This window comes from Eretmochelys imbricata, chromosome 23 (assembly GCF_965152235.1).
Source record: "Eretmochelys imbricata isolate rEreImb1 chromosome 23, rEreImb1.hap1, whole genome shotgun sequence".
NCBI lineage: Eukaryota > Metazoa > Chordata > Testudines > Cheloniidae > Eretmochelys > Eretmochelys imbricata.
Genome location: NC_135594.1, coordinates 1,934,690 through 1,992,163, shown reverse-complemented (window position 1 = coordinate 1,992,163; position 57,474 = coordinate 1,934,690). Strand labels below are relative to the sequence as shown.

Below are 57,474 nucleotides of genomic sequence, written 5' to 3'. Positions count from 1 at the left end.
CAGGTCGGGAGCGGGGGGCAGCGGCAGAGCCGGGGCGGGGGGGCCCAGAGCTGGGCTGGTGGGGGGCTGCAGGTCGGGAGCGGGGGGCAGCGGCAGAGCCGGGGCGGGGGGGCCCAGAGCTGGGCTGGTGGGGGCTGCAGGTCGGGAGCGGGGAGAGCGGCAGAGCCGGGGGGGGGGGGGGGAGGCCCAGAGCTGGGCTGGCGGGGGCTGCGGGTCGGGAGCAAGGGGCATCGGCAGAGCTGGGGGGGGAGCCAGGGCTGGGCTGGCGGGGGCTGCGGGTCGGGAGGAGGTGGAACCTGTGGTTGCAGGGGCAGGTCTGGCTGCTGGCCCCTGGTGTGAACTAGTCTCACGGGGCCCCAGCCCGGCGCTTGGGCACAGGGCAAACCTTCCCCTCGTGCCCTGGCTGTGTCAGCCTCACCCCAATGCTAGCGCCCCCTGGAGGCTGCCACTGGTGGTTACACTCTGTCCCCTGCAAGGTGAGAGCTGAAGGGCTGGAGAACAAAGGAATCAGGTGCCCTCCTGGCCCGGGACAGGGACAAAGCCCAGAGGAGCAGGGGCTGGAGGGGGGTCAGTTTGGGGCTGGCTGGGACATGGAGTGAAGGGCAGACGTGGTTGTCTGGCTCCCTGCCCCCCAAAGTTCTCTGCACCTACAAGTTCTGCGTTAGACCATGTTCCTGTCGTCTAACAGAAGTTTATTAGATGACAGGGAAGGCGGGAGGGGCGGATGGACGGAGGGGTCGGGGGGGGCGGATGGACGGAGGTTGGGGTGGGGGGGAAGGCGGGTGATGCTCTGGAACAGCTTCCTATGAAGCCCCAAACTGACTCTCTCCAGCCCCTCCTCCTCTGGGCTTTGTCCCTTTCCCGGGCCAGGAGGTCACCGGATTCGTTTGTTCTCCAGCCCTTTAGCTCTCACCTTGCAGGGGGGAAGGGCCCAGGCCACCAGTGGCCAGGAAACAGGGTGTCGGCCATTCTCTGTGTCCAGACCCCTGCACACACCTGCCCTCTAGGGCTCTGCAACGATCATACACCCTTATCCCACCCCCTAGATACTTAAGATCTGCCTAGGGGAAACTGAGGTACCCCCACACTATTCAGAGGAAACATTAAGAACAGTCCCGCTTCGTCACAGCAGTGCAGCCTCTATCCAGCTGGCAGGGGGGGCCCGGTGCTGGCCCTTTAACCCCTGCTTCTTCCTGGGGGGCTGGTACCCTCGGCCTGGGGCACCCCTGCGGGCAGGCAGCCGGGCTCAGATACGCTCCCTCCTCCCTGGTGCCGGCAGCAGACGCTCCCACTCTGGGAGGCACAGCCCCGGGCTCCTGCTACCTGTAACCCCAGCCACCTGCCCCCACGTGTCCCACCACAAACCGCCTGCTAACCCCAGCCAGGAGACTCGACTTCCCTGGGCCGGCTGGTGGGTCGGGAACTCCCCCCACACCAGCCCAGAGGCTGAGGCCAGCGAGGGACCCGGCTGCCCAGGTACGAGGGGACGCGGAGACATTAGTGCACAGAGAGTTTATTGACCCCCCCACCGGTACAGCCAGGCCCCAGGGGCCTGTGGCTCCACGGCAGAGCCAGATTTCCCGGCCCGCCAGTGTAACAGCAACTGCCTAGCCTACATTTAACAGAGCCAGGCACCTGGGGGCTGACCGGCGAGGGACCGGCTCCGCCTGGCTGACTCCCGGGGAACCATGGTTCAACCCCGCACCGTTCTCCCGAGCCTAGAAAGCAGAACCAGAGGCTGATTTATGAGATTGCACTAAAATACCCTGCCCCCCCACCCCACAGCAAAGTAGCCCCCTGGAGCCCAGGGGGGGCACAGTGAGTCCCTGCGGCTGGCGGGCAGGCAGACACTGGCCCCTGGGGCGGGGGTAGATGGTGCCGCTCTCCCGGCATCAGCCGGCCGCAGCCGAGATACCGTGCCCACCCCCTCCAGCGAAGCGGCTCCCTGCCCCAGCCTGATGCTCGGGGCCCGGGGGCAGCTGCCCGCTGGCCCCAGGGACAAGCTCTCCCTAAGCAGCCAAGGCGAGGCCCAGGCGCTAATCTAAGCCGGGGGCGGCACTGTCTGAGCTAGGACCTTCCCCTGGCGCCAGGCCGCTGCCCCAGTGGCCGTGTGCCCGCCCCGGCAACAGCGCAGCCAGGGGAAACCGAGGCAGGAGGGGCGGGGGTCAGCAACGGCCTCACTTCTCGAAGTGCTCCAGGGGGTAGTGGTCGCCATACAGCTGGAGGTGCCGCACCAGCGCCTCCTGCTGCTTCTGCAGGTGCGGGGGCATCTCATGGTACACGTCCGAGAACAGGTGCGGGGGCCGGGCTTCAGCTTCCGCTCCGCCTGCCTCAAAGGCCCTCCATGACCTGGCCGGGGGGGGGGCAGTGTTAGCCAGCCCCTGCTCCGCCCCACTGGGCCCCGCCCCCTCCCCGAGCCGGGCAGGACCCGGTGTCCTGGCTCCCAGCCCCCTGCTCCGCCCACTGGGCCCTGCCCCCTCCCCGAGCCGGGCAGGACCCGGTGTCCTGGCTCCCAGCCCTCTGCTCCGCCCACTAGGCCCCTCCTGCTCCCTCCCCGAGCCGGGCAGGACCCGGTGTCCTGGCTCCCAGCCCCCTGCTCCGCCCACTGGGCCCCTCCTGCTCCCTCCCCGAGCCGGGCAGGACCCGGTGTCCTGGCTCCCAGCCCCCTGCTCCCGCCCACTAGGCCCCTCCTGCTCCCTCCCCGAGCCGGGCAGGACCCGGTGTCCTGGCTCCCAGCCCCCTGCTCTGCCCACTGGGCCCCTCCTGCTCCCTCCCCGAGCCGGGCAGGACCCGGTGTCCTGGTTCCCAGCCCCCTGCTCCGCCCACTAGGCGCTGCCCCCTCTCCGAGCAGGGCAGGACCCAGGTGTCCTGGCTCCCAGCCCCCTGCTCTGCTCACTAGGCCCCTCCCGCTCCCTCCCTGAGCCAGGCAGGACCCAGGAGTCCCTGCCTCCTCCCCCCCCCCCACTCTACTCACTAGACCCCACTCCCCTCCCAGAGCCAGGGAGAGAACCCAGGAGTCCTGGCTCCCAACCTACCCCCTCCTTCCCCTGCCCTTAACCTCCAGGGTGCTGGCTCGGGCCCAGCAAGGAGTGGAGTCCGCTCTCCCCTGCCATCTCTTCCCAGCCCTCGGTGGGCTCCCAGCTGGTGGGGCAGCCCCCCCCACCCCACCGGGTGCTGGCCAAGCCCCATGGGCAGCCAGGGCTAAGGGGTCCTGGGCGGGGGGGACCCCTCACTCACCCTCTTGCGGGATTTCTTCCTCCAGCTCTTCTCCTGCTCCTCGTCCCACCAGCCCCGGCCCTGCAGGTAGTGATGCAGGCGGGAGATGGGGTGATCCTGCTTGTCCCAGTAGTTCACCTCGTCCACCGAGCGATAGGCCGAGCTGTCGTCACTTGTTGCTGTGGTGCCCGATCCTGGGGGAGGAGGAGGATGAAGGCGTGAGCCCTGCCGCCCCGCCCCCCCACCCCCCCGCACTCTGCCCCCTGCCCCACCTGTAGGTCATGGCCTCGATGAGGAAGGGCTGGTTCTCGGCGATGGCCCGGCGCCGGGCCTCCCGCGTGGCGTTGTACACGGCGAAGACGTCGTTCCCGTCCACGCGGATGGACATGATCCCGTAGCCGGGGCCACGGGCCGCTGGGGGCGGAGAGATGCCGCCGGTCACGCTCTGAGCCCTGGGGCCAGCCCCCTGCCCGATCTCACGCCCTGCCCCGAACAGCCCCCTGCCCATCAAACCCCCAGCCCCTCCCTCAGATTCCCCACCCGCCCCCAGTGCTCCCTCCAGTCAACCCCGAGCCCCACGCCCTGCCACCAAACCCCCCCTGCCCATCATCAACCCCCAGCCCTTCCTCGGATTCCCCACCCGTCCGCCCCCAGTGCTCCATCCAGCCAACCCTGAGCCCACCCCCTGCCCCGAACAGCCCATCATCAACCCCCAGCCCCTCCTCGGATTCCCCATCCGTCCGCCCCCAGTGCTCCCTCCTGCCAACCCCAAGCCCCGCGGCAGCCATGCGGAACGGGGGGGCTCTGCGCACTGCAGGGGTGCTGGGGGAGATCCCGGGCCCTCTGGCTGCAAACCCCACCCAGGAGCCGGGCCGACATGCCACAGGCTGGTGGCAAAGCAATCGCCCAAGCGGGTCGTTGACTCAAAGTGCCCAGCTGTTCCCATAGCATCGCCTGACACACAGGGCCGCCCTCCCCCGCAGGAGAACGGAGCGCGGGGTTCGCCCCTGGTAAGGGAGCTGGAGCCATCTGGCGCAGGAGACCAGGAAGTCAGAAGGGGGGTGCTGCCGCTGGGGAGGCCAGGACCCCCCACGAAGGGTGAGTGAGCGAGGGGCATCGCAGGGGCGTGTTACAGGGCAACAGGTGTCCCAACGGCCACGTGTCTCCGGAGGGGGGCAGCCAGAGGAGTCGGAAGAGGTCGTGCCCCGGGGCTGGGCAGCTGGACAGCGGGTTCCGGCTCTCACGGGAGGGTGGGCGACTGGTCTGCTCCCCAAGTGTGTGCCTGGGGACCCCTGGAGACTGGGCTGAGACTGAGCAATCTGGCGGGTGGTTGGATCTCTGACCCCCCTCTTGCCCCAGTGCCGCCCCCCAGCCAGCTCCCCCCAGGCCTGGGCCCGCACCGATGCCGTCGCCGCGGTACTGCTCCGAGGTGGGCGTGGAGATGGCGTAGCCGTTGTTGCGGCAGAAGAAGAGGATGGGGCACTCCAGGGTGGCGGCGAAGTTGAAGCCGGCGTGGGCGTCGCCCTCGCTGGCCGCGCCCTCCCCGAAGTAGCAGATCACGGCCCGGCTGGCATTGTCCCGCTTGAAGGTGTAGGCGACCCCCACGGCTGTGGGCACAGAGCGCGGGGGAGGGGTTAGGGCACGGTCCCCAGCAGGGCGCCGGGGAGACGAGTTGGCAGCCTTGGCCCAGAGCCTCCCTCGCCCCCGGCCAGCCAGCAGGGCAGGGCTCTGCCCCCGGGCCCTGTCGAGGCTCAGGCCTCAAGTAGGAGGGGCTGTGGATTGGGATCAACAGGCACCAAGGAGGTGGGGGCCGGGGGGGAGCCCGGGGAGTGGGCTGTGGGGTCAGGCTGAGGAGTGTCCGTCATGCAGAACTGGTTGGCAGACAGCTGGCTGTGTGTCTGCCAGGGCTGGGCTAGCAGGGCTGCGGGTCGGGAGTGAGGGGCACCGGCAAAGTGGGGGCGGGAGCCCAGGACTGGGGTAGCAGGGGGCTGCGGGTTGGGAGTGAGGGGCACCGGCAGAGCTGGGGGGGCAGGGGGCTGCGGGTTGGGAGTGAGGGGCACCAGCAGAGCTGGGGGGGCAGGGGGCTGCGGGTTGGGAGTGTGAGGGGCACCGGCAGAACTGGGAGGGCAGGGGGCTGCGGGTTGGGAGTGAGGAGCACCGGCAGAGCTGGGGGGCAGGGGGCTGCGGGTTGGGAGTGAGGGGCACCGGCAGAGCTGGGGGGGCAGGGGGCTGCGGGTTGGGAGTGAGGGGCACCGGCAGAACTGGGGGGGGGGCAGGGGGCTGCGGGTTGGCAGTGAGGGGCACCGGCAGAGCTGGGGGGGGGCAGGGGGCTGCGGGTTGGGAGTGAGGGGCACCGGCAGAGCTGGGGGGGGGCAGGGGGCTGCGGGTTGGGAGTGAGGGGCACCGGCAGAGCTGGGGGGGAGTCCAGGGCTGCGCTGGCAGGGGGCTGTGGGTCAGGATTTTCCCACAGTCCCTTTGGGAGGTGGCTGCTGTCCCCACAGCCTGCTGGGGCACCCGAGGGTTTCAAGGCCCCAGCACCCCGAGGGCCTCACCTTGGGGGATCTGCGTGGCCAGCGGGGACGAGATGGTGACGAAGTGCCGGTCTCTGCAGCCGTAGTGCACCGGCATCTGGCGCCCTTTGCCGGTGTCGCTGGTGTTGCCGTAGCACTGGGCCATGAACAGGTCCAGGGGGTAACCCCGGTACATCAGCACACCTGGGGCCGACAGAACCGCCGCCGGGTTACAGCAGGGAGGCGGGGTCGGGGGCAGCCCCGGTCCCCCACCCCGGCGCTGCCCTGCCCTGGATCTCCACCCACGGCACCGCTGCCCCTGGGATCAGGCCCACTGCACAACATGGGAGGGGCTGGAAATCAGCCACAGACCTGCCCTGCTGGGCTTTAGCCTGGCGTCCCCGGGAGCCCAGGTGGGACATGTCCGGGTGCTGCCCTGCGGGCAGGTTGCCTGTCCCAGCATGGCCGTGAGGCTGCTTTGCGCTGCCCCCTAGTGACCACTCCATGGAACGGCCCCGCCCCGCAGGCCGGGCGCAGGGGCAGGGAGGAGTGACGGGGTGGAGGGGGGCGCATTAAACCCAGACTGATTCGCCCTCACCTGCTTCCCGGTACTGCCCGAACACCACGTCTGTGTCATCCAGTGCCGCGGCGCTGCCCACGTGCGTCCCCTCCTCCCCGTAGTTGGTCATGTAGAAGGAGATCCTGCCCTGGAAAAGGAACATGGCGTTAGTAACCGTGGGGATGCAGTGTGAGGGGTGCACACAGGCCACTGTCCTCATCATTGTGGGGAAACAGAGGCACGGAGAAGGGAACTGCCTTGAGGGGGGACACAGGGTCAGAAGCAGAGACAGGAATAGAACCCAGGAGTCCTGGCTCCCAGCCCCCCTTCTCTAACCACTAGACCCTGCTCCCCTCCCGGAGCTGAGGATAGAACCCAGGAGTCCTGGCTCCCAGCTCTGTGCTGTGGTAAATTAAAGTTGCCGCGAGCTAATCACCCTAAAAGACACTAAAAATCCTACGACGGACGGAGAACCTCGATGAAGACAAGTGCAGAGTACCTCAGGTCAGAAGGCGAAATCAAAGGCAAAACTCCAGACTGGGGCCTGGCTGGGTGGGGCCTGCCGACAAGGAGTGGGGGCCTACAGGGGTCACACCCTGGAGGAGTCGGCAACGTGACGCAGCTGTGAGCAAGGTCACTCTGGGGTGTGTTACCAGGAGCGTCCGACAGGAGACTGGGTCAGAGCTGCCGGGGTCCTCCCCCCCGCCTCCTCCGCCATCCCAGCGCCCCCCGCACGCGCCGCGCAGCCCCCGGCCGACACACCTGCCTCTGTGACTCATACAGGATCCGGTCCATCGTGTTGAGCAGCGTCATGGTCTTGTAGAACTTCAGCACCTGCTCCTGCGAGAGCTGCGGCGGAAGAGGGCGAGGAGCCGGGTCAGCGCGGGGCCTGCCGCACCGGGCAAGGGGGACGGCTCGGGGCTGCGGCTCCCAGCGCCGGGATCGTTACTGGCGATCCCGACTCAGCGATGGAGCCTGGGGGCTAGGCGAGCCCATGCCTGGGAGAAGCCGCAATGGTTCGGGCCCGTGTGTCAGGTGCTCGGTTACTGTGGCCGCACCAGCCAGGTCGATTGGGGGTGGGATGGGGTGTTCGCCCCAGGCTGGCAGGGAAGGGGTTAAAACAGCCTAGGGAGGCCACGTAGGGCGCAGCCAATCAGAGACAGGCTTCACGGAGCAGCCAGTCAGGGCCCAGCGGGCTGACATAAAAGGGAGGGGCAGGGCAGCAGGGGCAGTCGCTGCTGAAAGCCGGCGGCTGCAGGGAGGTAGCTCCTTGGACAGAGCAGCTGCTGGCAGGGACCAGGGGAAGGAGAGGGCGCTCCTGGCTGCTGGGACGTGCGGGCTGGAGGCCCGGGGAGGAGGGCGAGGAAGGTGCTGGGGCCGCGGAGAACTGAAACAGCTCTGGTGGAGAAGTTAAGCAGGAGGCTGCTAGCTACAGGATCCCTGGGCCAGGACCCGGAGTAGTGGGTGGACCCTGGTGACCCCTCCCCCTGGTGGCACGGCCAGAGGATGAGAGAGAGCTAATCCCTGAAATGGCCAGCAGGAGGCGCTGCTCTGGTGCGTGGATCCGTCACAAGGGGACACGACAACAGCCAGCAGACTTTCCAGGGTCCAGCCCACACAGGGAGGTAGCGAGGGGTGGGAAGCAACAGGGTGAAATGCAGGGGAACAGGGACAGGAGAGCAGTGTTTTGACACGACACCGGGCAGAGCCCCGGGGGACAGACTAGGTGCATCCTGCCCCTGCCATGTGTCCAGCTGTGGGGGACAGCCCAGAGGACGATCCTGCACGGGGTGGGGTGGAGGAGATGGGACCTGGGCTCCACCCCCCGCAGATCCTGCCAGCGTCTCGCGCTCACATGAGGATCTTCGTCCGGGTTAATGATCTGTCCCTGCCGGTCCATGACCCGGTAGATGGGGATCCCAGAGATCGCGTTGGGCTGGATAAAATCCAGCTTGTCCACAAAGTCGGCCGAGGCTCCGGGAAACTGCGGCTTCTCCTCCAGGGAGGTGAACTCCTGCTGCTGCCGGAGTACATGCTGGGGGGAGGACAGGGTGCAGGTGAGGTGGGAGAGCAGCACTCTGACATGTCTCCCCCACGTGTCCATGGAGCACCATGGGAGTGACACGTAGCCAGCGGGGCCCCGCGCTTGTAGGGACGTGTTGCCGGGTTGGGTGCGCTCAGGGCTTTGCCAGCGAAGTTGATTAAATGATTACGATTTATTCTTTGTATTGCAGCAGCACCGGGTAGCCCCAGCCGTGGGCCAGCCCCACAGGCGCCAGGCGCTGCACAAACGCAGAACAAAGAGACAGTCCCTGCCCCTGGGTTTATAAGCTTAGCAAATCTTGAACTGCTGCATACACAGCTGGGTGGACTCACAGCAGGGGTGTAATCAAGCAGATATTAACGACACGGATGCCCCTTTCCCAGCTAGCTACAGCCGAAGGAAGCCAAGGAGAGGCTGGCAGCTGGCCCATCTACGAATCCTGCAGCTTTTTAAAGTTTCCTCCATGAATCAATTTGGGGCGCCCTTCACTTTGGCCACACACGACTCTCCAAGGCAGGTGCATGGCGGGCGGGGAGCCCGGCAAGGTTATTTTAGGAGGCCTGGGATTTTCGTTCTCTTCGCCAGGCCCCCGAGCCCTGTTTTAACAGCTGATTAAATTTGTTTGCGCTTAGATCCAGGGCTGGGGGCAGGTTAGACTGAACAAACACCATGCCCTTGTTTATGTTAGTTCAAGGCCACGAGAAGCAGGGACTGACATTGAAAGCCGGCCCACTCGGGCCAGCTGTCAACACCCGTCTATGCGAGAGCATGACCAGAGCGCGCCCGGTGAGAAACCCGGCCCAAAGGAAAGAGCGGTTATCGGACCAGCTGCGGGGGGTGAGAGTGCCCAGTGGGGAGCCACACTGAGCCCCTCTGCAGGGCTGGGCCCCGGGGAGCCCGGAAAACGCCCCTCCCAGCACCAGACGCTGGGCCCGTAAGAGGTATCACCGCACCCCCCTTGTCTCCCTGATCTCAACACGCCCTTGCCAACGTAAAGATGGCGTTTGACACGGGCTCCGGGCCCACTTCCCTTACACCCCCCAGAATGGACCATTCACGGCCGAGCGAACCGTCAGGAAACTATAACCTGGCCCGTCAACATCCCCACCCCGGGCCCAGCCGCGAAGACCCCCCCCAGACCCAGCCGCGAGTCTCTTCCAGGGATTACAACGGGGGGTGAACTCCCCATGTCCCCCTCCCCGTATGAGCTGCCCCATGGACGGGGAGGGGGGCACCCGGTGCTTTAATAGATTAACCCTAATGGGCTCGTCCTGCCCCTCCAGGCCAGCACGAGCCTCCCTGTTTGAAATGGGGAAACTGAGGCACTGGGCACGGCGGCACGTGGGGAACAAGGGACGGGGCTGGGAGCGGGCCCCGGGAACCCAGTTTAGACCCCTGTGCTCCAGGCACCGGCCCAGGCGCCCCGGCCAGGCCGGCCCAGGGAAACCAGACGTCCTGAGCGCCCCCCGCCGCCAGGGACTCCACGGACACTAACCCCCCGGCCCAGGGGTAGGGGCCGATCCCGCCCTCGGAGCTGCGTGCAGGGCCCGGGGTCCCCCCTCCCCCAAGGGCAGGATCAGGGCCCAGCCCCCCCTGCTCCCCACCTCTGCCCCCCGCTCCCTTCTACCCCCCAATTCCCTCTGCCCCCGCTCCCCACCTCTGCCCCCCCGCTCCCTTCTGCCCCCCAATTCCCTCTGCCCCCGCTCCCCACCTCTGCCCCCCCGCTCCCTTCTGCCCCCCAATTCCCTCTGCCCCCCGCTCCCCACCTCTGCCCCCCAATTTCCTCTGCCCCCCGCTCTCCACCTCTGCCCCCCTGCTCCCTTCTGCCCCCCCGCTCCCCACCTCTGCCCCCTGCTCCCCACCTTTGCCCCCGTGCTCCCCACCCCTGCCCCCCAATTCCCTCTGCCCCCGCTCCCTTCTGCCCCCAAGTCCCTCTGCCCCCCGCTCCTCACCTCTGCCCCCCAATTGCCTCTGCCCCCCGCTCCCCACCTCTGCCCCCCCGCTCCCTTCTGCCCCCCACTCCCCACCTCTGCCCCCCCAATTCCCTCTGCCCCCGCTCCCCATCTCTGCCTCCCAATTCCCTCTGCCCCCGCTCCCCACCTCTGCCCCCCCGCTCCCTTCTGCCCCCGCTCCCCACCTCTGCCCCCAATTCCCTCTGCCCCCCGCTCTCCACCTCTGCCCCCCAATTCCCTCTGCCCTCCGCTCTCCACCTCTGCCCCCCTGCTCCCTTCTGCCCCCCCGCTCCCCACCTCTGCTCCCCCGCTCCCTTCTGCCCCCAATTCCCTCTGCCCCCCGCTCCCCACCTCTGCCCCCCACTCCCTTCTGCCCCCCGCTCCCCACCTCTGCCCCCCAATTCCCTCTGCCCCCGCTCCCCATCTCTGCCCCCCCGCTCCCCACCTCTGCCTCCCAATTCCCTCTGCCCCCGCTCCCCATCTCTGCCCTCCCGCTCCCTTCTGCCCCCCAATTCCCTCTGCCCCCGCCCCCCACCTCTGCCCCCACCCCCCACCTCTGCGCCCCGCTCCCTTCTGCCCCCCAATTCCCTCTGCCCCCGGTCCCCACCTCTGCCCCCCACTCCCTTCTGCCCCCACTCCCCACCTCTGCCCCCCAATTCCCTCTGCCCCCGCTCCCCATCTCTGCCCCCCCGCTCCCCACCTCTGCCTCCCAATTCCCTCTGCCCCCGCTCCCCATCTCTGCCCTCCCGCTCCCTTCTGCCCCCCAATTCCCTCTGCCCCCGCTCCCCACCTCTGCCCCCCCCTCCCTTCTGCCCCCGCTCCCCACCTCTGCCCCCAATTCCCTCTGCCCCCCACTCCCCACCTCTGGCCCCCCGCTCCCTTCTGCCCCCAATTCCCTCTGCCCCCCAATTCCCTCTGCCCCCCTGCTCCCTTCTGCCCCCCAATTCCCTCTGCCCCCTGCTCCCCACCTCTGCCCTCCCGCTCCCTTCTGCCCCCCAATTCCCTCTGCCCCCTGCTCCCCACCTCTGCCTCCCACTCCCTTCTGCCCCCCAATTCCCTCTGCCCCCGCTCCCCATCTCTGCCCTCCCGCTCCCTTCTGCCCCCCAATTCCCTCTGCCCCCGCTCCCCACCTCTGCCCCCCCCCTTCTGCCCCCGCTCCCCACCTCTGCCCCCAATTCCCTCTGCCCCCCACTCCCCACCTCTGGCCCCCCGCTCCCTTCTGCCCCCAATTCCCTCTGCCCCCCAATTCCCTCTGCCCCCCTGCTCCCTTCTGCCCCCCAATTCCCTCTGCCCCCTGCTCCCCACCTCTGCCCTCCCGCTCCCTTCTGCCCCCCAATTCCCTCTGCCCCCCGCTCCCCACCTCTGCCTCCCACTCCCTTCTGCCCCCCGCTCCCTTCTGCCCCCCAATTCCCTCTGCCCCCGCTCCCCACCTCTGCCCCCCCGCTCCCTTCTGCCCCCCAATTCCCTCTGCCCCCGCTCCCCACCTCTGCCCTCCCGCTCCCTTCTGCCCCCCAATTCCCTCTGCCCCCCGCTCCCCACCTCTGCCTCCCACTCCCTTCTGCCCCCCGCTCCCTTCTGCCCCCCAATTCCCTCTGCCCCCGCTCCCCACCTCTGCCCCCACGCTTCCTTCTGCCCCCCAATTCCCTCTGCCCCCGCTCCCCACCTCTGCCCCCCCCCTTCTGCCCCCGCTCCCCACCTCTGCCCCCAATTCCCTCTGCCCCCCACTCCCCACCTCTGGCCCCCCGCTCCCTTCTGCCCCCAATTCCCTCTGCCCCCCAATTCCCTCTGCCCCCCTGCTCCCTTCTGCCCCCCAATTCCCTCTGCCCCCTGCTCCCCACCTCTGCCCTCCCGCTCCCTTCTGCCCCCCAATTCCCTCTGCCCCCCGCTCCCTTCTGCCCCCCGCTCCCTTCTGCCCCCCAATTCCCTCTGCCCCCGCTCCCCACCTCTGCCCCCCCGCTCCCTTCTGCCCCCCAATTCCCTCTGCCCCCGCTCCCCACCTCTGCCCCCCCGCTCCCCACCTCTGCCCCCCCGCACTCACGGCGGTGCCGAGGCCCCGGGCCCCCCGCGGGCCCCGCAGCAGCACCAGCCCCAGGCCCCGCCGCAGCCCCCAGCCCGCCGCCATCTTGCTGCGGGAGGCGGGGCCGCCCCAGAGCCCGGCCCCCTTGCCCCGAGGTGCCCGCCCCCTCCCGGTCCCCATGGCAACAGCGACCGCTCTCCATCACCATGGTAACGGGGTGACCCCTCCCCCGCACGTGGCCCGAGGCGGCGCTGATGGGCGGGGCTCCGGCCGGTTCCCCGCGCCCCGGAAGCGGAAGTGGGGTCGCGCCGCGGGGGTCAGGGGGCGGAAGTGGGGTCCGCGCGGGGTCCCGGGGCGCGATGGGCTCCGAGCCGGGGGGCTGCGGCCTGCGCCGCTTCTCCTGCGAGCTGGGCTCGCTCGGCCGCCCCGACGGCTCCGCCACCCTCCTGCAGGGTGAGCCCGGGGCCCCCCCGGGACCCCCTCGGGACAACCCGTCACCCCTAGAGCCCCCCGGGACCCCCCCGGGGCCCCCGTCACCCCTAGACCCTCCCGGGGCCCCCCCGGGATCTCCCGTCACCCCTAGACCCCCCGGGACCCCCTCGGGACAACCCGTCACCCCTAGAGCCCCCCCGGGACCCCCTCGGGACCCCCCGTCACCCCTAGACCCCCTCGGGATCCCCCGTCACCCCTAGAGCCCCCCGGGACCCCCTCGGGGCCCCCCGTCACCCGTAGAGCCCCCTGGGGACCCCCCGTCACCCCTAGACCCCCGGGACCCCCCCAGGACCCCCCTGGGACCCCTGGACCCCCCTGGGACCCCTAGACCCCCTCGGGACCCCCCCCTGGGACCCCTGGACCCCCCTGGGACCCCTAGACCCCCTCGGGACCCCCCCCTGGGACCCCTGTCACCCCCAGAGCCCCCCCGGGACCCCCCGTCACCCCCAGAGCCCCCGGGACCCCCCCCGGGACCCCCCGTCACCCCCAGAGCCCCCGGGACCCCCCCGGGGACCCCCCGTCACCCCTAGACCCCCCGGGGACCCCCCGTCACCCCTAGACCTCCCCGGGACCCCCCGGGGACCCCCCGTCACCCCTAGACCCCCCGGGGACCCCCCGGGGACCCCCCGTCACCCCTAGACCCCCCCCGTCACCACCCCGGGACCCCCCCCCGTCACCCGTAGAGCCCCCCCGGGGCCCCTAGACCTCCCATGGGACCCCCCCCGGCCCAGAACCCGACACCACCCAGACCTCCCGGAACCAGACCACCCCGGGACCCACCACGTCACCCCTAGAACCCCCCCGGGACCCCCCCGGGACCCCCGTCACCCCTAGAGCCCCCCCAGGACCCCCGTCACCCCTAGACCCCCCCGGAAATCCCCGTCACCCCTAGACCCCCCGGGACCCCTAGACCTCCCATGGACCCCCCCGTCCCGGAACCCGACCCCCCCTCAGACCTCCTGGGACCAGGCCCCCCCCCGGGACCCCCCACGTCACCCCTAGAACCCCCCCGGGACCCCTAGAACCCCCAGGACCACCCCCGGGACTCCCCCGTCAACCCTAGACCCTTCCAGGACCCCCCCTGGCCCGGGACCCCCCCGTTCATCCCTATTCCCCCCCGAGACTCCCCCGTCAACCCTAGTGCCCCCCCCCCGGGACCTTCATCACCCCTATTCCCCCCGGCACCCCCCCGTCAACCCTAGACCCGCCCCCGGGACCCGAACCCCCCGTTCACCCCATTCCCCCCCCGGGACCCTCCCCGGGATCTCCCCTCACCCCGGACCTCCCTCGGGCCCCCCCTCACCTCTATTCCCCTCCCCGTCTCCCTCCCCCCACTGGTCCTCTCACCCGACCATTCCCTGGGGCTCCCCGGGGACCCCAACCTCCCTACCCTCCTCCACGCCAAGGGCTCTTTCTCCACCCACTTGTTCTCCCCTCGGCCCAGGGACCCGCTTATCCCCCTGCCCTGTGGGTAGTGGGTTTGTCTCCCCCAAAGGGAGCAGCTAGTCTCCCCTTCCCACCCCGTCCGCAGGTAGAGGGAGGGCTCCCCAATTCCCCCGTCTGGGGGGTGTCTCCTCTGGAAGTCCCTCCATGGTCCCAATTTGGCCCTCTCTCATTGCCTGGCCAGCAGGGGCTGTTAGAGACACCTCCCCCATCCCAGACAGAGCTCAGGGGGGCGTTTGCCATCAGCTGAGTTCGGGGACCCCCTTCTTGGGAGCCTGGGGCAGGCGCTCTGGGGCCTGCCCCCTGCCGTGGGCTTGCGATTCCTGTCCTGGCTCCGCTCCCGGGGCAGAAGCTGGGGGAAGCCCAGGGGCCGTGTCTGACCTGGCTCTCGCCTCTCCTCTCAGGGGACACCTCGGTCCTCGCTGGCTTGTACGGCCCGGCGGAGGTGAAAGTCAGCAAGGAGCTGTACGACAAGGCCACAGTGGAAGTGCTGCTCAAACCCAAAGTGGGGCTCCCGGGTAAGTGACGGGGGGACAGGGAGCGCCCCCCGTGGGCCTTGTCAGCGGTAAAGGGGGGCGTTGGCTGGGGTTGGGGGACCTCATAGGCGGTGGCCAGGATTACGCCTCGAACAAAAGTTTGGAGGCTATTTAAAAACCAAACAAATCGCTATATCCTTCAAACCCCCCGCTGTTTACGCAATGTTTAAAATGAACCCTATGATAACAAGAGAATTTTATTAGCGTACTGAGTAGGGGGCTCGCCAGCAGCCCCACCATAACAATCTGTGCCGCCCTGCCATCACAAAGCAGCGTGCAGCTCTTAGGTCTCGTGGAGCAATTCTGCCACGATCCGATACACCCGCCCCCCACCCCCACCCCCCCCCCCGCAACGTCCAGCTCCAGCTTCCGTGAGCTCCGATCATACGGGGCGTCTGAGCGGCCCCGAGCGGTCCCCGTTGAGACCCCGTGAGGGGAAGTGGCTGCACGTGGCCTTATCCCTGAGCCCAGTGGGGATTTACAAGGTGGGGGCGGGGTTGTGCCGTCTTTTTGGAGCCCGTCGCCCTCTAGCGAAACGGGATGCATGTCCCGTTGGGATACAGATCACGGTGCTGCAGCTTGGGTCGCGCCGTCTCCCCGGCGGGCGGAGGGTTGGACGGACCTTGGGTCGAGTCTCTGCTCTGCCACGGGTTTGGTCAAGTCACTGCAGGTCGGTGCCTCGTATGTGCAATGGGGTAACAGCATTGCCCTGCCAGGGATATGTGTGTGTGTAAATCCATTGAGGATTGTGAGGTGCTGACCTGCTACGGGAATGGTGGCCAGGTAAGACCTATGGGTGGATGGGGGAGCCCTGTGCAGTGGGGGGAATGAACGGAGGGATCTGTGCAGGGGGGTGTGGCGGGACAGATGAAGAGGGGGTGTGGAGGGACAGACAGACAATAGCTTGACATAAGGCCATGTAGCCTCCTAAACGCTCCCCTCTGTCTGGATTGTGCCACAATGGCGGTGTTAACCCCCGGTGGGCTCTCTCCTGCCCCTGGGGCTCATCGGGTCGGTTCCCTGCAGCTAGGCCCCCTGGAGCCCTGCCCCACAAACTGTTAACATCTCTCCCGCTTTCTGGATCTCGGCAGGCTGCTTTTTTTAAACTGTCAGATTCCCAGGGGCGCTTCCGCAGCAAATAACTAAATTAAGAAACAACGGGAGGATTTTCCTTGCAGAACCTTTGACATTTCTCAGCTTTGTCGCACTGACTCTTGCTGGAGAAACAGCCTTGTGTAGCCAGAGCCACCCGGCGAGCGTGGGGTCGGGCGTAATGTCGCCGGGGCAGGACTCTCTCTCCATAGACGAGATAAAGGGGGGAGAATTCTCCCCCACTTTTCAGATGGGGAAACTGAAGCAAGCTGTTTGCATGCATGGAAGGGACTGGCCTTGTGGGTAAGGCTCTAGACTGGAAGTCGGGACCCTGCCCTGCTCCAGGGTCCCTGTCTGACTCATCCAAGTCCCTTCTCCTTCCATTTGTCCTGTGTATTTAGGGCTTAAGCTGTCTGCAGCACCTGGAAGGACAGGGGCCTCCCCAATCTTGGGCGGGGGATGGGGCAGTTGTGGGGCAGCACCCGGCATGGCGAGGGGCCCAGATCTCAGCTGGGGGGCTTTGGGGCCGTGCCTGGCACGTCGGGGGTGCAGTCTGCGTTGGGACGTCTGTGCGCTGGTGTCATACAGGCTAATCAGGCAGATGGCTCATGGGGGAGAGCACAGAGCTGGCGGGGGGAGAGCACGGAGCTGAAGAGGAGCTGGTTTTGTAGGGACGGAGGGTTGCTGGGGGGTTTTGTCCAGCTCCCGGTGTGCCCTCCCCTGGCTCAGCCTGGCCCCCCTCTCTCCTTCCCCCAGGTGTCTTCGAGAAGAACCGGGAGCAGCTGATCAGGAAGACATGTGAGGCGGCTCTCCTGGGCGCCCTACACCCCCGGACCTCCATCACCATTGTGCTGCAGGTGATCAGCGACGCGGGCTCCGTATCCTTCACAGGCAGCCCAGCCAGGGGCGCTCTCCAGCGGGTGCCCTCCTGCTCTTCCTGCCCGAGCCCTACGGGAACTACTGGCTGTCGCCTCTAGGTGGCAGCAGCGCTGTGGCAGTGGCCATCCTGGGGGTATGCCCCAGTGCGCCAGGGAAGGTTGGTCTCCCATCGGGCCCGGGGCTGCAGCCTTCCCGTTACACTGAAACCAGCCTGGAGATTCGAAGGGGGAATGGCAGCCTGGGGTCCCCACACACGGCTCTGCTGGTGCCCCTCAGTCCCGACCCGCAGCCCCCTGCTCGCCCAACCCTGGGCTCGCCCCAACTCTGCCGGTGCCCCTCACTCCCGATCCACAGCCGCTGCTCGCCCAGTCCTCTGTCAGTGAGAGCAGAGGAACCTGGTGTCAACCTGGGCTCCTGGGACAGGCTTGGCTGCAGAGCGGGCGGGGCAGCAGAGCCTTCCCAGGGCGCTGGAGGAATTTAATTATGGCGTGAGATGCGGGTGGGAAGTGACAAGGTCTCCGGCTCTGGGGTGTGAGCCAGGCGTGGGGATTAGCGGCAGCCAGGGGTGTCGGATTCCATCTGAACAGAGGCAGGAGTGATGACTTAATTCGGCCTTGCCGGGAAGGGCTCTCGCTTTTCCCTGAGCCAAATCCCCAGGGGAGGATTAGCGCTGGCAGGAAGGGCGTGGGACCCAGCCGGAGCCTTTCCACCTGCAGCAACCGCCCGGTGGGGTCCTGCTCCGGGCGGGGGGCCCCTACGTGCTACCCCAAGACCCCTAGTACACATACAGCCCCCGGGGGGTTCTGGTCCTTTCGGGACTGCTAGGCACAGCCGTAATGCACCTAATACATGAGGACCAGTGCCCAGCACAAAGGAGTTATGGGCCGGGCCTCCCAGTTATGGAGCAGGACTCCATTGTGCTAGGTGCTGTGTGTGTGTGTTAGGTGTATTATGGTAAGACCTAGGCACCCCAGTTATGAACCATAGCTAGGCACTGTACATTTCTTCGGTGTGGTAACGTGGTAGGAGCCCGAAATGGACCAGTCCAGAACTTCATTGTTTTGGGTGCTGTACATCTATTAGGTGTATTATGGTAATACCTTAGGGTCCTGGCCCTACTGTAATGCACCTAATAAATGTGCAGACCTTTGCACAGTGGGGGGCTGGTCCATAACTGGAGCTCCAGCTTGGTACTGCTCTCTTATTAGGTGTATTATGGTAGTGCCTAGCAAAGCCAGGTCTGGGTCAGGACCCCAGGATACTACCGTAATACACCTAGTAAGTGAACAGTAGCTAGCGCCATGGGGGGCTGGCCCATGGCGCGCTCCCAGATGCTCCTGCAGCTGCCACACAGGCTGGGCCCCTGGAGGGGGAGCCAGACCCCAGGGAGGCTGGGGGTGGGTTACTTATGGGCAGGAGCTGGTTGGTTACAGGCTTGGTGGGCTCCACATGTCCACTGAAATGTTAGAGCCCTCAGGCCCCATTCAGAGAGTCAGGACTACTGGGTTCTCTTCCCAGCTCCGGCGAGGGGTGGGGTCTTGAGGTTGGGGCAGGCAGAGACTGGGGGGCAGGACTCCTGGGTTCTGTTGTGCTCCGGGAGGGAGGCCGATTGTGGAGTGTTTGAAGCCGTGCGGTGCCCCAGGGAAGCCAAGCGTTACTAGGCTGCCCTCTTTAAAGGGGAATTGAATTGCTGTTGAAAACGCCTGCAGCATGCCCGGTTCAGCTGGAGGCGGTGCTTAGCTCTGGTGACAGGCGCTAGCCTGACGGCCCTGGAGCCGGGCTCCTCCAAGTGACCACCCGCCATAGGCAGCACCCCCTGCACAGCCACTCAGGTGTGGAAAGTGAGGCACGGAGAGAGCAAGTAGCTTGCTCAGGGTCACACAAATCTGTGGCAGAGCCAGGGATAGAACCCAGGAGTCCAGACTCCCAGCCCCCTGCAGCCCCCACATCCTCCAGACCCTGCAGATCCAGGTGCGCTTTCCAGCTGAGGCGACCTCTGCGTGTGCTGAAATAGGGACTTATGGCCCCTCTGAAGAAACAAGTGGTGGTTTCCCTCCGTGTAGCACGCAGCGGCCAAGAGCTGGGGTCAGCGCTGCTGGGGCTGTTAGCGAGGACGGCCTGCGGCACCCCTCCCTGTTAATTAGCTGCCAGCTTTTCCTTGACCCGGTACCCAGCTGCTGGCCTGCTGCCTGAACGCGGCCTGCATGGGGCTGATGGACGCTGGCCTGCCCCTGAAGTCTCTCTTCTGTGGGGTGACGTGCACCCTGGACGCCACTGGGGCCATCGGCCTCGACCCCACGGCCAAGCAGGAGAAGGTGGGTGTGGGACCGCCCAGGGCCAGGCGGCTGTGCCCCAGGGGTGTCTGGGTTTAGCGCCATGGTGTCCCCACGGGACTAGAAGCAGCACCCAGCACAAGGGGGGCCCCTGATTGGGGGGGGGGGCAGGGTCTGTGCCGTGCCTTGCACAATGAGTGGGAGGGTCTGTGTTGCACCCAGCACAATCTGGGGCGGGGGGTGTTCCTTCCTGACCCTGTGCTGACGGGTGCCCTGGAGCATGGAGCTGAGCTACCTCCACTCCTCCGAGCCTGAATGCTCTTAATGGTTCGTAAACGTTGCCAGCCCCGGACCCTCCTGCCTGGCGGCGGGAATCAATGCTCCCCCACTCTCCCCACAGGCCTCATCTGCTCCGTGTGTACCGAGAGCGGGGTCTAGCAGTGAGAATGGGAGCCAGGACTCTTCTCTGGCTTTGGGAGTGGAGAGGGGGTCTAGTGGTTAGAGCAGCCAGGCGACTGGGAGTCAGAAATAGGTGAAACAGAGGCAAAATGCGAGGTGGTGACCTCTGGGAGCAGAAATAGTGAAGTCAAAATAATCCCACTTCATGGGGGCAGTCGGCGTGACCTGTGGAATTCTCCGCCACTGGATGCTGGCACGAGCAGGCTGCCTGGCTAACGGGTCTGATGCGAGGGGAGTTGTGTGTTCTGCATTGGGCTGGGGTCCGTTAGCGAAGCTCTGGCCGGCTGGGACCACAGAGGCGGGAGCCTGGCCTGCGAGGGTCCTAGGATGAACGGGGAAGGTTCCGACGTGGGCGGGCAGCTCACGCTCTCCCCCTTCCCTTGCAGGAGGCTCGGGCTGTGGTGACCTTCGCCATCAGCAGCGTGGAGCGGCAGGTGCTCATGTCCACCACCAAGGGGACCTGCTCGGTGGAGGAGGTGAGCAGGGCATGGCTGGGCCGCCAGGCGCGGGGGCAAACCCGGCTTTAAGACCCACGGGAGCAGGGGGCGGAGGGGTTGGATCAGGCTCGGAGATCTCATGTGGGGGGGTGCCGGGAGCTCTGTGTGACCCCTGCCGGGTGGAGACAGATCTGCTGGCAGCAGGGCTGGGTTTGGGGTGCGGTGCCATGGCCGGGAACTCGGGCTCCGGGGTGTCGCTGAACTCAGCAGGGTGCGGAGCAGCTGGGATTATGGGGGGGCCAAGCCCCTTACAGGCCCGGCATGAGACAAGAAAGGGGGGGTGCCGCTGAGGCAGGGGAGGGGAATCCCCGGGGGGTGGGAGGAAGGACCCCGGTCCGCTAGGGCAGGCTGTTAGTATTCCCGACCCGGCGCGTTGCTGGGGAGCGGGCGGGACCATGGATGTGTTCTTGGCTGTCCCAGACAAACGGTTCTGCCAGGCCGAGCAGCCGGCCTGGGCTGAATCCCAGTTAGGTTTGGCTGCTTGAAAACCCTTTTCCTCCTCCTGGGTCTATTGAACGGGGCAGGGCACGGATCCCCCCTCGGGGCGAGGGGCCGCCGAGCGGTCCTGCTGGTTCGGTCGGGGTGGGGGTCCCGAGCGCCTCGGCTCCCCTCTGTGCCCACGAGGGGTCACTTCAGCACGCCGGCACGTCCGGCCGCAGCAGCTGCTCAGTGTCAGAGCGGAGCCCTGCCTTCGCCCCACGGCGCAGCAGCGTGCAGGATCTGAGGGGGGTGGGAAGCCCCCCCCCGGAGAATCCCCCGTCCATGGAGCCTGCGCTGCATCCCCTGTGCTGCCATAGGGGGTGTGGCCAGAGCGCACTGCTGGGGCTGGTCTCTGCCCCCCAGGGGGGTGGCGCTCCAGTGCGTGCATGGGGGGGGGTGTGCACATTGCTTTCCAGTGCGCGGCTGTGTCTGTGTGCGTTCCTCGGGGGGTGGGGGGTGGGTGTGTGTTGCTCTGGGGGGGGTGTGCATTGCTCGGGGGGTGGGGGGTGGGTGTGCGTTGCTCTGGGGGGGGGGGGGGTGCACGCACATTGCTTTCCAGTGCACGGCTGTGTCTGTGTGCATTGCTCGGGGGGTGGGGGGTGGGTGTGCATTGCTCGGGGGGGGGGGGTGCACGCACATTACTTTGCAGCGCGCGGCTCTGGCTGTGTGCGTCGCTGTGGCGTGTGTGGGGTTGTGGTGTGTGCGTCGCTGTGGCGTGTGTGGGGTTGTGGTGTGTGCGTCGCTGTGGCGCGGGCGGTTGTGGTGTGTGTGTCGCTGTGGCGTGTGTGGTTGTGGTGTGTGCGTCGCTGTGGCGTGTGGTTGTGGTGTGTGCGTCGCTGTGGCGCGGGCGGTTGTGGTGTGTGCGTCGCTGTGGCGTGTGTGGGGTTGTGGTGTGTGCGTCGCTGTGGCGTGTGTGGGGTTGTGGTGTGTGCGTCGCTGTGGCGTGTGTGGGGTTGTGGTGTGTGCGTCGCTGTGGCGCGGGCGGTTGTGGTGTGTGTGTCGCTGTGGCGTGTGTGGTTGTGGTGTGTGCGTCGCTGTGGCGTGTGGTTGTGGTGTGTGCGTCGCTGTGGCGCGGGCGGTTGTGGTGTGTGCGTCGCTGTGGCGCGTGCGGTTGTGGTGTGTGCGTCGCTGTGGCGTGTGTGGTTGTGGTGTGTGTGTCGCTGTGGCGCGGGCGGTTGTGGTGTGTGCGTCGCTGTGGCGTGTGTGTGGTTGTGGTGTGTGCGTCGCTGTGGCGTGGGCGGTTGTGGTGTGTGCGTCGCTGTGGCGTGTGTGGGGTTGTGGTGTGTGCGTCGCTGTGGCGCGGGCAGTTGTGGTGTGTGCGTCGCTGTGGCGTGTGTGGGGTTGTGGTGTGTGCGTCGCTGTGGCGTGTGTGGGGTTGTGGTGTGTGCGTCGCTGTGGCGTGGGCGGTTGTGGTGTGTGTGTCGCTGTGGTGTGTGGTTGTGGTGTGTGTGTCGCTGTGGCGTGTGTGGTTGTGGTGTGTGCGTCGCTGTGGCGTGGGCGGTTGTGGTGTGTGCGTCGCTGTGGCGTGTGTGGTTGTGGTGTGTGCGTCGCTGTGGCGCGGGCGGTTGTGGTGTGTGCGTCGCTGTGGCGTGTGTGGTTGTGGTGTGTGCGTCGCTGTGGCGTGTGGTTGTGGTGTGTGCGTCGCTGTGGCGCGGGCGGTTGTGGTGTGTGCGTCGCTGTGGCGCGGGCGGTTGTGGTGTGTGTGTCGCTGTGGCGTGTGTGGTTGTGGTGTGTGTGTCGCTGTGGCGCGGGCGGTTGTGGTGTGTGCGTCGCTGTGGCGCGGGCGGTTGTGGTGTGTGCGTCGCTGTGGCGTGTGTGGGGTTGTGGTGTGTGCGTCGCTGTGGCGTGTGTGGGGTTGTGGTGTGTGCGTCGCTGTGGTGTGTGGGGTTGTGGTGTGTGCGTCGCTGTGGCGTGTGTGGGGTTGTGGTGTGTGCGTCGCTGTGGCGCGGGCGGTTGTGGTGTGTGTGTCGCTGTGGCGTGTGTGTGGTTGTGGTGTGTGCGTCGCTGTGGCGCGGGCGGTTGTGGTGTGTGCGTCGCTGTGGCGCGGGCGGTTGTGGTGTGTGTGTCGCTGTGGCGTGTGTGGTTGTGGTGTGTGTGTCGCTGTGGTGTGTGGTTGTGGTGTGTGCGTCGCTATGGCGTGTGTGGTTGTGGTGTGTGTGTCGCTGTGGCGTGGGCGGTTGTGGTGTGTGTGTCGCTGTGGCGTGTGTGGGGTTGTGGTGTGTGCGTCGCTGTGGCGCGGGCGGTTGTGGTGTGTGCGTCGCTGTGGCGTGTGTGGTTGTGGTGTGTGCGTCGCTGTGGCGCGGGCGGTTGTGGTGTGTGCGTCGCTGTGGCGTGTGTGCGGTTGTGGTGTGTGCGTCGCTGTGGCGTGTGTGGGGTTGTGGTGTGTGCGTCGCTGTGGCGCGGGCGGTTGTGGTGTGTGCGTCGCTGTGGCGTGTGTGGTTGTGGTGTGTGCGTCGCTGTGGCGCGGGCGGTTGTGGTGTGTGCGTCGCTGTGGCGTGTGTGCGGTTGTGGTGTGTGCGTCGCTGTGGCGTGTGTGGGGTTGTGGTGTGTGCGTCGCTGTGGCGTGTGTGTGGTTGTGGTGTGTGCGTCGCTGTGGCGCGGGCGGTTGTGGTGTGTGCGTCGCTGTGGCGCGGGCGGTTGTGGTGTGTGTGTCGCTGTGGCGCGGGCGGTTGTGGTGTGTGCGTCGCTGTGGCGTGTGTGGGGTTGTGGTGTGTGCGTCGCTGTGGCGCGGGCGGTTGTGGTGTGTGCGTCGCTGTGGCGCGGGCGGTTGTGGTGTGTGTGTCGCTGTGGCGTGTGTGGTTGTGGTGTGTGCGTCGCTGTGGCGTGTGTGGGGTTGTGGTGTGTGCGTCGCTGTGGCGCGGGCGGTTGTGGTGTGTGTGTTGCTGTGGCGCGGGCGGTTGTGGTGTGTGTGTCGCTGTGGCGTGTGTGGTTGTGGTGTGTGCGTCGCTGTGGCGTGTGTGGGGTTGTGGTGTGTGCGTCGCTGTGGCGCGGGCGGTTGTGGTGTGTGCGTCGCTGTGGCGTGTGTGGGGTTGTGGTGTGTGCGTCGCTGTGGCGTGTGTGGGGTTGTGGTGTGTGCGTCGCTGTGGCGTGGGCGGTTGTGGTGTGTGTGTCGCTGTGGTGTGTGGTTGTGGTGTGTGTGTCGCTGTGGCGTGTGTGGGGTTGTGGTGTGTGCGTCGCTGTGGCGCGGGCGGTTGTGGTGTGTGCGTCGCTGTGGCGTGTGTGGGGTTGTGGTGTGTGTGTCGCTGTGGCGCGGGCGGTTGTGGTGTGTGTGTCGCTGTGGCGTGTGTGGTTGTGGTGTGTGCGTCGCTGTGGCGTGTGTGTGGTTGTGGTGTGTGCGTCGCTGTGGCGCGGGCGGTTGTGGTGTGTGTGTTGCTGTGGCGCGGGCGGTTGTGGTGTGTGTGTCGCTGTGGCGTGTGTGGTTGTGGTGTGTGCGTCGCTGTGGCGTGTGTGGGGTTGTGGTGTGTGCGTCGCTGTGGCGCGGGCGGTTGTGGTGTGTGCGTCGCTGTGGCGTGTGTGGGGTTGTGGTGTGTGCGTCGCTGTGGCGTGGGCGGTTGTGGTGTGTGTGTCGCTGTGGTGTGTGGTTGTGGTGTGTGTGTCGCTGTGGCGTGTGTGGGGTTGTGGTGTGTGCGTCGCTGTGGCGCGGGCGGTTGTGGTGTGTGCGTCGCTGTGGCGTGTGTGGGGTTGTGGTGTGTGCGTCGCTGTGGCGTGGGCGGTTGTGGTGTGTGCGTCGCTGTGGCGTGGGCGGTTGTGGTGTGTGTGTCGCTGTGGTGTGTGGTTGTGGTGTGTGCGTCGCTATGGCGTGTGTGGTTGTGGTGTGTGCGTCGCTGTGGCGCGGGCGGTTGTGGTGTGTGCGTCGCTGTGGCGTGTGTGTGGTTGTGGTGTGTGCGTCGCTGTGGCGTGTGTGGGGTTGTGGTGTGTGTGTCGCTGTGGCGCGGGCGGTTGTGGTGTGTGCGTCGCTGTGGCGCGGGCGGTTGTGGTGTGTGTGTCGCTGTGGCGTGTGTGGTTGTGGTGTGTGCGTCGCTGTGGCGTGTGTGGGGTTGTGGTGTGTGCGTCGCTGTGGCGCGGGCGGTTGTGGTGTGTGCGTCGCTGTGGCGCGGGCGGTTGTGGTGTGTGTGTCGCTGTGGCGTGTGTGGTTGTGGTGTGTGCGTCGCTGTGGCGTGTGTGGGGTTGTGGTGTGTGCGTCGCTGTGGCGCGGGCGGTTGTGGTGTGTGTGTTGCTGTGGCGCGTGCGGTTGTGGTGTGTGTGTCGCTGTGGCGTGTGTGGTTGTGGTGTGTGCGTCACTGTGGCGTGTTGTTGTGGTGTGTGTGTCGCTGTGGCGTGTGTGGGGTTGTGGTGTGTGCGTCGCTGTGGCGCGGGCGGTTGTGGTGTGTGCGTCGCTGTGGCGTGTGGTTGTGGTGTGTGCGTCGCTGTGGCGTGTGTGGTTGTGGTGTGTGCGTCGCTGTGGCGCGGGCGGTTGTGGTGTGTGCGTCGCTGTGGCGCGGGCGGTTGTGGTGTGTGCGTCGCTGTGGCGTGTGTGGGGTTGTGGTGTGTGCGTCGCTGTGGCGTGGGCGGTTGTGGTGTGTGTGTCGCTGTGGTGTGTGGTTGTGGTGTGTGCGTCGCTGTGGCGTGTGGTTGTGGTGTGTGCGTCGCTGTGGCGTGGGCGGTTGTGGTGTGTGCGTCGCTGTGGCGTGTGTGGTTGTGGTGTGTGCGTCGCTGTGGCGCGGGCGGTTGTGGTGTGTGCGTCGCTGTGGCGTGTGGTTGTGGTGTGTGCGTCGCTGTGGCGTGTGTGGGGTTGTGGTGTGTGCGTCGCTGTGGCGCGGGCGGTTGTGGTGTGTGCGTCGCTGTGGCGTGTGTGTGGTTGTGGTGTGTGCGTCGCTGTGGCGCGTGTGGTTGTGGTGTGTGCGTCGCTGTGGCGTGTGTGGGGTTGTGGTGTGTGCGTCGCTGTGGCGTGGGCGGTTGTGGTGTGTGCGTCGCTGTGGCGTGGGCGGTTGTGGTGTGTGTGTCGCTGTGGTGTGTGGTTGTGGTGTGTGTGTCGCTGTGGCGCGGGCGGTTGTGGTGTGTGCGTCGCTGTGGCGCGGGCGGTTGTGGTGTGTGCGTCGCTGTGGCGCGGGCGGTTGTGGTGTGTGCGTCGCTGTGGCGTGTGGGGTTGTGGTGTGTGTGTCGTTGTGGCGCGGGCGGTTGTGGTGTGTGTGTCGCTGTGGCGTGTGTGGGGTTGTGGTGTGTGCGTCGCTGTGGCGCGGGCGGTTGTGGTGTGTGTGTCGCTGTGGCGCGGGCGGTTGTGGTGTGTGCGTCGCTGTGGCGCGGGCGGTTGTGGTGTGTGCGTCGCTGTGGCGCGGGCGGTTGTGGTGTGTGCGTCGCTGTGGCGTGCGTGCGGTTGTGGTGTGTGCGTCGCTGTGGCGCGGGCGGTCGTGGTGTGTGCGTCGCTGTGGCGTGTGGGGTTGTGGTGTGTGTGTCGTTGTGGCGCGGGCGGTTGTGGTGTGTGTGTCGCTGTGGCGTGTGTGGGGTTGTGGTGTGTGTGTCGCTGTGGCGCGGGCGGTTGTGGTGTGTGCGTCGCTGTGGCGCGGGCGGTTGTGGTGTGTGCGTCGCTGTGGCGTGTGTGTGGTTGTGGTGTGTGCGTCGCTGTAGCGCGTGCGGTTGTGGTGTGTGTGTCGCTGTGGCGCGGGCGGTTGTGGTGTGTGCGTCGCTGTGGTGTGTGTGGTTGTGGTGTGTGCGTCGCTGTGGCGCGGGCGGTTGTGGTGTGTGTGTCGCTGTGGTGTGTGTGGTTGTGGTGTGTGTGTCGCTGTGGCGCGGGCGGTTGTGGTGTGTGTGTCGCTGTGGTGTGTGCGGTTGTGGTGTGTGCGTCGCTGTGGCGCGGGCGGTTGTGGTGTGTGTGTCGCTGTGGTGTGTGGTTGTGGTGTGTGTGTCGCTGTGGCGCGGGCGGTTGTGGTGTGTGCGTCGCTGTGGCGCGGGCGGTTGTGGTGTGTGCGTCGCTGTGGCGCGGGCGGTTGTGGTGTGTGCGTCGCTGTGGCGTGTGTGGTTGTGGTGTGTGCGTCGCTGTGGCGCGGGCGGTTGTGGTGTGTGCGTCGCTGTGGCGTGTGTGGTTGTGGTGTGTGCGTCGCTGTGGCGCGGGCGGTTGTGGTGTGTGCGTCGCTGTGGCGCGGGCGGTTGTGGTGTGTGTGTCGCTGTGGCGCGGGCGGTTGTGGTGTGTGTGTCGCTGTGGCGTGTGTGGTTGTGGTGTGTGCGTCGCTGTGGCGCGGGCGGTTGTGGTGTGTGCGTCGCTGTGGCGTGTGGTTGTGGTGTGTGCGTCGCTGTGGCGTGTGTGGGGTTGTGGTGTGTGCGTCGCTGTGGCGCGGGCGGTTGTGGTGTGTGCGTCGCTGTGGCGTGTGTGTGGTTGTGGTGTGTGTGTCGCTGTGGCGCGGGCGGTTGTGGTGTGTGTGTCGCTGTGGCGCGGGCGGTTGTGGTGTGTGTGTCGCTGTGGCGCGGGCGGTTGTGGTGTGTGCGTCGCTGTGGCGGGTGGTTGTGGTGTGTGTGTCGCTGTGGCGTGTGCGGTTGTGGTGTGTGTGTCGCTGTGGCGTGTGTGGTTGTGGTGTGTGCGTCTCTGTGGCGCGGGCGGTTGTGGTGTGTGTGTCGCTGTGGCGTGTGTGGTTGTGGTGTGTGCGTCGCTGTGGCGCGGGCGGTTGTGGTGTGTGCGTCGCTGTGGCGTGGGCGGTTGTGGTGTGTGTGTCGCTGTGGCGCGGGCGGTTGTGGTGTGTGTGTCGCTGTGGTGTGTGTGGTTGTGGTGTGTGCGTCGCTGTGGCGGGTGGTTGTGGTGTGTGTGTCGCTGTGGCGTGGGCGGTTGTGGTGTGTGTGTCGCTGTGGCGGGTGGTTGTGGTGCGTGTGGCGCTGTGGCGTGTGTGGGGTTGTGGTGTGTGCGTCGCTGTGGCGCGGGCGGTTGTGGTGTGTGTGTCGCTGTGGCGGGTGGTTGTGGTGCGTGTGTCGCTGTGGCGTGTGTGGTTGTGGTGTGTGTGTCGCTGTGGCGGGTGGTTGTGGTGTGTGCGTCGCTGTGGCGGGTGGTTGTGGTGCGTGTGTCGCTGTGGCGTGTGTGGTTGTGGTGTGTGTGTCGCTGTGGCGCGGGCGGTTGTGGTGTGTGCGTCGCTGTGGTGTGTGGTTGTGGTGTGTGCGTCGCTGTGGCGCGGGCGGTTGTGGTGTGTGCGTCGCTGTGGCGCGGGCGGTTGTGGTGTGTGTGTCGCTGTGGCGTGTGTGGTTGTGGTGTGTGTGTCGCTGTGGCGCGGGCGGTTGTGGTGTGTGCGTCGCTGTGGCGGGTGGTTGTGGTGTGTGTGTCGCTGTGGCGTGTGCGGTTGTGGTGTGTGTGTCGCTGTGGCGTGTGTGGTTGTGGTGTGTGCGTCTCTGTGGCGCGGGCGGTTGTGGTGTGTGTGTCGCTGTGGCGTGTGTGGTTGTGGTGTGTGCGTCGCTGTGGCGTGTGTGGTTGTGGTGTGTGCGTCGTTGTGGCGCGGGTGGTTGTGGTGTGTGCGTCGTTGTGGCGCGGGTGGTTGTGGTGTGTGCGTCGCTGTGGCGTGTGTGGGGTTGTGGTGTGTGCGTCGCTGTGGTGTGTGTGGTTGTGGTGTGTGCGTCGCTGTGGCGCGGGCGGTTGTGGTGTGTGCGTCGCTGTGGCGTGGGCGGTTGTGGTGTGTGCGTCGCTGTGGCGCGGGCGGTTGTGGTGTGTGCGTCGTTGTGGCGCGGGTGGTTGTGGTGTGTGCGTCGCTGTGGCGTGTGTGGGGTTGTGGTGTGTGCGTCGCTGTGGCGCGGGCGGTTGTGGTGTGTGCGTCGCTGTGGCGTGGGCGGTTGTGGTGTGTGCGTCGCTGTGGCGCGGGCGGTTGTGGTGTGTGCGTCGTTGTGGCGCGGGTGGTTGTGGTGTGTGCGTCGCTGTGGCGTGTGTGGGGTTGTGGTGTGTGCGTCGCTGTGGCGCGGGCGGTTGTGGTGTGTGTGTCGCGGTGGCGCGGGCGGTTGTGGTGTGTGTGTCGCTGTGGCGCGGGTGGTTGTGGTGTGTGCGTCGCTGTGGCGTGTGCGGTTGTGGTGTGTGCGTCGCTGTGGCGTGTGTGGGGTTGTGGTGTGTGCGTCGCTGTGGCGTGTGTGGTTGTGGTGTGTGCGTCGCTGTGGCGCGGGCGGTTGTGGTGTGTGCGTCGTTGTGGCGCGGGTGGTTGTGGTGTGTGCGTCGCTGTGGCGTGTGTGGGGTTGTGGTGTGTGCGTCGCTGTGGTGTGTGTGGTTGTGGTGTGTGCGTCGCTGTGGCGCGGGCGGTTGTGGTGTGTGCGTCGTTGTGGCGCGGGTGGTTGTGGTGTGTGCGTCGCTGTGGTGTGTGCGGTTGTGGTGTGTGCGTCGCTGTGGCGTGTGTGGTTGTGGTGTGTGTGTCGCTGTGGCGTGTGTGTGGTTGTGGTGTGTGTGTCGCTGTGGCGCGGGCGGTTGTGGTGTGTGTGTCGCTGTGGCGCGGGCGGTTGTGGTGTGTGCGTCGCTGTGGCGCGGGCGGTTGTGGTGTGTGCGTCGCTGTGGCGCGGGCGGTTGTGGTGTGTGTGTGTCGCTGTGGCGTGTGTGGGGTTGTGGTGTGTGTGTCGCTGTGGCGTGTGTGGGGTTGTGGTGTGTGCGTCGCTGTGGCGTGGGCGGTTGTGGTGTGTGTGTCGCTGTGGCGCGGGAGGTTGTGGTGTGTGCGTCGCTGTGGCGCGGGTGGTTGTGGTGTGTGTGTGTCGCTGTGGCGCGGGCGGTTGTGGTGTGTGTGTCGCTGTGGCGCGGGCGGTTGTGGTGTGTGTGTCGCTGTGGCGTGTGTGGGGTTGTGGTGTGTGTGTCGCTGTGGCGTGTGTGGGGTTGTGGTGTGTGCGTCGCTGTGGCGTGGGCGGTTGTGGTGTGTGTGTCGCTGTGGCGCGGGAGGTTGTGGTGTGTGCGTCGCTGTGGCGCGGGCGGTTGTGGTGTGTGCGTCGCTGTGGCGTGTGTGTGGTTGTGGTGTGTGCGTCGCTGTGGCGTGGGCGGTTGTGGTGTGTGCGTCGCTGTGGCGTGTGTGGGGTTGTGGTGTGTGCGTCGCTGTGGCGCGTGCGGTTGTGGTGTGTGTGTCGCTGTGGCGTGTGTGGGGTTGTGGTGTGTGTGTCGCTGTGGCGTGTGTGGGGTTGTGGTGTGTGTGTCGCTGTGGCGTGTGTGGGGTTGTGGTGTGTGTGTCGCTGTGGCGCGGGCGGTTGTGGTGTGTGCGTCGTTGTGGCGCGGGCGGTTGTGGTGTGTGCGTCGCTGTGGCGTGTGTGGGGTTGTGGTGTGTGCGTCGCTGTGGCGTGGGCGGTTGTGGTGTGTGTGTCGCTGTGGCGCGGGCGGTTGTGGTGTGTGCGTCGCTGTGGCGCGGGTGGTTGTGGTGTGTGTGTGTCGCTGTGGCGTGTGTGGTTGTGGTGTGTGTGTCGCTGTGGCGCGGGCGGTTGTGGTGTGTGCGTCGCTGTGGCGCGGGCGGTTGTGGTGTGTGCGTCGCTGTGGCGTGTGTGTGGTTGTGGTGTGTGCGTCGCTGTGGCGTGGGCGGTTGTGGTGTGTGCGTCGCTGTGGCGTGTGTGGGCTTGTGGTGTGTGCGTCGCTGTGGCGCGGGCGGTTGTGGTGTGTGCGTCGCTGTGGTGTGTGCGGTTGTGGTGTGTGTGTCGCTGTGGCGTGTGTGGTTGTGGTGTGTGTGTCGCTGTGGCGTGTGTGGTTGTGGTGTGTGTGTCGCTGTGGCGCGGGCGGTTGTGGTGTGTGCGTCGCTGTGGCGCGGGCGGTTGTGGTGTGTGCGTCGGTGTGGCGTGTGTGGTTGTGGTGTGTGCGTCGGTGTGGCGCGGGTGGTTGTGGTGCGTGTGGCGCTGTGGTGTGTGTGGTTGTGGTGTGTGCGTCGCTGTGGCGCGTGCGGTTGTGGTGTGTGTGGCGCTGTGGTGTGTGTGGTTGTGGTGTGTGCGTCGCTGTGGCGCGGGCGGTTGTGGTGCGTGTGCGGTTGTGGTGTGTGCGTCGCTGTGGCGCGGGCGGTTGTGGTGCGTGTGCGGTTGTGGTGTGTGTGTCGCTGTGGCGTGTTGTTGTGGTGTGTGTGTCGCTGTGGCGTGTTGTTGTGGTGCGTGTGTCGCTGTGGCGTGTTGTTGTGGTGTGTGTGTCGCTGTGGCGCGGGCGGTTGTGGTGTGTGTCGCTGTGGTGTGTGCGGTTGTGGTGTGTGCGTCGCTGTGGCGTGGGCGGTTGTGGTGTGTGTGTCGCTGTGGCGTGTTGTTGTGGTGTGTGTGTCGCTGTGGCGTGTTGTTGTGGTGTGTGTGTCGCTGTGGCGCGGGCGGTTGTGGTGTGTGTGTCGCTGTGGCGTGTGTGGTTGTGGTGTGTGTGTCGCTGTGGCGTGTGTGGGGTTGTGGTGTGTGCGTCGCTGTGGCGCGGGCGGTTGTGGTGTGTGTGTCGCGGTGGCGCGGGCGGTTGTGGTGTGTGTGTCGCTGTGGCGCGGGTGGTTGTGGTGTGTGCGTCGCTGTGGCGTGTGTGGTTGTGGTGTGTGCGTCGTTGTGGCGCGGGTGGTTGTGGTGTGTGCGTCGTTGTGGCGCGGGTGGTTGTGGTGTGTGCGTCGCTGTGGCGTGTGTGGGGTTGTGGTGTGTGCGTCGCTGTGGTGTGTGTGGTTGTGGTGTGTGCGTCGCTGTGGCGCGGGCGGTTGTGGTGTGTGCGTCGTTGTGGCGCGGGTGGTTGTGGTGTGTGCGTCGCTGTGGCGTGTGTGGGGTTGTGGTGTGTGCGTCGCTGTGGCGCGGGCGGTTGTGGTGTGTGTGTCGCGGTGGCGCGGGCGGTTGTGGTGTGTGTGTCGCTGTGGCGCGGGTGGTTGTGGTGTGTGCGTCGCTGTGGCGTGTGCGGTTGTGGTGTGTGCGTCGCTGTGGCGTGTGTGGGGTTGTGGTGTGTGCGTCGCTGTGGCGTGTGTGGTTGTGGTGTGTGCGTCGCTGTGGCGCGGGCGGTTGTGGTGTGTGCGTCGTTGTGGCGCGGGTGGTTGTGGTGTGTGCGTCGCTGTGGCGCGGGCGGTTGTGGTGTGTGCGTCGCTGTGGCGCGGGCGGTTGTGGTGTGTGTGTCGCTGTGGCGCGGGCGGTTGTGGTGTGTGCGTCGCTGTGGCGTGTGGGGTTGTGGTGTGTGCGTCGCTGTGGCGCGGGCGGTTGTGGTGTGTGCGTCGCTGTGGCGCGGGCGGTTGTGGTGTGTGCGTCGTTGTGGCGCGGGTGGTTGTGGTGTGTGCGTCGCTGTGGCGTGTGTGGGGTTGTGGTGTGTGCGTCGTTGTGGCGCGGGTGGTTGTGGTGTGTGCGTCGCTGTGGTGTGTGCGGTTGTGGTGTGTGTGTCGCTGTGGCGCGGGCGGTTGTGGTGTGTGTGTCGCTGTGGCGCGGGCGGTTGTGGTGTGTGCGTCGCTGTGGCGTGGGCGGTTGTGGTGTGTGCGTCGCTGTGGCGCGTGCGGTTGTGGTGTGTGTGTCGCTGTGGCGTGTGTGGGGTTGTGGTGTGTGTGTCGCTGTGGCGTGTGTGGGGTTGTGGTGTGTGCGTCGCTGTGGCGTGGGCGGTTGTGGTGTGTGTGTCGCTGTGGCGCGGGCGGTTGTGGTGTGTGCGTCGCTGTGGCGCGGGTGGTTGTGGTGTGTGTGTGTCGCTGTGGCGTGTGTGGTTGTGGTGTGTGCGTCGCTGTGGCGTGTGTGGTTGTGGTGTGTGCGTCGCTGTGGCGCGGGCGGTTGTGGTGTGTGCGTCGCTGTGGCGTGTGTGTGGTTGTGGTGTGTGCGTCGCTGTGGCGTGGGCGGTTGTGGTGTGTGCGTCGCTGTGGCGTGTGTGGGGTTGTGGTGTGTGCGTCGCTGTGGCGCGTGCGGTTGTGGTGTGTGTGTCGCTGTGGCGTGTGTGGGGTTGTGGTGTGTGTGTCGCTGTGGCGTGTGTGGGGTTGTGGTGTGTGTGTCGCTGTGGCGCGGGCGGTTGTGGTGTGTGCGTCGTTGTGGCGCGGGCGGTTGTGGTGTGTGCGTCGCTGTGGCGTGTGTGGGGTTGTGGTGTGTGCGTCGCTGTGGCGTGGGCGGTTGTGGTGTGTGTGTCGCTGTGGCGCGGGCGGTTGTGGTGTGTGCGTCGCTGTGGCGCGGGTGGTTGTGGTGTGTGTGTGTCGCTGTGGCGTGTGTGGTTGTGGTGTGTGTGTCGCTGTGGCGCGGGCGGTTGTGGTGTGTGCGTCGCTGTGGCGCGGGCGGTTGTGGTGTGTGCGTCGCTGTGGCGTGTGTGTGGTTGTGGTGTGTGCGTCGCTGTGGCGTGGGCGGTTGTGGTGTGTGCGTCGCTGTGGCGTGTGTGGGGTTGTGGTGTGTGCGTCGCTGTGGCGCGGGCGGTTGTGGTGTGTGCGTCGCTGTGGTGTGTGCGGTTGTGGTGTGTGTGTCGCTGTGGCGTGTGTGGTTGTGGTGTGTGTGTCGCTGTGGCGTGTGTGGTTGTGGTGTGTGTGTCGCTGTGGCGCGGGCGGTTGTGGTGTGTGCGTCGCTGTGGCGCGGGCGGTTGTGGTGTGTGCGTCGGTGTGGCGTGTGTGGTTGTGGTGTGTGCGTCGGTGTGGCGCGGGTGGTTGTGGTGCGTGTGGCGCTGTGGTGTGTGTGGTTGTGGTGTGTGCGTCGCTGTGGCGCGTGCGGTTGTGGTGTGTGTGGCGCTGTGGTGTGTGTGGTTGTGGTGTGTGCGTCGCTGTGGCGCGGGCGGTTGTGGTGCGTGTGCGGTTGTGGTGTGTGCGTCGCTGTGGCGCGGGCGGTTGTGGTGCGTGTGCGGTTGTGGTGTGTGTGTCGCTGTGGCGTGTTGTTGTGGTGTGTGTGTCGCTGTGGCGTGTTGTTGTGGTGCGTGTGCGGTTGTGGTGTGTGTGTCGCTGTGGCGTGTTGTTGTGGTGTGTGTGTCGCTGTGGCGTGGGCTGGTGTCGGCCCGGTGGACGCACATCACAGCCTGTGGCTGTTGACGTTCGGAGCCTCGCTGCCGGGGGCTGGATCGCAGCCTGCGCGGGGAGCGATCACCGGGGCCAGTCGCTGGCTGGCTCCTCACCCGTCACTGCCCTGCCAGGGGATCGCGGATGCTGGATGCTGCGTTTGCAGCTCAGCTCCGCCCTCCTCTTTCCCTCCAGACCCTGTGAAATCTTCTTCCTGGGGTCAGGAGTGAGGGGCACCGGCAGAGCGGGGCGGGGAGCCCAGGGCTGGGCTGGCAGGGGCTGTGGGTCAGGAGTGAGGGGCACCGGCAGAGCGGGGCGGGGAGCCCAGGGCTGGGCTGGCAGGGGCTGTGGGTCAGGAGTGAGGGGCACCGGCAGAGCGGGGCGGGGAGCCCAGGGCTGGGCTGGCAGGGGCTGTGGGTCGGGAGTGAGGGGCACCGGCAGAGCTGGGGGGAGCCCAGGGCTGGGCTGGCAGGGGCTGTGGGTCGGGAGTGAGGGGCACCGGCAGAGCTGGGGGGAGCCCAGGGCTGGGCTGGCAGGGGCTGTGGGTCGGGAGTGAGGGGCACCGGCAGAGCTGGGGGGAGCCCAGGGCTGGGCTAGCTGGGGCTGTGGGTCGGGAGTGAGGGGCACCGGCAGAGCTGGGGGGAGCCCAGGGCTGGGCTAGCAGGGGCTGTGGGTCGAGAGTGAGGGGCACCGGCAGAGCGGGGCGGGGAGCCCAGGGCTGGGCTAGCAGGGGCTGTGGGTCGGGAGTGAGGGGCACCGGCAGAGCGGGGCGGGGAGCCCAGGGCTGGGCTAGCAGGGGCTGTGGGTCGGGAGTGAGGGGCACCGGCAGAGCGGGGCGGGGAGCCCAGGGCTGGGCTAGCAGGGGCTGTGGGTCGGGAGTGAGGGGCACCGGCAGAGCTGGGGGGAGCCCAGGGCTGGGCTAGCAGGGGCTGTGGGTCGGGAGTGAGGGGCACCGGCAGAGCTGGGGGGAGCCCTGGGCTGGGCTGGCAGGGGCTGTGGGTCGGGAGTGAAGGGCACCGGCAGAGCTGGGGGGAGCCCAGGGCTGGGCTAGCAGGGGCTGTGGGTCGGGAGTGAGGGGCACCGGCAGAGCGGGGCGGGGAGCCCAGGGCTGGGCTAGCAGGGGCTGTGGGTCGGGAGTGAGGGGCACCGGCAGAGCGGGGCGGGGAGCCCAGGGCTGGGCTAGTAGGGGCTGTGGGTCGGGAGTGAGGGGCACCGGCAGAGCTGGGGGGAGCCCAGGGCTGGGCTAGCAGGGGCTGTGGGTCGGGAGTGAGGGGCACCGGCAGAGCTGGGGGGAGCCCAGGGCTGGGCTAGTAGGGGCTGTGGGTCGGGAGTGAGGGGCACCGGCAGAGCTGGGGGGAGCCCAGGGCTGGGCTGGGCTGGGCTGGCAGGGGCTGTGGGTCAGGAGTGAGGGGCACCGGCAGAGCTGGGGGGAGCCCAGGGCTGGGCTAGCAGGGGCTGTGGGTCGGGAGTGAGGGGCACCGGCAGAGCTGGGGGGAGCCCAGGGCTGGGCTAGCAGGGGCTGTGGGTCGGGAGTGAGGGGCACCGGCAGAGCTGGAGGGAGCCCAGGGCTGGGCTAGCAGGGGCTGCGGGTCGGGAGTGAGGGGCACCGGCAGAGCTGGGGGGAGCCCAGGGCTGGGCTAGCAGGGGCTGTGGGTCGGGAGTGAGGGGCACCGGCAGAGCTGGGGGGAGCCCAGGGCTGGGCTAGCAGGGGCTGTGGGTCAGGAGTGAGGGGCACCGGCAGAGCTGGGGGGAGCCCAGGGCTGGGCTAGCAGGGGCTGTGGGTCGGGAGTGAGGGGCACCGGCAGAGCTGGGGGGAGCCCAGGGCTGGGCTAGCAGGGGCTGTGGGTCGGGAGTGAGGGGCACCGGCAGAGCGGGGCGGGGAGTCGCTGTGGCACTTTGCTTGGGGCTGGCATGTGCCCAGCTGTTGCCCAGGGGCAGAATTTCAGGCCCTTTCAGCCGCGTCTGGTTTCCCAAGCGCTCCCGGGCGGCTGGCGCTGGGGGCAGAGCCGCTGGGGGCAGGGTGGGTGGGTAGGTGGCCTGTCGGATCCTCTCAACTCCCATGGGGGGCCGGGGGGGTGGCTCTGAGCCCCAGTCGAGGGCTTGCCTTCCATTGCCCTCTGAGGGGCCAGTGGGGAGCGACCCCTGGGATCCCCTGGGCTGTTTTCTCCCCTCCTGTGCGCTGCGGGGCGAGGGTGGGCTGCCTGCAGGAAGTGGGTGCCAGGGGGCTGGGAGCGAAGGGTCCCCTCCTGGGTGTGGGGCAACTTTGAACGATTGATGGGGCATCACAGCCCCAACCTGGTTGCTACGGCGACGGGAGGTAGGGTGCTGGGATGGCAGCTCTCCTCCCATTCCCCCCCACACACTTCTGGGCTGGCCATGGGGCTGGGTGGGGAGTGTGGGGGTCCTGGCCCAGAGGGAGGACATGGGGGGGTTCCCCTCATGAATTACAGGGAGGGTGAAGGGGATCAGGCCCCCCCTTCCTGGGGATGGGGAATCAGGGCCCCCCCTCTCCCCCAGGCCTCTCGGGGCAGGTTGGTCGGCGGAACTGTCCCATGATGCCCCGGCAAAGTGAAGAGCCTTCTCCTCTGCAGCCCGAGCCTGGGTGGGGGGCAGGTGTTGGGAGCCCCTGGGGGCAGAGCCAGCCCAGCACCTGCCGTGAGGGCCTGTCTCTGGGGGTCCCCCCGCTCTAACCACCCGTCTCCCCGCTCCTCCCCAGCTGCAGCAGTGCATCGCAGCCGCCCAGCGAGCCAGCGGTGCCATCTTCCAGTTCTACCGGGACTCCGTCCGCAGGAAATACTCCAAGACGTGAGGCTTGGCCCCCAGCCGGGTCCCGGATCCCTGCCGAGCGGGGACCCGTCGGTGCGTCCAGCCTGTGAAACTGCTCTCCCGGCTCCTGCCCGTCACGCACAGGCTACGTCCAGATCACCCCAAACCCGGCGTTTGCCGCGATGAACTCTGTGCAGCGGGGCCCATTAAAAAGGGGGCATCCCCCCGTCTGTCTGTGTGTCCAGCCAGCCGTCTGCGCCGTGCGTGGGATGGGAGCGTGTCCTTTGGCCGTGCGATTGCCCCCCAGGCCCACTGCTCTTCTGCAGGGCTCTCCCTGCCTCCTGGCTTTTCCTTTTCCCTCCAGCAGGGCCGGAGCTGGCAGCCAGATTCTGAGCATTCGTCCTGGCGCACCTCGAGCTGCCCGGTCCACGGAGCCCCGGCTGCCACATTGTGGATGCGACAGGAGGGAAACTGAGGCCTGGCGGTGGTGCTGGTCTCCCCTCCCCGCGCCAATCTCCACCTGGCCCTGCTGCAGGGAAGCTCTCACCTGGCAGGGCCCGGTGGGCAGACATCTGGACCCCTCCACACCCAGGTGTTTCAGCCCATCTGTCACCAAGCTGGGTCAGGGCCAGCCCCAGTCCACAGTGCTCCCCCCACGGTTAACCCCTTGTGTACTGGGACAAGGATTTGGGGAGGGCAGGGGGTTGTTGGCCAAAGCCCCTGCCCAATGTGTGCTGCGGGGTGGTGACGAGAGTTAAACTGTCAGGGGATTCGGGTCGGGGCAGATTTGCAGGGGAAATCCAGTGTAAACCCAGGCCGGAAATGTCAGTGACCCATGGGCTGATTTCTCTCTCTCTCCTTTCATTGGCTCGTTCCCCTGTCTTATTTACCCTTCTTGGCCCCGGCCTCTGCCCCTTCTCGCACCCCGGATCGGGGCCGAACCCACCTGCCTGAGCCCAGCTCGACGGCTGCAGCCGGGCACTGCTGTGCCCCGGGGTGAAAGTAGGTGACACGTTCATTCCTTCCCTGTGTCCTCCTTTCTCCCCTCCTTCGTTTCCCCCTTCCCGCTCCGTGGCTTTTCCCCTCTGCCCTACCCGCAGCCTGCTCCGAATCCCCTTGGCCGGAGTCCCTCTTCTGTGCTCTGATCTCTCCCCCACCGGGAGCGGGGCCCAGGCCAGCCGGGGTGGGGTGATCCTGTCTGCCCTGGGGCGGTCCCCAAGGAACTCTTGTTCGAAGGAGAAAAACCAGCCCCCACTGGCGAGTGGTTCCCTGGTTCCTTCCCCCCCATTAAACGTTTCTGCCTATTTCCAGCTCCCGGCCGGCGCCTGGCCGTGGACTGCAGCCCCCTCACTTTCCCGGCTCGTTCCCCCCGTGGGATCAGGTCGCCAGCTCGGCCGGTCTGCGGCTCGCGCTCAGGCAGGTTTTCCGATCCCAGAGTCATTCCACTGGCTCTTCTCTGACCCCTCTCCGGTTTGTCAGCGTCCTCCCCCCTAGAGCCCACTCCCCTCCTCGAAGTGGGGCCAGGAGTCTGGATTCCCCCGTTCTAACCCCAGACCCCACTGCGAGTCCCAGCCCAGCGTGCTCTCTGCCGTTTCCACCAAGGAGGCTATTAATGAGCACGTTCCGCCCGCTCTTGGAGCGGGAACAAAACCCCAGGGTAGCGTGGCCGGGTTTGCTGCAACCCGGAGGATCTGGCCGCTCAGCTTGGTTTTGGGGTCCCAGCATGAGCTGCGACCCCCCCCCCCCCGACTCAGCCTCCCTCCTCCCCGGGGTCCTTTGGGGACCTTGCACCCCCCCGGCCTGGTCTGCTGATGGCCATGAAGTGCCCCCCTGGGGCCCTCTCCTTCTGCCGGCTGCAGTCCCCGTGTTGCACCCTCGCTGTGCTCCACCCCAGAGCAGCCGCGGCCTCTGTTCGCGGGTCCCCTGCAGTTACAGCCTGCGGGGAGGTAGCCGACAAGACCCCCTGGCTGTGCCCCCTCTGGATTCTGGGGGGGGGGGAATTCTCCTCCCCCCTGAAATCATGGGGCTTCCCCCCCCCTTCACTGTCAGCAGCCTCCTTGGCGGAGCCAGGCCACTGCTTTGGTTAAGGAGCCTCATCGCTTTGATGAAATGATTGTATTTGCCTGTCGGCTCCGTATGCGTCTCCTACCCTAACCCGTCTGTCTGCCCCCTTTCCAACCTCCTCCCACTTTCACACCATGCCCCCTGACCCTCCCAGCCCGGGCGCTGCCCCTTGGTGCAGGCTGGGGGGACCCTGCTGAACACCCCCGTTCCTCAGGCCCTGTAGCAAAAAATGGAAGTTGCACCCCAATGGCCCATTCCTCACGCTCCCCAAGCCCAGCCAGTGACGTGACTCTGGCTGCGGGGAACGGGATTTATTCTTTTATGCTCGCACCTTGTGGCAAACCCCCCCACCCCACTGCCACCCCGAAAACCCCCAGCAGGCAGTGGAGAGAGATCTGCATGACTTAATAACTCGTGGGGGTGTTGGGCTCAGGCTAGACCGCAGCTGCTGTCCCGCCAGGCTGAGAGCGGCACCCCCAGCTCGACTCCCCGCAGCCCTGCCCCATCTTTCCCAGCCACGGTGGGGGTGTCGGACCCATGAGCCGCAAGTGGTCCAGGCCCAGCCCAGCAGGACTCAGCCTGGGCTGGCTGAAAAGCAAAGCCGGCACCTGGCCCCCACCCTGGGGCTCTGCACTGAAACAACCCAGCCAGCTGGGCCGTGACATTTCACATCTGCCCAGTGGATTTAGCCGTGTGACTCCAGTTAATTTCTGCGGTGGGGGGGGCAGGCTCAATCTGCTGCCTGGGTTTGAAAAATCTGTCTGGAGCAGTTCTCCGCTCGCAATCCCCCGTGCCGTTTTCAGGGGTGCTGCGACGGTTAGTGCTCTTCCAGTTGCTACAGCATTGTAGATACAGGGACCTGTCTCTGGGAGCTGAGATGCAGCCACCTCTGGGGTGGGGCACGGGGACTTTGTGCAGGGACCCCTCACCCAATGCTTAGATGCAGCTGCCTCTGGGGTGGAGTGGGGCACGGGCTGTTCATACATGGATCCCTCTCCCTGCACTGAGATGCAGCCATCTCGAGTGGGGCACGTGTATTTCAAGTTCTGCTTGTTTCGTGTGTGTTTAGCTGGGTTCTTTGTCTAATCTTGGCTGTTTACGCACTCGTGTGTGACCTAAACTGCTGTAAACGTGACCACCAAGCGCTAAGGAAGCGGCTGTGAGTAGATTGTGTTGAAGCCGGCCCAGGGGCCTCCCGAAATATGCTGGGGGGCTGTGCGCGGCCCAGGGGCCTCCTGAAATGCGCTGGGGGGCCGTGTGCGCCCTGCAGGCCGGGCACCCCGCTCTGGCCCAGGGCTGGGCTGTCGCAGTGGGAAGGGAAGGGTTGGCTCAAACGCAGCAGACAGGTTTTTAACCCCAAGCTTTCTGTGGGGTGCGGGGTTTAGAAAACCTGGCCTGAGAGGGGCGGGGTGGGGGGCTGCTATCCTGGGAGTGGCACCAGCCTGAACCAATTTAGGGCCAAATTCTCCTGCTGACACTAGTGTGAACCTAGACTAGCTTCTGAGTGCAGTTCAGCTGCTCTAATTTACTTTCTGTTGCTGACTCACAGCCGCTGGGGGCCTGGCCCCATTGACTCCAACGGGAGCGACGCTGATTCCCAGCCGCTGGGGGCCTGGCCCCATTGACTCCAACGGGAGCGACGCTGATTCCCAGCCGCTGGGGGCCTGGCCCCGTTTGCTCAAGCTCGGCGCTGCTGTACCGTGCGAGCAGACCCGTTAAACCCACCCAGCCGTGCCTCTTGAAAGCACCAGCCGGCACCAAGCCACTATTTCCCCTGGCTGAGCAGGGGGCTTCGCTGTCTCTCCCCCGATCTCCGGTGAGCGGGGCGGGAGGAGTGGGATGGGGGAGCGCTGGGGTGGGGTGGATCTTCGCGGTTTCCCCGCCGTCAGAGCAGAGCTGGTGAGCCAGCCAGCCACGCCGTCTCCTGGGGAAGTTTTCCGCCTGAGCGGGGATCAAGGGAACATTTAAGGCTTTCACTGAAAAAGCCAGAGCAGGGCTGGTGAGGGCCCATCAAGCTGGGGTGGAGCTGCAGGGCCGCTCAGACGCTCCGGGCCCGAGGGGAGAGCCTGCAGCCAGTGGGGCAGGACCACAGCCGCATCCCCCCACAGCGGAGAGCGCGGGGGACTTACTTGGCTGCCGCAGGATGGAAGCGGCTGCATCCTGCTTCGTTTGAGGATGAATTGTCTCAACCGTGAGGATGTCATGGGGTTGGAGGGAGAAACTGAGGCACCAAGAGGGGGAGGGATTTGCTGAGGTCAGACAGGGAGTCGGGTAGAGAACACAGGAGTCCTGGCTCCTCAACCCCCCCTGCTCTAACCACAGGACCCCATGCCCCTTCCACAGCCAGGGATAGAACCCAGGTGTCCTGGCTTCCAGTTCTTCCCCCTCCTGTAACCCACTAGCCCTAACCCCCCAGCTGTGGATTGAACCCAGGTGTCCTGGCTTCCAGCCTCCACCCTGTAACCCACTAGACCTCTCTCCCCTGAAGCTAGGGATTGAACCCAGGAGTCCTGCTCCCAGCCCCCGGGCTCCAGGAGATAACCCACGGCCTCTCTATGGGCCTCCACCCCCTGGGGGCAGTGGGAAAGCAGCACCCCTGCCTGGGGCATTAACTCTTCCCCTCCCCTCTGGGGCTGACCCCTTGCTGCCCAGCAGATGCGGGCAAAGTGGATGGGGCCTTTACTGGGTAGGGCGCCCCCGTCGGACTGATCGCAACCCTGAGTGGAAGGCTGGGGGGTGGGGGACATACAAAATGGGGATACAGTTTGGGGGTGCAGTGAAGGAGGAAGGAAGGAAGTGGGTCTGGTCGGTCACCACGAACCAGGCTCCCAAACCCTGCTCCTGGTGAACCCAGGCGTCCGGGCCCATGTCTCTGGTGGCGGGGGAGGGAACTGCTAGTCCAATTCTCTCTGCTGGCCTCCATCCCCGCGGCGCTGGGCTCGGGCGTGTGCAGGGAGCCCGCGGCAGCTGGGCCGGCCCCCGTCTGTCCGTCCCCCGGGGGCGCTAGGGGGGGCCCTTGTCGGACAGGTGAGCGATGAGCACCACCACGGCCCCCAAGTAGGTGCAGACACCGAGCAGGATGGAGAGCACGGCCAGCGCGAAGGTCCGACGCGAGGCCGCCCGCGCCCCCGGGAAATCGCCCTCGGCCGAGGCCTTGTTGGTCTGGGGGAGGGGAGAGCCGGTTAGAGGGGGGAGGAGGAATCCCCTGAGACCTCCCCCCCCGAGACACCCCCCCATGGATAACCCCACCCCTGGCTGGATACCCCATGACGCCCCCCCCACACCTCCCGTATGCTTTAGATCCCCCCGCCATCTGCCCCCTGCCCCACCGGGTACCCTGATCCAGCCCCAGCCTGGGCCCCAGTCCACAGCTGGGTACCCTGAGACACCCCCCGCCCCATTCCCAGGCCAGATCCTCTCACCCCATAGGCCCTATGTGCCACGCAGTGCCCCTTCTGCCCTGACCCCCCCCAAGCTCTGGGGATGGGGGGGCCGGGGGTGGGCACTGTGACAGTGCCCTGTGTGGGGTTGGGAGCCCCCTGAGGGACTGGACCAGTTTTGGGGGGGCAGAGGAAGTTATGCAAATATCTCCCATAATGTATGCAAATTGTCCAGATTTTACTGCAGGGGGGGAGGGGAGGGGAGGGGCTAGGTGGAGGCCCAGCAAACTCGTCTCCCGGGTGGGCCGCTCCTGTCCCTGCCCCGCTCACCTTCTGGGACAGGTGGAAGGCGGCGATGCCCAGGGGCCAGAAGCAGCAGAGCATGGAGAACACGGCCAGGCCCAGGTGATCCTGCGGCAGCATCAGGCCGAAGTCGCTGTCGCTCTCACTCTCGCTCGCCGAGTCGTTCTGGGGGGGAGGATTTTGGGGGGGGGGGAATCCAGATCAGGGGGTGGGGGGAGTGCGCTCCCCTGGCCGCCAGGGTTGACCCCAGGAGTCCTGGCTCCCAGCCCCCTGCTCTGACCACCAGCCCCCACTCCCCTCCCTGAGCTAGGAATAGAACCCAGGAGTCCTGGCTCCCAGCCCCCTGCTCTGACCACCAGTCCCCACTCCCCTCCCTGAGCCAGGAATAGAACCGAGGAGTCCTGGCTCCCAGCCCCCTGCTCTGACTACTAGCCCCCACTCCACTCCCAGAGCTGGGGAGAGAACCCAGGAGTCCTGGCTCCCAGCTACACCTCTGCATCAGAGGAGCAGAGCTCTGAACCCTGAGTCTAGGCCCCCTCGGCTGCAGGGCAGGGTCCCCGGGCTACGGAGCTCAGCCCTGTGGTGAGGGCCTGGTTGGACGCTCCTGGGCAGGGCCAGATTAACCATTTGTGGGCCCCCATGTGGGCAATGGTGCATGGCGCGGTGGGGGGCGGGGTTGGTCCCCAGAGCGAGGGGCCAGCCGGGGCAATGGGGCATGGAAGGGGTCGCCCCCCTCCGCCCAGCCCAGCACCAGGGCACTATTTACAAACTGGCAGTTGCCAGACGCACAGTGGCCTGCCCGGCCCCGTGCTGCCAGCCTGCCCCTTCCCCTCGGGGGCAGGCCCAGGCCGCGTCACGCAGCCCCGGCCCCCCCACCCAACACCCACCGACTCCGGAGTGGCGCGATCAGCCAGGCCAGGGCCTGCCCCGGCCCGGGTCCCTCAGGACCCACTTGCCTGAAGGGGCCCAGCCACGCCCCCCACACTGTCCCCCCCACAACTGACTGAGACTGGCCAGGCTTCTGCACCAGTCCCAGGGGCCCCACTCGTGCCATTGTTAACCCGGTACTGCTCCCCAGACCCGGCGAGCAGGGAACCCCAAAGACCCTCCGGGATAGTGTGGACTGTGACCAGCCCCACTGCAGGCCACTGATTTACTGACCGGGCTCGTGAGCCAGTCCCTGGAGCTCACGGAGCGATAGCAGGTGGCTAGTGATTCGTCCCCCAGGCCAGTGCCCTCCAGCTGCTGGCAGGGCTCAGCCGGACGCCTGGGTTCCCAGCCCCCCCTCACCTCGAACTCAGGCAGCAGCTCTCCGTCCCCCACTTCGCAGCAGACCGTGTGAATGTCCTTCTCCAGGCAGAGCTTCTTGGGGCGCTCGGCCGGCTCCCCAAAAGCCGTCTCGCAGTACCCCTGCTTCCTCCAGCTGGGGGGCTCCCCGGTCTTCCATGTGGAGCCCAGGGGGGGGGCCGGCTCGGGGCTGCCCAGCGGCTCCACTGTCCTCTGCAGGGTCCCTGCGTCCAGCAGCTGCTGGGCCAGCTCGGGGGGTGGCGGGGGCAGGCGCCTCCAGCCGGGCCGAGAGAAGAAGCCGGGGTGTTCCCGCCGCGCCTCCCCAGCCAGGGCGCCCCCGGAGGGTTTGGCCAGCAGCGGGCGCTGTAGTTCGTGGCTGTTCTCCATGAGGCGGGGGGAGATCCCTGCTCCGGCAGGGCGTCCGGCGGGGTCTTGGGCTCCCAGGTCACCTGGTGGGGGGAAGTAAGGGATAAACACGATGAATCTGTAGGGGCACAAAAAAAGGAGACTCCCAGGCTGGAGCAGGAGGAGCGGCTCCCTCCGCTGGCAGCGGTGCCAGGCTGTTCTCCCCGGCGCGCGAGGACGCGAGGAGCGTTGTCCCTATGACACACAAGGGGAAGGCCTCGCAGAGCTGGCCAAGGGACCCAGAAGTCCTGGCTGCCAGCCTCCTGCACTAACCACTAGACCCCACTTCCCTCCCAGAGACCCCAGGGGCCTGGACAAAGTCCAGCTGCTCCAGGAGAGGAAGAGACATTTGGGGCGTTATTCTGCCACCTGGGGAACCCCTGCCTGGCCGAAGCAAAGAGCCCTGGGTCTTGATGCTGGGAGCCCAGGTGCCGATTAGACCATTCGTTGCAACAGTGGGTCCCTGCCTCGCCCAGCGCCTTTCGCTGGCGGCTGCCTGGAGGGGGCTGGAGCTGCTTTCGCGCAGAGTTAGACCGGCTGCTTGCAGGGCCCCCCCAGGGAAGGGAAGCTGTTCTCTAAGCCGCGCAGAGTCGCCCATGATCTCCGGCAGCCGGCCCCTGCCCCGGAGCGCACATTTCACGGGGGCCCTTCGCGCCCCCTGCAAACCAAACCTTCGGTCCAACCCTGCCGAGATGCCGCCCCCCCCTCCGCCCCCCCCCGGCTGCCTGCCGAGAGCCTGGATCCGCCACGTGGGCCGGGCTCTGGGTGGACGCAGAAACCTCCCCCTCCCCTAACCGGGATACCAGGGTGGATGGGTCCCTGGGCGAGCAAGTCCTAGCCGCCCTGCCAGCCCCCCCGTCCCATGCCCCCTTCAGCCGAGGTCCTGCCCCTCTCCCGCCGCTGTTCCCGGCTGGGGCTTCTCCTCCCCGCCCGGCTGCCGGTTTTGTGCCAATCTTCTCGCTCCTGCAGCCGGCTGCCGATTTGCTCCGCCGCTTCTGGGGGGCAGGAGGGCGGGCGGGGCCCTAAGGAGCAGCCGGGCGGTGGGGTCGGGGCGGCAGGAGGCGGAGGGCTCGGGGGAGGTGCAGGGAAGGACGCGCTGAGTCCTGGGGGGGGGGGCGGTATCTGGCGCCCGCGGGGAGCGGCACAGGGCGCTGGGATGAATTTGGCCTCCAGTCCCCGCCCGCCCAGAAGCAAGCTGGTGCCGCCGCTGCGGGCTGAGGGGGGAAACTGAGTCACGGAGAGGGGAAAGGGAGGGGCCGGAGCCCCTGGTGTAAGTCAGTGGTAAACCTGCGAATGGAACCCAGGAGTCCTGCTCTAACCACTAGACCCCACTCCTCTCCCCGTCCACATCTACCCAGCCCAGCTGCCCGGGTCCATGAGCTCCCATCGCTCCCCGGGGCTTTGGTGAGGGACTCGGAGCTGGGCCGGGCGGCGCTGGGGAGCCCCGGGAATCTGCGCCACCCCCTGGGGCGTGGGAAGCCGGCCGGGGGGGTGCGGGGGGGCAGGTTTCTCTCCCGCTTCCTGGGCCAGCTCCGCTGCAGACTGGCCACCGGCTCCCAGCCCCGCTTCTGTGCCCGGCGCTGCCCCCAAGCAGAGGTCGCACCCCCCTGCCCGGCGCCCGTGGGCCGGGGCTGGTCAATCCGCGTCCCAGCCCGACGGGGCCCCGCCAGACCCAGCTCCTTCCCGCGGGCAGAGCCCCCGGCTCCGGCCACCGGGGCAGGGGGGCCGCAGCGTCGGCCCTGGGTCTGCAAGGTGCGCTGGGTACATGGGCCGCGCTCCAGCGTGTGGCGACCCCGACGGACCCCAGCTGGGGGGCTGCCCCACGGACCCCAACGGAGCGACGGCCGACGGACCCCAGCTGGGGGGCTGGCCCCACGGACCCCAACGGAGCGACGGCCGACGGACCCCAGCTGGGGGGCTGCCCCACGGACCCCAATGGAGCGACGGCCGACGGACCCCAGCTGGGGGGCTGGCCCCACGGACCGCAATGGAGCGACGGCCGGCGGACCCCAGCTGGGGGGCTGGCCCCAGGGACCCCACGGAGCGACGGCCGACGGACCCCAGCTGGGGGGCTGGCCCCACGGACCGCACTCACAAAACAAAGGAACCCACCCGAAGCTCTGGGATCGCAGCCCCACGCCCAGCCTTGGCCCTGGGGGAGCCCAGACTTTACCTGGGGGGGCAGCCCCATTCCCCCCCCCCGAGTTAGTCGCTCCTATGGCAATAGGTGAGGTCGTGAATGGGGGGGCAGAGCCCCCTGTGGAGGGGCAGGAAGGAGATTTGGCTTCTCACCCCCCCGCCCCCCACGCAATCAGCTGGGAAAGACACTGACTCGTTCCCCCCCCCCGCACCGGAACCTGTGTCCCCCCGCTAGGGACAGGGGGTGCGGCTCTGCCCCGGACCCCTTCGGATTCGGGGAGAGGTTGCGGGGGGGGCGCTGTGCTGAGCTTAGCAGCCCCCTCCCGCCTCAGTTCTGGGCCAGATCCGCAGCTGGTGTAACGAGCGTCTCCAGCGACTGACCCCAGCCATGGGTCCGGCCCCACTGACACCCGCCGGGGCCCTGCCCCCCTGCCCGGCTCCAGGGACCCCCCCTGGCCGGCTCTGCCCCCGGCACTTACCGGCACCTCAGCGCCCGCCTCCGCCCGCCGGGCCCCCGCCAGCCGCTCTGCAGCCCCCCCAAGCCCCCATCCCGGGGGGCTGCTCCGGGCCCCCGGCCCCCCCGCGGCAGGAGAGGCGAAAATCCCCCGGCCCCGCACGTCCCGCGCCCCCCGCACGGAGCCCGCAGCAGCTCCGCGATGCAGCCGCAGCCCGGCTCCGCCCCCCGCCCCCCGCAAGGGGCAGGCTCGGGGGGGCTGGGAGGGGCTGGGGGGCAGGCTCGCAGAGGGGGTGGGGGGCTGGGGGTCCCCAGAAGCGCTGCCTGCTCCGGGCTCGCTCCCACGCGCCTGGGCCGGGGGCGGCGGGGGGTGGGGGGGGCTGGAAAGCGGGGGGAGGCGCTGGGGGGGGGCTGGAAAGCGGGGGGAGGCGCTGGGGGGGGGGCTTTGCATCACTGCTTTGTTACCAGCATTAGGGGACCTGGCGTGGCAGTGAGACCTGCCCCCCCCCCGACAATGTAGAGATGTGAGGGGTATGGGAACCGGGACTCCTGGGTTCTCTCCCCGGCTGGGGGGGCAGATGCAGGGAGCGAATTAACCGGGCTGAAGAATCGCCCTGACCGCTGACGGGGTCTCCCTGCTGAGCACCTGGGGGCGGGGGGGCAGAGCCCGGGCGGTGTAATCCCATGGACCCAGCCAATGCCAGGGGGCAGGGAATCCTGCTAGCTCGGCCCTGGGCTCCCCCCTGCCCCCCTGCCCCCCAGCTCTGCCGGTGCCCCTCATTCTCGACCCGCAGCCCCCTGCTAGCCCGGCCCTGGCCCCCCAGCTCTGCCGGTGCCCCTCACTCCCGACCTGCAGCCCCCTGCTAGCCCGGCCCTGGCCCCCCAGCTCTGCCGGTGCCCCTCACTCCCGACCCGCAGCCCCCTGCTAGCCCGGCCCTGGCCCCCCAGCTCTGCTGGTGCCCCTCACTCCCGACCCGCAGCCCCCTGCTAGCCCGGCCCTGGCCCCCCAGCTCTGCCGGTGCCCCTCACTCCCGACCCGCAGCCCCTGCCAGCCCAGCCCTGGGCTCCCCCTTCCACAGGTCGGGGGGCCCATTGCTTCCCAGTGGCCAGGGCCTTCCCTCTGGGAGGCCGCCGGCCCCAGCTGACCCAGCCAGCTCCTTGCACAAAGGCTGGCCCCGGCTTCATGTCCCCGGCCGGCCTGTGAGCCGAGGGGCCCATGGAAGATTGAGGGGGCTGGAGAAGCAGAGCCGAGCCCCAGCTCCTTCAAGAGTAACGCTCCGGGGCCTGATGAATCATTCATAGTGGGCTCCGTGCGTGGGGGGGAGGTGGGGGAGGGAAGGGAACTGGCACATGGGTGGGCTGCGGGTCGGGAGTGAGGGGCACCGGCGGAGCTGGGGGGCAGGGGGGAGCCCAGGGGTGGGCTGGCAGGGGCTGCGGGTCGGGAGTGAGGGGCACCGCTGGCTTGCGAGGGCGGCTTTGATGGGTCTATGTTTGGTGGCCCCTGAGGTCGCCAGGCTCTGTGGGGCAGGGCCCGTCTCCCACAGGGTCTGAAGGCGCCACCGGGCCGAGATTTGGAGCCCCCCCCCCCCGGTGCCAGGCACTGCACAGACCCTGCAGAGACCCTGCAGGGGATGGGCCCTTCCCTGGGGAGTCCCTCCCCCACCTCGGGGGCGTTATCGCCCTTTGCTGGGGATGCTGGGCCCAGGCCTGGCGGTGGGGGGCAGGCTGGGGGTCACGTGGGGAGTCGCAGCCTCTGTCCAGCCCTGTGGACTCAGCACCCCCCCCCCCGCATTCTCCGTTTACCTCCCCCCAGCTCCCCTCCCCCCCTTTGCCATCTGCTGGAACTGTCACCCTCCCCCCGCCCCCCCCACAGCGCTGGGCAGCCACCAGCCAGCTGCTCACAGACGGGCGGGGGAGGGGGAGGGTTCCCCCCCCAGCTGCAGGTTCTGCCCCAGGGCCCCCAGCCGAGCTGCTGGGGGTGGGGGGGTCTGGGGTAGGCTGCCCACTGCACAGCCTGCCCCCCCCAGCTGGGCTCCGCCCCCACCCCCCATTGCAGGGGATGCATGGAGAGGGGAGGCAGATGGATGGTGTCTGGGGGGCTCAGCGTGACGGACAGCTGGTCTGATCCATTCTGGGGGCCCATAACCCCCTCCCAGGCCCTCCTGGGGGGACTTCAGCCGGCCACGGTGGCGGGAGGGGGAAGATTGGCAGCGTGGCCTAGTGGACAAGGCCCTAGACTGGGCCCCAGGGTTCCAGTCCCTGCCCTGTGTCGCGGTCTCCACAGCTGGAAAGGATGGCTGGTGACCCCCCCCCCGCTCCGTGAAGTGCCCGGGGAGCAAGGGAGGGAACGTGCTGGGTGGGGGGGAGAATCCATGAGCTGAAAGTAAGGGGCCAAGCAGCGCCGGGGGGGCCAAGGAACCGTCTCCCTCCCGCCAATGGGGTGCTGAGTTACCGAAAGGCCCCGATCTGGGTGTGAACAGCCCCCCCTTCCCCAACGCCGCCTCCTCCCCACACACGCGGAGGCGGGAGCAGCCACCAGGGACCCAGGAGTCCTGCTGCCAAACCAGCATCAAGGCAGCTATTAATAGACCTCGCTACCCAGCCCTGCCAGTGCCCCTCACTCCCGACCCGCAGCCCCTGCCAGCCCGGCCCTGGGCCCCCCAGCCCTGCCGGTGCCCCTCACTCCCGACCCGCAGCCCCTGCCAGCCCGGCCCTGGGCCCCCCCAGCCTGCTGGTGCCCCTCACTCCTGACCTGCAGCCCCCTGCTAGCCCAGCCCTGGGCTCCCCCCCTGCCCCCCAGCTCTGCCGGTGCCCCTCACTCCTGACCCGCAGCCCCTGCCAGCCCGGCCCTGGGCCCCCCCAGCCTGCCGGTGCCCCTCACTCCTGACCCGCAGCCCCTGCCAGCCCGGCCCTGGGCCCCCCCAGCCTGCCGGTGCCCCTCGCTCCTGACCCGCAGCCCCTGCCAGCCCGGCCCTGGGCCCCCCAGCCCTGCCGGTGCCCCTCACTCCCGACCCGCAGCCCCCTGCTAGCCCAGCCCTGGGCTCCCCCCTTGCCCCCCAGCTCTGCCGGTGCCCCTCACTCCCGACCCGCAGCCCCTGCCAGCCCGGCCCTGGGCCCCCCCAGCCTGCCGGTGCCCCTCACTCCTGACCCGCAGCCCCTGCCAGCCCGGCCCTGGGCCCCCCCAGCCTGCCGGTGCCCCTCACTCCTGACCTGCAGCCCCTGCCAGCCCGGCCCTGGGCTCCCCCCGAGCCCTGCTGGTCCCTGAGCCTTTCTCCGGAGAAAAGCCCAGCCAGCGCTCCCTGCTCCGAGGGCCTCACGCTGGAGCCGGCTGGCCCCGGTGTCTCTGAGCCCCAGCAATCCCACGCCCTCTGACAAGCCACCCCCTGACGCCAGGACGCAGGCCCTGGGCTGGGTTGGAACTGGCCTTCGCTGTAGGCCGTCCTGCCTTGGGCATCACCCCAGGGTGGGGCTGGCCAGGACTCCAGACCAGGAAGGGAACGGGGCTAACTGGGATTCATGCAGAGTGGGAATGGGCCAGGGCTCAGCCAGCTGCCCCCTCCCCCTCGCTAGCCCCCCGCCCCCTCCCAAGGCAGCTCGCAGGCTCTCTGTGCAGGGAAGCAGATGGAGGTGGGGGTAGGCGGGCGGGGGCATTAGGTGCCTCTGTTGTCTTCGCTGCACTCTGGCGTTTCAGTTTAATTGCGAGAGGCAGGAAATAATCCCAGCTCGGAGTTGGGGGGTGGGGGCGGGCTGGCCACGGGCAGCTGGAAATAGCCCTGCAGCCGCGCGATGCTGGCACGAAGGGTCAACCCGCGGGGCCAGGAGAGCGAAGCGCCCCAGGGAAGCCTGGCTGAGCGGCAGGGAGGAGCAGTGGTTAGAGCAGGGGGGCTGGGAGCCAGGACTCCTGGGTTCTCTCCCCAGCTATGGGAGGGGAGCGGGGTCTTGTGGTTAGAGCAGGGGGGCTGGGAGCCAGGACTCCTGGGTTCTCTCCCTGGCTATGGGAGGGGAGCGGGGTCTTGTGGTTAGAGCAGGGGGGCAGGGAACCTGGACTCCTGGGTTCTCTCCCTGGTTCTGCCACTTATTTCCACTGTGACCTCGGGCAGGTGCCATCTCTCTCTGTGCCTCAGTTTCCCTCTCGCTCAAGGCGGTTCACCCCCTAGCACTTTCAGGTGCTAGGCAGGACCTGGAAACGCAAACCAGGCTGCTGGAAGAGGTGTTTCCAGCCCCTGTCGTAGGGCCCCATGCAGGGAGCCGGGGTTGGCCAGAGCCCCATGGTTCCCGGAGGGTCCCTGAGCTGGGAAGGGTTATTCCTGGTCACCAGCAAACGAAATGGCCCTGGGCCTATGGACGTGGCTGAGGGGAGGGTGCCCAGGCCTGGGCAATGTACCTCATTGGTTGGAGGAGGAATGTGAGGTCTGAGCAAAAGCCAATCAATTTTCACTGATCAGCGGTGGGTATGAGCCCTGCCCACTTTGAGGCACGAGCCAATCGCCACCCACCTGAGGTCAAGAGGGACCACCCCCGAGGGGGTGTCTTATCCTGTAATTGGCTCTCTCCAGCACGGTGGGCCTGCGGAACTCACTGCCGCAAGATGTCACCGCGGCCTAGAGCTCTGCAGGCTCCAGCTCACCTGTGTCTTGGGTTCTTATGCTGATTTAACAAAGCCAGAGGGGGCCCCCCCACGTGAGTGACACCCCCCCCCGGTCTCTCCTCCAGCTGCGTGAGTCCGAGGCCCTGCAGGGCAGGGAGGCAGGTGGGGGGCAGGGGGTCGGATTTCGCCTCTGGCTGCGGCCGAGGGGGGCGTTTGTTGGTCCCACGTTGGGGGGGGGGCACATCGGGGGGCCTGGGATTGGTCGAGGATTCGGCTTCCTGGGGCGAAGATCTTTGCCTGTGGGGCCAGGGCGATGGGGAGGGGGAGCAGCCGGGGGGCGGGTTCCCCTCCCCCCCCACTCTAGCTCGCCCATCAGCTATGGGCTGGCTGGGGCAGGGTCTCCCTGTCACTCCCACGATGCCCAGCCCCGCCCCCCAGCTGTCAATCTCTCTGCCCTTCCCAAGATGGCTGTTGCAGGGCTTCGCCCCGCCCAGTGGAGGCGCCCCCTTCCTCCCATGACCCACCCAACATGGCGCCGTCCTCACGATGGCTGTCATTTGCCGCGCTCAAGATGGCCGCGACGCTCGCCCGCTTTCCGCCTTCCTGGGCGGGGCTTCCGCCCAAACGCCGTCACGTGCCTCATCCGCCCGCCAATCCGGCTTCGGCGCTGGGCTGGGGCCCCCGCCCTCCCCGGTTGCCGTGGCAGCGGCGGGCGGGGCGCGGGAGCGGCGGCTGGAGACGAGGCCGGGGCCGGGGGATCGCTCGCGGGTCCGTAGCGCCCGGGCAGCGAGGGGCGGGGCACGGCGGGCGTCGCGCAGTGCGCATGCGCGGGGTGGCCCCTCTTCCCCCCCACCCCGGTGCGAGCTGAGGCGGGGGTACGCGCCGCCTCCCCGTGCGCGCCCCCGGCACGCCCCGAGCACGCGCCGCCCCAGCCCCGGGCGGGGTGTGTCCGGCGATGCAGCCACCTCTGGGGCGGGCCGGGCGGCAGCGCACAGGAACACGGAGCCGCGCGCTGGGCAGGGCCGGGAGCAGGACTCCTGGGTTCTCCCCGGCTCTGGGAGGGGGGTGATGGTTAGGGCAGGGGGGCTGGGAGCCCGGACTCCTGGGTTCTCCCCGGCTCTGGGAGGGGGCTGGTGGTTAGGGCAGGGGGGCTGGGAGCCCGGACTCCTGGGTTCTCCCCGGCTCTGGGAGGGGGCTGGTGGTTCGAGCAGTGGGGGGCTGGGAGCCCGGACTCCTGGGTTCTCTCCCCGGCTCTGGGAGGGGGGTGATGGTTAGGGCAGGGGGGCTGGGAGCCCGGACTCCTGGGTTCTCCCCGGCTCTGGGAGGGGGGTGATGGTTAGGGCAGGGGGGCTGGGAGCCCGGACTCCTGGGTTCTCCCCGGCTCTGGGAGGGGGCTGGTGGTTAGGGCAGGGGGGCTGGGAGCCCGGACTCCTGGGTTCTCCCCGGCTCTGGGAGGGGGCTGGTGGTTCGAGCAGTGGGGGGCTGGGAGCCCGGACTCCTGGGTTCTCTCCCCGGCTCTGGGAGGGGGGTGATGGTTAGGGCAGGGGGGCTGGGAGCCCGGACTCCTGGGTTCTCCCCGGCTCTGGGAGGGGGGTGATGGTTAGGGCAGGGGGGCTGGGAGCCCGGACTCCTGGGTTCTCCCCGGCTCTGGGAGGGGGCTGGTGGTTAGGGCAGGGGGGCTGGGAGCCCGGACTCCTGGGTTCTCCCCGGCTCTGGGAGGGGGCTGGTGGTTCGAGCAGTGGGGGGCTGGGAGCCCGGACTCCTGGGTTCTCTCCCCGGCTCTGGGAGGGGGCTGATGGTTAGGGCAGGGGGGCTGGGAGCCCGGACTCCTGGGTTCTCCCCGGCTCTGGGAGGGGGCTGGTGGTTCGAGCAGGGGGGGCCGGGAGCAGGACTCCTGGGTTCTCCCCGGCTCTGGGAGGGGGCTGATGGTTAGAGCGGTGGGGGCGCTGGGAGCCCGGACTCCTGGGTTCTCCCCGGCTCTGGGAGGGGGCTGATGGTTCGAGCAGGGGGGGCTGGGAGCCCGGACTCCTGGGTTCTCTCCCTGGCTCTGGGAGGGGGCTGATGGTTAGAGCAGGGGGGCTGGGAGCCCGGACTCCTGGGTTCTCTCCCTGGCTCTGGGAGGGGGCTGATGGTTCGAGCAGGGGGGGCTGGGAGCCCGGACTCCTGGGTTCTCTCCCTGGCTCTGGGAGGGGGCTGATGGTTCGAGCAGGGGGGGCTGGGAGCCCGGACTCCTGGGTTCTCTCCCTGGCTCTGGGAGGGGGCTGATGGTTCGAGCAGGGGGGGCTGGGAGCCCGGACTCCTGGGTTCTCTCCCTGGCTCTGGGAGGGGGCTGATGGTTCGAGCAGGGGGGGCTGGGAGCCCGGACTCCTGGGTTCTCTCCCTGGCTCTGGGAGGGGGGTGATGGTTCGAGCAGGGGGGGCTGGGAGCCCAGACTCCTGGGATCTATTTCTAACCCCGCCCCTTGTCCTCCCCCTGCTGCAGGATCATGGCCGAAGTGCACCTCATCGGGCAGATCGTGGGAGCCAGCGGCTTCCCCCGCAGCAGCCTCTTCTGCAAGTGGGGAATCCACACAGGTCAGCCGGGGCCCTGGGCTGCCCGGGGGAAAGAGGGGCTCCGCTCGTGGGCTGGGGCAACAGGGCTGCATAGGCCCAGAGCCTGAGCTAGTGGGCTAGAGCAGGGGGGCTGGGAGCCAGGACTCCTGGGTTCTCTCCCTGGCTCGGGGAGGGGAGTGGGGTCTGGTGGTTAGAGCTGGGGGGTGGGGGAGGGCTGGGAGCCAGACTCCTGGGTTCTCTCCTCAGCTCTCATGTGCTCCCTTCCTGAAGCCTCTGCCCCCCTCACTGACTGCGCTTCCCCCCCCAGGTGGCGCCTGGAAGCTGCTGTCCGGCCTGCGGGAGGGGCAGACGCAGGTGGATCACCCCCAGCTGGACGATGTGGCCTACTGGTCCCATCCCATCGACGTGCACTTTGCCACCAAGGGGCTGCAGGGTAAGTTCCTCCCTCCGCGGGTTCCAGCCCCGGTGTTCCCTGGACTGATGGCCCAGGAGATCCGGGGAAGGCTGCGGGTTCCAGACGGGAGCTTTGGGGGTGGGGGGCAGGAAGCCCTGGCTCAGAGTGGGGCAGGGACGGGGAAGGCAGCCCTGGCTCGGGCGGGCGGGGGGTGTGTGGCAGCCCTGGGCAGGCGTGAGTTAGTTTCTCTCAGTGAAGGGAATTTGGCTCCAGTTGTGTGAGACACCAGAGGCTGTTTGTTTTCCAGTCCGTCTCCCCCGGGGCTTTTCTTCCCCTCCCTTTGGCCCCGCCGGAGCTGGGGATGGCTCTGGGGTGGGGGGCAGAGCCCGGGTGGGGCAGGTGCAGCCGTACATCCCCCTGCTTCCGGAAGCGCCTTGTGTCCTCGGCTGCAGAAGTGTCCCCAGGATGGATAAATGCTCCCATCCGGCCCCAGGGCAGGACTGGCTGGCTTCGGGGGCAGGGGGCACCTGGCTTGCAGAGGGGGCTGGGCACTGACGGGTCCCCTCTCTCTTGCCGTCAGGCTGGCCCAAGCTGCACGTGCAGGTCTGGCACCAGGACCCCTTTGGGCGCCGGGAGCTGTACGGCTACGGCGTCTGCCACGTGCCCTGCAGCCCGGGCTGGCACGCGCTGGCCTGCGTCACCTGGCAGCCCCTGGGCTCGTGGCAGGAGCGGCTCTCCCAGCTCTTCGTGGGCGGGGGGCCCCAGCTGCTGAACAGCGACCTGATCTACACGGGGGCTGACCGGTACCGCCTGCAGACCACCGCCGCGGGCACCGTGCACCTGGAGCTGGGCGTGGTGCTGCGCCACTTCGCCCGCTACGGGGTGGAGTGCTAGGGAGCGGGCAGGCCCCCCGCTGCGGGGCGGGGCTCTAGGGAGCGGGCAGGCCCCCCTCCGTGGGCTGGGTGCTGTACGGACCCCCTGCCATGGGGCGGGGCTCTAGGGAGCGGGCAGGCTCCCCATCGTGGGCTGGGTGCTGTACGGACCCCCTGCCATGGGGCGGGGCTCTAGGGAGCGGGCAGGCTCCCCATCGTGGGCTGGGTGCTGTACGGACCCCCTGCCATGGGGCGGGGCTCTAGGGAGCGGGCAGGCCCCCCTCCGTGGGCTGGGTGCTGTACGGACCCCCTGCCATGGGGCGGGGCTCTAGGGAGCAGGCAGGCCCCCCTCCGTGGGCTGGATGCTGTACGGACCCCCTGCCATGGGGCTGGGCTCTAGGGAGCGGGCAGGCTCCCCTCCGTGGGCTGGGTGCTGTACGGACCCCCTGCCATGGGGCGGGGCTCTAGGGAGCGGGCAGGCTCCCCTCCGTGGGCTGGGTGCTGTACGGACCCCCTGCCATGGGGCGGGGCTCTAGGGAGCGGGCAGGCCTCCCTCCGTGGGCTGGGTGCTGTACGGACCCCCTGCCATGGGGCGGGGCTCTAGGGAGCGGGCAGGCTCCCCATCGCGGGCTGGGTGCTGTATGGACCCCCTGCCGCGGGGTGGGGTGCGAGGGGTCTGCGCGGATCCTGCCTTTGCTGCAGGGTCCGGGGGGGGGCTCTGGGGAAGCCCTTGGATCCAGGGGGGTCACCGCAAAGCCTTCCCCCCTTTAACAGTGTGGACATTTCAGCTGCTTGATGGGGCTCTTGTAAGAACGGGGCTGGGGGGGGAGTTGGGCTGGCCCAGGGGGTGGGGAAGGGGCCACGAGCTCTTTCCCCTCTGGTGGGCTGGTTTCAGTCTGTTTATGTTTCATGGGGGGGGCAGGACTTCTGGGTTCTTTCCCCTGCTCTGCCATTGACCCTGGTGACCTGGGGCTGGCCCCTGTGCCCCCTGCCCTCTGTAACATGGGGCAGCGCTGTCCGGGCAGGGCGCAGAGCCGCCGGGGGCCAGTGGGAATTGGACCCATCGCTGGCTCCATGGGGAGCACTGGGGGCTAGCGGGGGGGAGGGAGGCCCCTCTGCCTCCTGCTCCCCAAAGCGCTCCCCCGCCCGTCTTCCCCCATCTCTCTCCCCTGCCCCCCATTGAACAACCCCCCCTTATATAAAGATCCTGTTGCACTAACGGCTTTTCCGAGAGTTTCTCTTCTCCCCCCGCCCACCGATCGCCATGGTGACCCCTACAGCAAAAGATTATGGGGGTGTAGCTGCAGAACGGTGGGGGGGCCCGTTGATTGGGGGGGGTAGAAACATAATCAGCGATTGCCCCCAGACGCCTGCACCGCGTTCGTTCCCGCCCCAGCCCGCCGCCCCCCAGAAGTGCCATAGCCCGTGGAACTCATTGCCACAAGGGCCGAGCGGGGTGGGCGCGCTCCGTGGGCCGAGAACAGCCAGCGGGAGGGCGACGATATCCCCGGGAGCTCGGGAAGGGGATGGATGTCTCCTGCTCCCCCCTAGCTCGGGGGGGCAGGTGGCTCTCGGCCCGTTGAGGGGGCCCTAGCTGGCGCTTTGCCCCCCGTCCGTGTCCCCAAGGGGTCAGTGGCTGGTGCTGTTCCAGTGTTGCCCCAGCAGAGGGCGCCCCTGGCCCATGCCAGCCACGTGTGTCCCTGGATTGAGCCTGGCCGGGATGGGGCCCACGTCTGCTCCAGTTAATACCCCCCCAGCCGCCCTCTGGCTCCCTCCAGTGTGACGGACGGGCCCGGGCCCCCCCATTCGGCTGCTTGGCGTCCTCCCTTCGGAGCCTGAGTTCATCGGGGCTGAGAGAGCACGAGGCCAGGCCGGGCTGGACCAGCAGGGGCTGCGGGTCGGGAGTGAGGGGCACCGGCAGAGCAGGGGTCAGGGGGAGCCCAGGGCTAGTCTAGTGGGGGGGCTGGGGGTCAGGAGTGAGGGTGGGGAGGAGCCCAGGGCTGGGCTAGCAGTGGGCTGTGGGTTGGGAGTGAGGGGCACCAGCTGAGCTGAGGGGGGCCCAGGGCTGGGCTAGCAGGGGCTGCAGGTCAGGAGTGAGGGGCACCAGCTCAGGTAGGGAACCCAGGAGTCCTGACTCCCGCCCCGCTGTTCCTAGCCCTGGCCGCGGGCTCCCTGGCCGACTGGTGCAGGTTGTGGTCTGTTGGAGCCAGTGTCTGATGCCAACTTGGCCCCAGGCCGGTGCCCACCTGCAGCCAGCTGCTGCTCCGCTGCCCGCTGACCTTCACGGCCCCCCCGGCTCTTACCTCCGCCCGGTCTAATTGGGGGTGACATTCCGGGAAGGGCTGGCGGGAGCCGTCCCGGAAGTCTCGTTGCCAGCACCAGCTCTTCCTGGCAGGTGGATCCAGCTTTCACCCCGGCCCTGGGCACTGGGCCCATGCGGGGGCTGGGCTGCCAAGGCCCCCCACTGAGCCAGGGCTCATTAACCCTCCGGCTCTGCGGCGAATCCCGTTAACGGGGCAGCGTCCCTCGGAAGAGCTGTGCTCGCCCTCCAGATGGGACGCAGCTCATCCACTGCCCAGCGGACAGGAGGCCGGACTCCTGGGTTCTCTGGGAGGGGAGGGGAGGGAAGGGGGGGGGCTAGCGGTAAGATCAGGGGAGCTGGCAGTCAGGACTCCTGGGTTCTCTCTCCATCTCTGGGGGGGAACGTGACTGTTTAAAACAAGGGGTGAATAATGCCCCCTGGTGGAGGGGCTGAGCTGAGGCCTGTCGCATTCATTCCGCATCCTGCCTGTGTCTCTCCCTGGAGTCCCAAGGCCCTTTGAGAGCCGCATCCCATCGGTTGCCCTCTCCTCCCGCTTTTGGGAAACGGGTGGAGGGGAAACCGAGGCACCAAGCAGGGCAGGAACTCGCCGGAGGCCGTGCTGCAAATCGGAGCTGGGATTAAAACCGGGGGCCCCGGGGCCCCCCGTCCGGCTGACCCAGGTTGGCAGGCCCCGGGCT

At 67.8% G+C, this 57,474-nt stretch overlaps 4 protein-coding genes across 4 annotated transcripts; 2 read left to right on the top strand and 2 right to left on the bottom strand.

The window, feature by feature from the left end:
- Window positions 1-1,497: 1,497 nt before the first annotated feature.
- Window positions 1,498-12,443, bottom strand: BCKDHA (branched chain keto acid dehydrogenase E1 subunit alpha). Its single transcript, XM_077840553.1, is given in 10 exon segments — window positions 1,498-2,340; window positions 3,227-3,393; window positions 3,395-3,410; window positions 3,489-3,630; window positions 4,617-4,823; window positions 5,769-5,930; window positions 6,325-6,433; window positions 7,048-7,134; window positions 8,141-8,320; window positions 12,320-12,443. Coding segments are annotated over 10 exon segments (1,317 nt in total). The 5' UTR covers window positions 12,404-12,443; the 3' UTR covers window positions 1,498-2,177.
- A 158-nt stretch (window positions 12,444-12,601) lies between these two features.
- EXOSC5 (exosome component 5) lies at window positions 12,602-36,266 on the top strand. Its single transcript, XM_077840688.1, has 6 exons — window positions 12,602-12,751; window positions 14,638-14,751; window positions 16,618-16,739; window positions 18,915-19,055; window positions 19,859-19,948; window positions 35,987-36,266. Exons 1-6 carry the CDS (start codon window positions 12,658-12,660, stop codon window positions 36,077-36,079), a joined length of 654 nt encoding a protein of 217 aa, XP_077696814.1. The 5' UTR covers window positions 12,602-12,657; the 3' UTR covers window positions 36,080-36,266.
- A 4,837-nt stretch (window positions 36,267-41,103) lies between these two features.
- TMEM91 (transmembrane protein 91) lies at window positions 41,104-43,457 on the bottom strand. The gene is made up of 3 exons (XM_077840152.1): window positions 43,074-43,457; window positions 41,811-41,948; window positions 41,104-41,262 (listed from the first exon to the last, which is right to left on the bottom strand). Exons 1-3 carry the CDS (start codon window positions 43,455-43,457, stop codon window positions 41,104-41,106), a joined length of 681 nt encoding a protein of 226 aa, XP_077696278.1.
- A 7,895-nt stretch (window positions 43,458-51,352) lies between these two features.
- On the top strand, window positions 51,353-55,693 carry B9D2 (B9 domain containing 2). The gene is made up of 4 exons (XM_077840179.1): window positions 51,353-51,424; window positions 53,138-53,229; window positions 53,516-53,641; window positions 54,183-55,693. Exons 2-4 carry the CDS (start codon window positions 53,142-53,144, stop codon window positions 54,494-54,496), a joined length of 528 nt encoding a protein of 175 aa, XP_077696305.1. The 5' UTR covers window positions 51,353-51,424; window positions 53,138-53,141; the 3' UTR covers window positions 54,497-55,693.
- Window positions 55,694-57,474: the final 1,781 nt, after the last annotated feature.

Excerpts from the sequence above, each read along its gene's own strand:
- EXOSC5 (XM_077840688.1), top strand. The coding sequence starts at position 12,658 with ATGGGCTCCGAGCCGGGGGGCTGCGGCCTGCGCCGCTTCTCCTGCGAG. Across the intron at positions 16,740-18,914 it reads TGATCAGCGACGCGGGCTCC|CTGCTGGCCTGCTGCCTGAA; the intron begins GTATCCTTCACA and ends CCCGGTACCCAG. Across the intron at positions 19,056-19,858 it reads CCACGGCCAAGCAGGAGAAG|GAGGCTCGGGCTGTGGTGAC; the intron begins GTGGGTGTGGGA and ends CTTCCCTTGCAG.
- TMEM91 (XM_077840152.1), bottom strand. The coding sequence starts at position 43,457 with ATGGAGAACAGCCACGAACTACAGCGCCCGCTGCTGGCCAAACCCTCC. Across the intron at positions 41,949-43,073 it reads AGCTGCTGCCTGAGTTCGAG|AACGACTCGGCGAGCGAGAG; the intron begins GTGAGGGGGGGC and ends CCTCCCCCCCAG. Across the intron at positions 41,263-41,810 it reads CCTTCCACCTGTCCCAGAAG|ACCAACAAGGCCTCGGCCGA; the intron begins GTGAGCGGGGCA and ends CCCCTCCCCCAG.
- B9D2 (XM_077840179.1), top strand. The coding sequence starts at position 53,142 with ATGGCCGAAGTGCACCTCATCGGGCAGATCGTGGGAGCCAGCGGCTTC. Across the intron at positions 53,230-53,515 it reads CAAGTGGGGAATCCACACAG|GTGGCGCCTGGAAGCTGCTG; the intron begins GTCAGCCGGGGC and ends TTCCCCCCCCAG. Across the intron at positions 53,642-54,182 it reads TGCCACCAAGGGGCTGCAGG|GCTGGCCCAAGCTGCACGTG; the intron begins GTAAGTTCCTCC and ends TCTTGCCGTCAG.